The sequence below is a fragment of the Mytilus californianus genome, unplaced genomic scaffold, assembly GCF_021869535.1.
Source record: "Mytilus californianus isolate M0D057914Y unplaced genomic scaffold, xbMytCali1.0.p SCAF_33, whole genome shotgun sequence".
Lineage (NCBI taxonomy): Eukaryota > Metazoa > Mollusca > Bivalvia > Mytilida > Mytilidae > Mytilus > Mytilus californianus.
The window spans coordinates 1,936,046-2,008,134 of record NW_026262683.1 but is presented as its reverse complement, the minus strand read 5'-3'; the positions used below and the strand labels follow the sequence as shown (position 1 = coordinate 2,008,134).

General features: G+C 32.9%; 3 long non-coding RNA genes across 4 annotated transcripts; 1 reads left to right on the top strand and 2 right to left on the bottom strand.

Annotated features, from left to right (window-relative positions):
- Positions 1 to 18,567: 18,567 nt before the first annotated feature.
- LOC127736579 (uncharacterized) lies at positions 18,568 to 61,548 on the bottom strand. 2 transcript variants are annotated; one of them, XR_007999056.1, is made up of 3 exons: positions 61,492 to 61,548; positions 47,294 to 47,326; positions 18,568 to 19,768 (listed from the first exon to the last, which is right to left on the bottom strand). It is a non-coding gene; the product is annotated as an uncharacterized LOC127736579 (long non-coding RNA). The 2 variants fall into 2 exon arrangements; XR_007999055.1 differs by lacking the exon at positions 61,492 to 61,548 and adding an exon at positions 53,407 to 53,581.
- Positions 25,772 to 28,834, top strand: LOC127736578 (uncharacterized). Its single transcript, XR_007999054.1, has 3 exons — positions 25,772 to 25,969; positions 28,272 to 28,340; positions 28,737 to 28,834. It is a non-coding gene; the product is annotated as an uncharacterized LOC127736578 (long non-coding RNA).
- Positions 31,381 to 32,915, bottom strand: LOC127736580 (uncharacterized). Its single transcript, XR_007999057.1, has 2 exons — positions 32,544 to 32,915; positions 31,381 to 31,907 (listed from the first exon to the last, which is right to left on the bottom strand). It is a non-coding gene; the product is annotated as an uncharacterized LOC127736580 (long non-coding RNA).
- Positions 61,549 to 72,089: the final 10,541 nt, after the last annotated feature.

The following is a 72,089-nucleotide window of genomic DNA, read 5'->3' as shown; positions in this document are numbered from 1 at the left end:
TTGATTGTAAGTTATACTGACATTTTCATGATTCATGAGTATATTTACTCGTAAGATATTGAGTAAAAAGAGTTGCAGTCTTTTGATCCAACTGATCTCCTCCTTTATATATACTTCTGTCAGTTCGAACCGAATCGTACAATATATACATAAAAAAACTTGTCAATCTAGATTTATCACCGAAATTGTACTTCCTATCAACAAAATACATGTGGAGCAAGATTTGTTACTCCTCCTGAGCACCCGAGACCCCCCCCGTAAACACTGTAGGTTTTTAAAGTGTAGACTTTAAATTGCAGGATAAAGAAATATGCAGTCATTGTTTGCAATAATATATGTGTACTCGTTACGAAATAGGAGAAAAGATCTTTATCGAATATTCAAAGATAAATAGGTTCTGATTAAATTGTTTGAACAAATTTTCATTGAAAACAAGCTGCCTTTCGATCCATTAATATTTGTTAAGAAATTTATTTAAAAAACGATGCCCTCAACAAGAGATGAAGGATCTGTACTTAGCCACTGTACATATATATTATTAGTTACATAGTGTGCTAGTGACCTAATACGGTATATATGGGGTCAGTAAATTCCATATGGGGTGAGAGCGAAGCTCGAATCCCCATATGGAATTTACTGACCCCATATATACCGTATTACGTCACTAGCACACTATGTAACGAATTTATCTTACCGACTATCTTAACGAGTCAAATTTAGACTAGATCAAAATGAGCAAGTCTTCAATACCGTAAGCATTAAGAAACTACTTCCATTGATCATACAAAAACAGGTGCCAACAATAAAAACTTGTTAGCTTTTAATATGTTTTATGAATTTATTTCAATCTTCATCAATTTCTTCGTCTGTTGAAACCGTTAAGATTTTGTCTCAGTACCGTTTTGTTTTTATAAAGGGACGTTACACCACTACTAACAGTGTATTGAAATAAGCCCCGCCTCCCTACTAACCTTATATGGAATATACACGGTCTCCACGCGGACGCTTTTAACCAATCATATTCCTAGAAAGGTAAGATAATATAAAATCCACTGCATTCAAAGGAGTCAAGGTTGATGTGGTATTTACACTGTAAAAAGTTCCCCTTCTGAAATTTTGAAAATAAATGGATAATGCCATATAGACAGACACGAGTTTATCTTTGTTAAACAGTATTTTTCCAATAAAACAAAAAGCATCTCTATTTGGGAGATTTTTTTTTCTCTTTGGAATTACAATTAATTTCTTAATCCCACGCTTGACACGAAAACCACCTCTCCGAATTATTATTGTTGGATTCCAAAAGGGATTTTACGGCATTTCTGCATTCATTGTGTCCTTCTTTGTTGTAGTGTTTGCGTACGTATGGTTTCCCTTTGAAGTGCCATGATCTGAACGCTTGAATTGTGATTGATATAGATTCATTGGGACCTCTGGTTTAAATGTTTTTTAACGATTCAGCGTTATTCCCCGTTAAACAATGTTTCATTCTATGCATTATGTCGTATTGATCGTACAGAGAATGAATTAATCATCAGAATCATTTACAAAATATATATATTTGGAACCTTACATAATTATTATTGATCAGGCACATTATAAAATGATTCATAAAATCGATTCGAACATTTTGAGTTGTATACAACCTGGTACAGTGTGATAATGAAAATCGATTGTAGAAAATGCATAATTCTGATGTCTAACGCAAAACAATAAATACAGCTGCTGTTATCTATAAGTAGCACAGTCCCTATTAAAATACTAGCAATTTTTCGCGAATGTAGATGAAAGTGAGTGATCCTGCTTTCAACAAATCAAACCCTTAATCAGCATTCCTTCAACTCGTATATATTAGACAAAATTACAAGATATTGAAACTAATGAAATGTAGAATTTACGCATGCCGTTTTTCTTTTTTTTCATTTTTGGTGCTTAACACTAAATATTGCAAATCAAAGGATGTCGTCCAGTGACGAATACTTCATTATGTCACCCTGACGGAGGTCGGGTGACATATTGTTATTGGTCGATTCTTTTTTTTATTATTCTTATTCAACACTTTTTGTCCAGCTTAGTTCTCGGAATTGAATGGACCAATATTGTGATGGAACTATACCATAATGTTAACCACCATATGTAGTTATGCACCTGACTTTGGAATAAAAAATAAATAAAGTGCCATGGAAACAGCAAAAATGTGAAAAATAGAAATGTGTTCCAATTTATATGAAACTTCTATGGTATTAAGAGACTCGTGCACACTTCAACATGGAACATTTTTATTTCAACTGGGGGGTCTCCTTGTCATAATTTGAGGGGGGTGAATTTTTCATGGAACATTCCAGAACATTAGTGTTAAAATAGGTCTACAGACATTAAATGTAATATGATGGTATATTATTATGGGGAAAACAATATGCAGCAGTAGTTTGACTTTGGAATTTTTAAAATGGCGGCCGTTACCATGGAAACAGCAAAAAATACAAAAAATATCAAAATGCTTTAAATTTATTGGAATTTAAAACAGATAGATCTGTTGTCATGCATAAATCTGCATTCACTAATGGAAAATTTCGAAATGGCTGCTGTTTAGTGGCAATTGGCAGACCAGGGTGACATCCGCTATTGCTTGCAATGGCAATTTTAGTTTGTTTTCAAATCTAATCTAATCAAATCAAATCAAATCATCTTATTAGTGTAAAATCCAAATTTTGGATTCTTACCAAGGCAAACATGACAATATTTACAAACATACAATATTTATAATTTAAGCAAAATTCATTATACATAAGTGTCTAGCTTATTTAGATATTTTGGAGGAGGTGATACTTTTGTAAATTTGACAGTAAAAGTACAATATTCTTAATGCAATTGTTATGAATAAATAACATAACAAATATATAAGAAAATATAAAATAATCATAAATTTGTATTACATAATTAGTTTTTCTTGTCAGCTAGGCTATTTGTTATTACATATAAATCATTTACCCCCTTAACAATAATTTTAGTTATGTCATACTCAATAAATGTAAACATAAATGTAAATGTTTCCTCATCAGACATTTTTTGAAAGATGGAACTATAATCTCTACTTCCTGAAAAAGAGTTTGCCTACATTTTTCTAACATTTGACACTTTAAAGCAAAATTATTATTTACTATTATTTACAATATTTATATAGCGCATTATCTAATTAAAATTATTCTAAGCGCTTAACATAAAACATTAAATGCAGTTAAAAGAAGTGTGTAACATTAAAACCATCAATACAATAAGAATGAATTAAAATTTTGAATACATATAAAAAGCAAACAAAACAAATAAAAAAATTATATTCATCTTCAACCTCCTTTTTTCAGCGGGAACATAATCTTTTTTTCCAAGGTTAATTTACGGTGTCTACCCTGTTCAATATTTAGATTACTATTACTTATTCTTATCTTAATAAAATTATATATAGTGTATCGGTCTAAATCTATTAATAAATATTTTTTTTCTAATTTGTTATAATTTTTTAATTTTCTGTATGTTCTTAGTTTGTTTCCATTAGGGTTATTTTGGTCATTAAAAATACTATTTTTTATAGAAATCTGTATATCTGTCAGTTAATTTGCTTCCTACAGCATTAATCAGGCAAATGGCACCAACACCCCACAGAAGCCCTTAAAGCTTTTTTTTCAGAACGAGAACAAATCAAACAATGAATACAATAGATACATGCAAAATCTGCAAGTAGGTAGATCGGAATAAAGGGAAATTAATACTGCACTTTAGAAAAGAGAATATATTGGATACGGACAAATATTGTTCCATGCAGTAGACCATATTCGGACCCCTCAAAGAGCTGTTGTAAGTTATATAAGAAGTGCAGTCTGCCTTCACAAGACGAACCCAAAATAACACAAAGATTAAAAAAAAATACTGACAAGTGGCATGATTTCAGGAAAAAAGCATTGGGCTATTGACACTTCAAAAAGACTTGCATTCCATCATCAGTTGCATCAGTCAAGTGCTAGGAATTTTGCTATATTGATATAAACGCATTTCATTTTTTTTTTATTCAAGTATGCAGTATTGAACGAAACCATATATGACTGAGACATAGGAATAAGACATTCAAACAAAACGAGTATACTATGGTACCAGAAAACTTTTGTGAACCAGCTTAATTTAAAAAAAACGCGTTTGTGTAAATTAAAGTAGAATTAAAAAAATGTCCAGGTCATGTTAGAACTAAATAAAAAAAATAAATAGGTCAAAGGTCAAAATCAAAGCTGCAAAAAACAGACTGACAATATAGAAATATAAGGAGCAATTCATTGTCTCTAGACGAGTGAAACTTGTTGGATTTTAATAAAACCTATACAAGTGGTAAAGAGTAGGAAATCCATACAATAATACAGTAATTAAAAAATGGAATAAAAGGATAACACGTTTTAACTATAGTTGTTTTAAGATTGTGTAGATAAGTCTGGTTTTTGTGTTGACTTTTTTTACAGCCATTGAAGCGGTACAATTGTTGGTTGACGTTTCGACGTTTCGCCTGTCGTCGACGGTGTAACCAACCAAGTTGATACAGTCAATTATGCAATACATCTATGTCGACATGAAATATAAATGATGACATCATTTTCTGTAAATTTTATTTTTAAAAGCAAAAGTCTCAAAACACTATATAGGTTTCCTTTAGTCCTAGGCAGGTTTGGCACAATTGATTTCCATTTCTTGGAACATTTTGGTTTTCAATACCCCTTAACTTTGCAACTGATATGACCTTCAAATTGTTTTGACAGTAATGGGTGTTGAATAGAAGAAACATGTGACTGACTTGCTATATCCTAATATAAAATTAAGAAGTTGTGGTATGATTGCCAATTAGACAACTTTCCAGCAAAGACAAAATGACAGCAAAAACGACAATCACAATACAGGCTCCTAAAATGTAAAGCAAATCAATCGAAAATACTAACCATCTGACTTTTGCAAAAAACAATAATAGAAAATCCTGACTTGGATCAGGCAGATACAAAATGCGGCGGGGTTTAACTTATTTGAGGGCGCCCAAACCTCTCCCTAACCTGCGATAGTGATCGAACACAACATAAGAACAAACTATCAAAATTAGTTAAAAAGCCTGTACTCGTAAGATCTACACAGTACAACTTATAAAAAGACTTACTCGCAGTTACTGAAAGCTATTTCAAAGCCAATAACAAGTTGTCTCATTGGCAATCATACCACAACTTTTTTAAATTATAAAAAATCTTGTATCCAAGACTGAAACATCAATCAGTACACAAGCAACGGATTTAGTGTAAAGACGTTTTTAAACAATCAGAGAAAAACGCAATCTCGGCCAATATCAAAATATAATTATCGACAGGAGATAGCCTGTTTTGTTTGAATTTTAGATTTCATAAAACCCAGAAAAAAATCCGTATTTGGGGGATTCAGTGATTTGAACGTATTGAACTAGAAAAATGATAAAGATTTAATTGGATTGTGTAAAACACCACAACAATAAACCATGTTTTAAATTTCAGGGCCACAATACGGCGTTCGGGGGACTCTCTTATTGCACCTGAAAACGTTGGATATATCAACTACAATTGAACTTGACACATAATTGGGCAAAACAGATAATGCAGATGAAGAGAGATTGTTCTGGAATGCGTGAATATTTGTCTTTTGTATTTGCGATAATAAATTGTTCAAGCATTCCAATTGATTTAATTTACTTGAAAAATAGAATATAGATATATGTAAAACAAATCAGTGTGCTCTGAAATCTATTTTCCGACGTTTTTCCTGATTCTGATGGATATACACAATAAGGTTTGAAAAAATAAGAAGATACAACGGTGCAACATCATAAATCGAGTTGACCACCACTATCACTTACATCGAAGACAACCAATAGCCTATAAACCAGAAATCAGAAGACTGATTTATCATAAAGGATATAAGGTCTTCGAGCATTGGTTTAGCTGTAGTTTACTAGCTGAATTTATCATTTGACAGGGATAAGGCATATCAATCTTGATAAATTTGTATACACCAAAGAGTAAAACAGAAAGTAACTTCAAACATCAATTTGTTTATATTATTCCAAGTGCTACGAAGTAGAATAATAACCTACTTCGATGTACAAGGTTAGGATGCTACTGTCCATCCATTTTTCTTTTTCCTGAATTAAATTTTAAATTCGATTTACTATGTATATCGGGATATTCTGGTTGTAATCACATGTTATGTCCTTTTCTTGTGATGTTTGAACACTAGAAGTCCCCTTCAACAGTACAAACAACACTCCAATTTCGATTTTTGGGAGAACCACTACGAATGTCACAGATGCTAGCTGAATTATCGTTTTCAGATAATGTTCTTCGAAATAAGATTGAGTTATTCCCCGTTGAACAATTGATAACTGCAATATTGATAGATCTGGTAATGAAACAGTGATAAAAAAAACCACATCAAAATATATATTTTGAATTTTTACATCATCATTGACAAAAAATTCAGAAACATAAACATAATCTTGTACAGGTTTAGCATTATCAAAAGTCTTTTTTGTTGGGCTCTGTGTTGCTCAATCATGTAATGTTTTATGTTTGTCTTTTCATCTTTTTCGACTGAAAGTTGTTTCCTATACTTCTTCGACTAATTGTTACTCGTTGTTCTCGTGGTATCTTCGTACTTTTCTGAACAGTATGCAAAACAAAAACATCAAGAAAATGAAAAGCACATTATTGTGATTTCTCACTTAAAAGGATGAAGCACCAATGTCTTAAGTATAACACAATCCTGATCACAGACATTCACACACATAAGTATAACACAATCCTAATCACAGACATTCAAACACAGTCCATGTACAACTCGATCATTTAAGTATAGAAGTTTCGTAAAAAGTTGTCTGGTTTTTAGATTCAGACTATTTACAATAAGATGGAACAAATCAGCTCTCCGTCTACCTCTAATTTGAATGCAAATATCTTTTTTAAAACAATAAAACTATCTTTAACTGATATTCAAATGAAAAAGACAATAAGGATCTGGTGCTGACGTAGAAAAGTAAGAAGAAACCAAACAGGCAATAAAAAACCACAAGAAAAACAAAAAACCTGACCATAAGGAAAACAGAAAAACAAACACAAAAAAATCCACAAACACCACCCAAAAGGTTGAGCAAAATTCGTTACTTCGGGTGAACGCAGATGCTCTGCATTGAAGGGTAGGCAAATTCTGTTCTTTAAGTGGCAGCCATCGTATTGCACATGCAACGAAACAAGTAAGGAAAGGAGGACAGTGTTGTTTTCTAGGAAACCTTACAAACAGGCAAAACTAACAATCTGAACACAAAACACCCTTTGTATAAATTTTTAAAATTTGCTGTCAGGTAAAAATAATAGCAATCTATCTAAGCATAGATATTTGATCACAGGAGTCAACAAAGTGATTTTTGTTCGCTTTCTAGAATTATATTTTGAACCTAACAAACTTCAGTATAGAGTAACAGAATTTGAAAAGACGCTAGCGTGTGAACTTACCTTTTAAATGTACGCTCGAAATACAAGTTTGGAAAACCTGAGTCACACAAGAATAGAAAACATGAAAATCATTTCCTAGAAGTTCTACAATCCTTTGAAGAGATATTAGTGTGTCAAGTGCCAAAAAACAGCAGCTTAGTTCTACAAAAGAATTCTGAAAAGGTTTCAAAATTCTATTAATGATGAACTGCATATATCATATATAAGTATTTGTTTCATATATCAGCTTCGTGGCTTATGAAAAGACGCCCCTCCCCACCCCCACCCCCCATAAAAAAAGGGGGAAAAAAGAAAAAAAGAAATCGACTTTAAGGGGAACAAAGAAGTCGACTAAAGAAAAATAAGACTTGAACAGGAAAAGGAAGACTATAACACATAAGAATGAAGTAACAAACAGGTAAGATATGAAATCAGAAAGAAAACTGAAAGGAAAGAGTACAATCTTCAAAAGTCCAAACGTAGAAAGAATGTAGTTCATATTGTTTGAACATATAATCTGACAAGTACTGTTGTAGCACCGTCGGCGTTCCATAATTTTTTAAAGCTATTTAAAACTTTTATAGATAGCCATATTTGGTAATGATTTAAATTATGTGTTTAATGTTTTCCCACAAGGAAGTTCCTTGTTCCTTTACGAAAAAATTGGCACAGAAAAGAGGTCAATGCGTTTTATCTTTAGTCACACACTTGAAATGACATGTTACAGTCATGTGATACTTGAATACGCTGTAAAAGATAGTTATCTTTTTTTCCAACAAGGTCAAGTTTTACAAGTGAGATATTCAAAATTACACATTTGTGAAAAATGTCTCCCCATTGAAGAAACACCCCTATAACCACTAAAGAATAGGCATTTATACGTGACGATTCAGTACTTACTATGCAATTTGGGATGGTCAGCTCTCCCTTAATTAAAACTAGATAATCATTTGGACTCAAATATGTCGCATTGTTTTTCTTTTTTGGTTTTATTTTGTAAATAAGAATTCCTCGACATATGCTCCATATCTCTCTTTGACCATATAAATACTTCACAACACACACATTTTCTACCCTTGTAGATGCATTAAACCAGAATTTTAGTAATTCGAATGCTAACGAATTTAGCTTCATTAATGCAACATGTAAATTAAATAGTGAAAAACGCATTATACCGATTCCCAGGCGAACGACGCGTGGTTTGGGAAATAACCTTCATCACCCTCTATATTGTTTTTCAATGATAATGTCGTGCTTTGTTTAAAATAATATCACATTTGTTCAATAGATATCGTAAAAACGGTCATGGCCATTTATAAATAGGAAAACCTCATAAGTCGTACTTTATCAGGTGTTTATAGTTTTTGCTATTCTTAACCACATGAAACCGAAACAAGAAACTATACAAGTTCGGCAAATAAAATTGATATTTACCTTCCTCTTACAAGTACACATTTTCTGAGTATACAGACACTTCAAAATAGGAAAGACTTAAGACAAAGATCGTTTTGTATCATTAAAACAGCTATAAATCTTATTTTCCTACGAAAAACGTCTGTGGGAAGTAAAATATCACAAAATTTTATTTTTGGCGGGAAAATAGGTACCAGTTCGGCATGTTTAATTTTCTCTTTATTTCATTCGGAGTTAGGCATTTGATTCTTTTTGAAACAGATTTGATAAATATCTAAAACACAAAATCGATCCGGATGACAGGCGTTAACTTCATAGATTGATCCGATTGGTTCAAGTAATCTGTGCAGTTTTATTCACCAGGTAACTATTGTGTTGTTTGTTTAGAGTGTGAAGTAAACCAAATACGTGACTATGCCTTAGAAACAACCCTGACTGAAAAACAATTATAGCTTTGGTTTGCTCAAAATATTTCTTTGAATATGCTGGTCAGCGTGTGAATAATCATTTAATAAATTTACATTGGAAGTGAATTATGAACATTTTCTCGAACATTTTAAACCAAACATGCCATGTTAAGGGAACGACCAATTGATTTTCCGGGGGAAAAGAGGGGGGCGGGGCAGGAGGATTTTGAAAATGAATATCCTGGCATGGTAAGAGTTGAACAATAATAATGTTACCCAAGAGAGGATGTAAATGAATATTTTGCAACACAAAATGCAGGGAATAATTTTGTACAAAAGTGAAAATAAATTTCCGTGAAAAAAATATAAGCATGCGTAGTAACTGATAAGAATGAATGGTCAATCCGCAAACAAATCCTCCCTCCCCCACCCCCGAATATCAAATGTTCGTCCCATATTGAAGTTCTTGTAAAAGGTCTCTACAACAACTGTTATTAACCATGATGCTATTATCCTGCATTTATCATGCTTCACCGTAAAATAAGGATACTTTCTGATTGAGAGTAGTTTTGATTGAGCAAAATACTCTTGTCGTTTGACCGATCAATTAAGACTCCAGTCTTTTCATCTTCAATTTTATTCAGATGGGTGCATACCTACCAAATATGTTTTCATTTTAATAGTTAACTACATTAAAATGCATATATTTTGTTATCATCTAACAGATTTGCCAGTAACGTTTTTGTTGAAGTGCAAGCCCTTTAATAAACTTCACCACAATTTCAACTTTATATTTAACATTTTTATCACATTAAACATGCATAGTACTAAACTGTTGTCAAGGGCGTCTGATATCTTGATTATACAAATGTTTTTATTTATTGAACATTCATTGTTATCAAGAGTGCCTTATATTTATATTGAGATATATTGAGATAAAAATTCTACCTTCACAAAATCTTTTATCTTTTACGATGATTATTGTAATGATTTAATGGTTCAGGTCCTGCCCGGAATAAAATATACATGATTTATATAAGAAGAAGAATATATGTAGCTTTATAACTATATGAACATTTAATATAACATTTTAATTTTTTTTTACAAAATCATAGTATATTGTTCTGTGTGTAAACATGTCATGCTGCTCATCTAGGGCCCTTAATTGAAACAATAAATATTCTATTTTGTGATCATGGATTTTCCACATCGCAAGTGGGAAATGCAGTATTTAATTGGTGCATATATATATAATAATCATATATTATGTAAACTGGTGAAAGTACATATAAACAGGAAGATACCCTTTATATGCCCTCATTATTTAGGTAATTTCCCCTTGTGGAATTTTGTAAAATAATCGCTGCATATATAATCATACTTAACAAAAGAAACTATTTACAAAATTTACAAAATGAGGACATACTATATCAGGTGTTTCAATTTAAAATTTGATAAACCATTTAATATACAAAAAGTATTGTCAGTCGCGTACCAACCGTAGACAAAATTGCATGCGTAATTAACCAAACAGAAACCTTTACAAAACACGTAGTAACGGTATAATTGAAAAGTTAGATAAAAGCCATTTGTAGTCAAAATAAACATTAACCGTATTTCGTTTCGTTTCTGCTTCATTTTTTCTAAAAGTTTTGTCATCTGTATTTGATGTTATATTTCAAAAACCAAATATTGAACACCAATATGCCATATTATTATAAGCAGTATTAATTACAAGTTTGGAATTAATCATTTTAGAACGCTTAATATTCAACTGTGTATGATGTTATAATAATAATAATAATACTTTATTCAAAAGCAATACAGCTTATAGAATATTTCAGTAACCGAATAAAAGGATCATTGAAGTTCGGCAAGTTAATGCAAGCCTAAGCAGGATGATTGGCTTTTGCTTGAAGATGATGTGTGTACTGCCTCGTTGTTGCATTGCACAGTATATAGGGGCAATAAAATGTGTTATGAATGGTTGATTGTATATGTTGCTCAAACTTTCTCTTCGGTGTATTTGTCCATGTTGCTCAATTTATAGTTTACAGCGCAATGTCTTGCGAATCATTCATAGTTATGAATATGTAGTTATCCGTGTGACATTTCATGAATAGATGTTTGTATGTATGTCTTTCTTCTAACGGCTTTTCTATTGTCACCGTGGTATCTGAATGTTCCAATATGTGTGTAGAACAACCATTACACAATACGTATAATGTTCATTTAACGCTACTAAAAATAATATGTATTGACAGGTCACTAATCTATTGTTTATAATGGTATTTCTGGAGTTTTCACAGAAAAATGAGTATAGAAAGATGTAGCTCGAGATCAAAGATGAAACACAACGGGAAGAGTCTAGAACTAACATAAACTTTTGTGGAGTAGTTCGGTTTTCTTTCCTCTGTCTTCCTGTATTTGGAACCAGTTACCGCATTAAACTTTTTTTAGTTGTATGTCGTTTACTGATCGTTTTCTTCTCCAATTCCATTCAGCTGGCTATAGTTTCAGATATGCTTTTATTCAAATCGATTGTTTCTAATGGCAACATCATGTGTTATCTCGGTTTAAGTTGAAGATCGATAAAATAGCCATCTTCAACTATTATTGAAATGCAAGCCCTTTAAACAAAATCGCCATAATTTTAACTTTAAATTATGAATGTCTCAAATTATAGACATTGTATTTAAAATAGTTATTAAGGGAATATGTTATTTTGATCAAACAATAGATACTATTTATTGAACCTGACATTATTGAGATACAATTAACTGTGGATTTCCCTCAATGCAGGGGTGTGATACAGTATTTATTTTATTATATATATATACTGGTCTTCCTATTTAAAGTTTGATTAACTATTCAACACAACATTATTGTCAACGGCATATAAACCTCTGACACCATAGCATGATAAATTAACAATTAAAAAAGAATTCATATCTGAAACGGCTATAGTTGCTATAGAGTCGTTATGATTTGTAGTAAAAAATATTCACAAAACCTATTTCGTTATGTTATCTGCATTATTTTTTAAGCAATAGTATTACATTTTGTATCTATGTGAACCAAAGCCAATACTAGTTGTATTGTCTTTTAAGAACTAATTAATTCTTTTTTATTAGAGTGTTGAGTTCTTCAATGCAAATTTTACAAACACGTGAATCAAAATTGCGTACAAAAGCAACAAGGAAATAAGTTTTAGATTTAAAGTTGTTCAGTATTTTTTTTCTAAGTTATTCTGCAAAGAAAATACTTTGAACTTTACATTTGATCGCTTTCATCTTAAGAGCGCATTTCCTTACTGTCAATCGAAAACTTTATTGATAAGTCCTAAACGAACATGTATATGTTTATATAAATACGATGTATGAAAAATTATGTCTGGGTATGTTACTCTTTTGTTCCTCCAATGTTTTTTTTAAATATTTTCTGCAAATAAGGGAAGGGGGGATTATTCAATAACAGAAGGTCTTTATGATAATATAACCGGGAAAAAGTGACGTTCAGGAACTTATTATAACAATGTTGAAAGTGCTAAATATTAACATTACTATGGTTTTAGTTTGCATATTTATTTAATTCAAATGTTTATATTTTAAAAGCCGATTTAGATTATTGATTTCAACCATTTTCAAGTTATTCCGATGTCACTTAAAAGTGCGAAAGACAGTATTATTAACTTCAACGAAGCAATTATCGCTATTTCACAAAGTTTGGCCTGAGGACACTAATCCGTTTACCAAAGTCCTCAAATACTGTTAATCTATTTGCGCATACAGGTCGTTCAAGAACCGATTGTAAGATTAATGTTAGAACAGGCTCCACTGTAGTACATACTCTTGTCGAGACCGGTGCATCCGTATCCGTTATAAATACCAATACATATAATGCATTACAATTAGTAGATAAACTTTACCCTGTAAATAAATCAGATCTGTTAGGTGTACGTGGTGTAATTGACAATTTTATCAGAGTGCTAGGCAAAATTACACTGCCCGTTGAAATAGGAAAGCTCACTTTATTTCACGATTTTTTTCATTTTAGATAATGTCAATATGCCACTTATTTTAAGCAGAGACTTCATGCATGATCAAAAAGCTGAGATAAGTTTCCCCAAACAAGTATTATCATTACAAAACGGAATGACAGAAGTTTCTTGAAGTCAGGGCCAATATCGGGATGTTACAACCAAATTTGTGCATACGCTATCCGATGTTACATTTCAACCCAGACAAAGAGTTATTCTTCCTATTAAAATAGATAATTCTAGCGAACACACTTCAGGAGTAATTGAACCAAACTTTTCATTTGTTGGCAAACACAATATTATGGGAGCACGGTGCTTAATAGAAACACATAACAATTCTGTATTTGAAATGTTACATCATACTTTAGTGCTGTGTAATAACATTGAAACAAAATACTATAATTGGAAATTTCATTAAAAAGTTTTGGTGAATTTAAAGAAAATTTTGAGTTTATAGATAGTATCAGAACTGGCGAAGCTTTTAATTAAAAAAAACAATTATTTCAAAATTGCTACCAAGATGGGTATTGATCTATCAAAGTTCGATTTAAAGAAACACAAAAATATCAGTTATTGACTCTGTTAGGGCAATATAGGCAAGCTTTTGCTAAACATATTACCGAATTGGGCTGTACCAAAATAGGCAAACAAATCATTGATACAGGCGAGGCAAATCCAGTCGGACTACTCCGAAATCAAAGGAAGAAATAAACGTACATCTGGACGAAATGGAAGAACGAGGTATTATTCGGAAGAGCATGTCACCATGGAGCAGCCCCATTTTACTAGTAGCAAAGCCAAATGATGAGAAGAGAGTGTGTGTGGACTATCGAAAACTTAACCGTCTCACGAAAATCTGCACGAAATCGCTCCGGAACCTGTCAGACGTACTGTATACACTTGGGGAGAAACGGACTTAGATATATAGTGTCTGTGATATGAGACTTGGCTCTTGGCAGCTGGAACATGATGAACATTCCAAAGAAAAGACTACTTTCATGACGCATCGAGGTCAATATGAATTTAACAGACTTTCATATGGCCTAACAAATTCGCCTGCAACGTTCAACATGATAATGAATGAAGTAATCCGGGACCTCAAAGAAGGTATAGCTGTAGACCCAGAGAAAACAGCATCAGTACAGTCATGTTCGGCCCCGAAAAATATCAAAGAAGTACGTATGTTTCTTGGACTATGCAATAATTACCGGAAGTTCATACACAACTATTCCAAAATAACTTCTCCGCTTAATCAGCTTCTGTATAAAGATCAGCCATTTCAGTGGACCGACGATTGCCAGTGCTCCCTTGAAACACTAAAGATGAAACTCACATCAGCTCCAATCCTAGTATTCTCGGACTTCAACAAAGAGTTTATTTTTCATACCGACGCAAGTGGTACTGCGATAGGATATGTGCTGGTCAACACGACAAAGACAAAAATTGCACATGACGCACGCATGCTACGTAAACAAGAACAAAGATGGGACGTTAAAGACAGAGAATGTCTTGCACTAGTTGTTGCAATCAAACTGTTCCATGTTTATTTGGCCAATAACAAATTCCACATGTATACAGATCATATAACGTTACAATGCATTCATCGTATTAAATAGAGTACCGGACGTTTAGTAAGATGGTCCATGTATCTTCAGACATACAATTTCGAAGTTCGCTATCAACCAGGAAAAGATAACTAATGCGCTGACTTCCTCTCTAGAATTCAGCACCCCGAGAAACAGCGTCAGCGTCGACTAAGTATAGACGAAATTGAAGCTCCATATACAGCAACCGAACATTCCATAAAACAGGATGACCAACAGCTGTGCAACGAAAATCAGAGGTTAGCCGTTAGCGAATTAAGCACAGAAACGGTGAAGTTAAAAGACTTAGACGAATCAAAACGTGAATCAGTATCAACAATTAAGGCAATCAATGAAGCAGATAATCACAACCGAAATGTAGATCCATTAATCCTGATGATCGAAAGCACAAATGAAGATGAAGCATGACAAATGCTACAGTATATTGAACAGAACACACTACCTGAAGACAAAAAGAAAGCTGACGTAATAGTCCGAGAGTCATACCATTACTTTGTTTCTTGTGGTATACTGTTTATACATTATTATCCGAGTGGAAAAGGATACCTGTCCGAAAGAGTCGTCAAACAACTAGCTGTACCGAAGTCATTGCGTAACGACGTACTTTTATCGTACCATGATGCAATTATTGCAGCACACCCAGGGATTGACAGGACCTACAACAACATCCGATTGAAATATTATTGGAAAAGAATGTACTCGGATATTGAAGATTATTTGAAGACGTGCATTGAATGCCAACAGGGCAAGACGAATCCACATTCTGAGAGAGCACCATTACAGCCTCAACCAGCTAAGGGAGTCTTCGAAAGAATACACATGGACAATTTGTGCAATTTATCCACGTCAGCGGGAGGTTTCAACCAAATTTTGCTAGTTGTCTGTCCGTTTTCGAAATGGTGCGAAGCCTTTTCAATGAAAACTGGGAGAGCAGTAGAAACCGCAAGAGTCCTGTTCAACAAAATACTGTGTAGAAATGGTCCATGTAGGGAAATTGTTACAGATTTGGGAAAAAACTTCACGTCGAACCTTGTAAAAGAAATTTGCAAAATTTGCCTAATAACTAAACTCAACACTTCGTCCTATCACACAGAATGTGATGCACCAACCGAACGACACAATCGTACATTATCTGCATCTTTAAGAATGTATTGTCATGAGAACCAGACCACATGGCTCGACTATTTACAATGTATCATGATGGCTTTCAGGAATAGAGTTCAAACATAATCCCAATTTAGTCCACATTATTTGGTCTTTGGAAGGGAAGCTCGAAATCCTGTCGACATCGCACTTATTCCAGAATCAACGAGAGGATTAATCAAAGATGCAGAGTCAGCCCTTAAATTGATTATCGATAATCTCGCCGTTGCCAGAAAAATAGCTAAGACAAATATTGAAGCTGCACAACAGAAGTATAAAACGCAACACGGCAAAAATGTAGAGGAAATATTTTTTTATATACTTTGTTCATGGACTCCGGTTGGCTCGTCGCCCAAACTTCAACGATAATGGACTGGACCATATTATATTGCGGAACATGTAGGCGAATAAACTTACCGTTTGCGCAATTATTCTCACGATAAAACATTGAAGGCACCAGTACATGCAAATCGATTTAACAGCTTTACAGGTATCTCGACCCCAAGAATTGCCCCACGAACCCACCCGATGTTGTTAATAAAGATGACGACTTAAACCCAGAGGAAGTCATGGACATGCCTGAAATCCTTGACAGAGTCAATGACACAATTATTAACCATACACAAAATCAAGTAAGGAAAAATAATCAAAATGATCAAGCACACTTACACAAAGATACGGTATCTCGACAATCTTGTTGTAAAGCGCTTATGGTAATTTTCATATTGATGCGCTCTTAAAATACTGTATTATAATCTTGTATTTTACCAGAAATATATACAAGGTTAAAGAAGGTTTATTGACATCAAAACTATTTTCAATAATTAAACGAGAATGCCAACCACTGTTACAATTTGAACACTAAACTGCATTGTCTTTCACTGTGCTCGTTTGCACGCTTAGTTTAGTATTGGAAATGAAATGTAAGTTGAATGTTAAATGTATATGCTTATTTGCTTTACCTATATAAATATTTGGATGAATGATATTACCTTTAATTCATTTTAGGAGAGATTTTGTTCAGCTTCAGTTTTTCTGTAATTCATTTTGATGCACTTTTCTGGAGTACCCTTCACTACTATTATACGTAGTCAAATATTGGTTTCAGTCTCATTGGTATATTTGTAAATCTTAAATTGCTGATCTTGTTTAATCAGTTGCTGTCTATCTATAGTAGTTTTCATTAAAAGCAGATCGTTATAATTGGTAAAAATCATCACCTAATGGCTAAATATCCTAGGAGTTGTCTGATATTTTTAAAGAAATGAAGAGTAAGTAGATCTTGTCTTTCTGAAATTTTTACCTTTCAAAGTTTATATATTATATTTCAAATTATAGATATTATACTTTACTTGGCCTTTTCAGTCTTTTGTAGACTACACGCGCATATGGTTTACAAAATTTTAATACTGGTATCTATGATTAGTTTATATACATCCACTGGGTCGATGCCACTGCTGGTGGAGGTTTTCCTCCACGAAGGTAATATCACCAGCCCAGTAGTCAGCACTTCTGTGTTGACATGAATTATCATTTACATGGTCATTATTATGAATTAACTGTTTACCAAAATTGACTTTTTGGAAATTGTAAGGATTTTCTACCCCAGGAATAGAATACCGTAGCTGTATTTGGCAAAATCTTTCGGAATTTTGAGTCCATATTGCTCTTCAAAAAATTCAACGTACGACTGATGATAACAGACGCCATGTGTTGAAAATAGGCCACATGGCACCAAGGGCCAGCTGTGCTCAAACTGACCTATCCGTATAAATTGAATTTAACTAGTACCACAATAACTGTCAGTTTTTGCCAAATTCCAAAAATGGAAAAGGTGTTTGCATTAATACATATTATTTACTATAACATCGGTTACACATAATACAAATATGGACGGACGGACTTATTGAACTGACTACTTAACTATGAAAATGAGGAAACTAGAACGTTTAGTGGAACAAAGCAAGGATAACTTCTTCATTATACTGTAACTGTAGTAATTATGCTAAACCATATATATTTCTTTATCAGTTAAAGTAACATGTTCAAATGTTCACTATCATCTCACTGCGAAGTAATATGAATATGTTTTTCCACATCGTATATTTTGTTACTGAATATGAATTTATGGAATAAAAAGAACTGTATTTGAATAGCAACAGCCGTCATTTGGAGATTTGACAGTAACAGTTTTAGCTTTACTGAAAAACTAACATCAAAACAACGTCAGATGAACGAACAGATTTAAAGTACGTTATCCCTTGGTACATATATAGGGTGCTAAGAACTTTTAGATAACATCTCATTAATCAAATAATGTATTATATAAACGTAGATTGTTTTTTTATTTTTCGGTCAGTTTGCAATAATTAAACAAGTTGATTACTACATATCAAATTTGCATTTGATGGCAAACAAAAATTGCATTACAATTCATTTTTTTAATAGTATATTGTCACACACATCAACAAAATCTAATTATTAGTATTTATGACAAAAATGAATTAAAAGAAATAGTTTGTTATTTTATACAGAAGAAAAACAAATCAATACACTACAAATGACATTGCTGAACTTTTGGAGGAAAAATTTCCAACTTCTTCAATTTTAAACCAAGATTGGCAGTGAATGACTATAGAACTAAACACGTTAGATTGACTTAGTTCTTGAACAACTTTAAAAATGAGGTTTTGAAATTCAATTATTAGCTTGTATCTACTAACGCGTTATAGTAATACACTATTTTATGATTAAAAAACCTTTGGGAAAATAATATTTCGGAACAAACTTCATAACGCAAAATATCTACATCTTCACAGGACGGAATTAAAACATGAAATACTTTTAAATCTAAAACTTATTTTTACAAATTTGAAAACATGATAAAAATTCTCTTCGTCATATGACAATTGTTTTTTTTTTTTAAATTGACATCATTTTAAAATCATATATATGTAACGTTATTAAAAGGTGAAGTTTCCTTAGCATCATCCCAACATGACATCATTTTTATATAATAACAGCTTAAGCAAACTTCTATATGTGTACGATAAACATTGAAAGCAGAACTGAAAAACAGATATTTTCATTATAACATCAATTCGATGACATTTTTCCTTATAATCAATAGAAAAATGACACGATAGAAAATTTTGCCGTCGAATGAAACGAAAAAAAATCTACCAATTAAGATTCTATAAAAGTGCTTCGCGTTTGAAAGTACTATGCAAGAAATCCTTTTATCCAAATGGTTTAAATAATACCAATGGCACTCTGTTACTTTTTTTTATTTCTGATTTTTGTGATGGTTACCTTTCATACATTTTGGTCACTCTGAAAAGAATATTTTTAACATCAAATGAATGATCATCAATGTAAACATTCAGGTTATCTCCAATTTGGTTTCATTAATCTGCTTCTGTTTGGACTGTGCAATTTTTCGTGTCTTCATGTGATTGTTGAAAATCATTCCTGCTCGAGTCTTTATTTTGATTCTTAGATTTTTTCTTCTTTTTCTTTTGTTTTGTAACCTCCGTCCCTGCATCTGTCTGGTTCGTCATTTCTATGGCGGGCAAATCGGGCATTTTTCTACCAATGGGCGTATTTATCCAAACATTTTCAGCAGTACTGTAAATGTAACAAATTAAAGTTCTTAAAATAAGATGGCAATTTATATGCATAGATATAAAATGATTCTTTTATAGCGTATGATACTAAATAAATGTTGATTATTACCAGCAGTTAATAACATGGTTTATACCCAGGCAAGTACCTTGTAACGTTTTTTATGTCATATTTGGTATCGGTATAGTCGTTCCTAATAGGAAGGATTTTATAGAAACGACAAATATATTCTCTGTTATGTAGGGTATACGTAAAAGGAGCTGCAATTCAACGACAAAGAACACAAACCCCTTAAAAGATGTGTCAAGGTAGACATACGATATCCAACAATAGCAAGGTCCACATCAACCTATCTATAGCACTTAATCGACGAAAGTCCAGAAAAGCTGTAAAAGGATTTTTCAGGGACCATTAAGATCTGCAATCAAACTCCTAATTTATCAGAAAACACCATGATAAATCAAGAGAAAATATCTTTCATAGTCAAATGACCTTATCGGTTTGCAGATCGGCATCAACGTAACAAGTACTTTTGCCTAATAAAACGCAGTCGATCGTATTTTGATTCAAATGGCTTACAAACATATTTAAAACATATCCTTTGTACATATTGTTTGATAGGCTAAAATACAAGCAGGTGAAGTCTCTTTTAATCACTAGCAGCAATTTTTGTTAGCTGATAAAAAAGTAAGCGCATATTAGAAGTCAAGACCGCTTTTTTTCAACTTAAAATTTTAACATTGGTGACATTGGTAGGTACATACACTTAATAGGGTTAATGTGAGAATAAATAAGATTAAACCACAATTTATTGTGTGATGGAATACTACATGAAATCAGCATAATTTATTTTTACTTACGGGAATGGAACAACACAATAGAATAGGACATCAAAATATATGTATATATATATTCATGTACTGGCAATCATACCACATCACCTTATTTTTTTTTATATATGGCATCATTCTGTCTTTTCGCGACACATGGGGTTGAACCTATGTGTAAACAGTTGCATTTTTTTAATTAAGTATCCAATGTTTACTTTCTGAATGAATAACTCTTTTGTCGGTTTTTGTAATGAGTATTTGATGTAAAAGTTAAGAAATGCAGAAAAAAATGAAGCTCAATTGTTCACGCACAATTGAAAGGTCTCTCACTAAGTGACTTTCTTTTTGTAAATTGTATATTCATACTTTCATTCATGTAGACTCAGTGCGCTATACAAAATGTAAAAACAAATCCATAAAATCCTAAAAATAGGGGCAAAATACAAAGGTTATTAAGTAGGACGTGATCTTAACCCTTGCCTTTATGGCCTTCATTAATGTCTTTGGTCCCCGGATTTCATTTCAAAGATCCCATGCCTCTATCATGAACCAATATTTAGAAATATGTAATAAATTATTAATCTTACATTTCGGGTGCATTAACTCCCATTAAGTCACGTCATGTAATTTTCAGGCAATGCAACAATTCTGCGCTTCAATGTGTCAAACATTTTACATCGACTTTTATTTCTCTACCTATTACTGGTTCTGACTTTAATAGCTGGTAACAAGCAAATGTCAAAATGAAGGTCATGACCTTGATCTTTTACATACCGCTTACATCAAATATGTAAATGGATATAACTACTATAATACGCCAACGGATTATTTCGACCCATGTAAAAAAGACGCGACATGTCGCAGGGAACAATTAAACAAACTCTTTGTCGATATCTCTGATGGTTTCCCAGATTATTTGCTAACAAGGTTTTGGTTTCAGGGGAGATACATTCTTTAGGAGAAATGGTACGCATAAACAGGGTGACTGCAATATAACTTATGGTCAACTAATGCATGATACCTAATATCATTCCAGTCACTTATTTTTTTTAGCAGTTGTCATTTAAGTTGGCGGAAAAAGAATAATCCGAAAAATCATAGTAAGGTATTTCCCTTTGTAAAAGGAAAGACCTAAATATTAATCAGAAGAAATATAGTAAAGGGTTTCTCGTAAAAGAAAAGAACTTAATGATAAAATACGTAAGAATTTCAAATAAAATTTGAAAAGAGATATAAAACTTTACGAAACAACTTATCCAAATCGGACGAACTCTTGCAAAATCCGCATAGAACAAAGGGAAACAATTTTCCAATCAAAAAGACACAAAAAAATAAGCAAAAGTTAGAAATAGGTTTCATAACGAGTGAGAATTGGATATCGCTTGATATCAACTCGAGGTATTTAATTTCAATGCTAGTATTATAAACTAGAGGCTCTCAAGAGCCTGTGTCGCTCACCTGTATTTACTTTTTTTTTGGAAATCATGTAAAATAAGGTTAAAGTCATAATTAATAGTATTAGATATTAGATATTATAGTGATATCTAAGATAATAACAAATAAAATGCTCCGCTGGGCGCAGCTTGATACGACCGCAGAGGTCGAACCCTGAACAGTTGGGGCAAGTATGGACACAACATTCAAGCTTGGTACAGCACTGAATTTGGATGGTGATTAAATATTTGACACAGCACAGGTTTCTGACACAGAATGGATGTGGTCTAAGAACTTAAAAATTTTTAATTTACCTATTCAAACCATATCATTATTATTTTCTTTTATATATAAATCAGAAATAAACAATTTAAAATGGAAAATTTTATAGAAACCCCCCCCCTCAAATTTTTTGAACCCCCTTATGATTCATCACCCAAAACTCAATCCCAGCCTTCCCTTTGTGGTATGGTACCTTGCAGTACAATTTCAGAGAGATCCATACTCTTGAACACAAGTTATTGTCTGGAAACTAGAAAAATGCTTGTTTTTTTTGCCCCTTTTTGGCCCCAAATTCCTAAACGTTTAGGGCATTTACCCCCAAACTCAAACCCAGCTTTCCCTTTGTGATACGAAACCTTGTAGTACAATTTCATAAAGATCCATACACTTACACACAAGTTATTGTCCTGAAACTAGAAAAATGCTTCTTTTTTGTCCCTTTTTTGGCCCCTAATTCCTACAATTTTGAAGCAATTAGCCCCAAAATCAATCCCAGCCTTCCCTTTGTGATATGGTACCTTGCAGTACAATTTCAGAGAGATCTATACACTTGAACACAAGTTATTGTCTGGAAACTAGAAAAATGCTTATTTTTGGCCCCTTTTTGGCCCCTTTTTCCTAAACGTTTTGGGCAATTACCCCCAAACTCAATTCCAGCTTTCCCTTTGTGATATGGAACCTTGTAGTACAATTTCAGAAAGATCCATACACTTACACACAAGTTATTGTCATGAAACTAGAAAAACCCTTTTTTTTTTACCCTTTTTTGGCCCCTAATTCGTAAAATTTTTAGGCAATTACCCCCCAAAATCAATCCCAGCATTCCCTGTGTGATATGGAACCTTGTGGTACAATGTCAGAGAGATCCATACACTAACACACAAGTTATGTCTGGAAGTTACAAAAATGCTTATTTTTGGCCCCTTTTGGCCCCTAATTCCTTTACTGTTGGTACCATAACCCCCAAAATCAATCCCAACCTCCCTTTTGTGGTATTGAACCTTATGGTAAAATGTCATAGAGATCCATTCACTTAAACTAAAGTTAGAGTGCGAAAACCAACGTGTCTTCGGACGACGACGACGACGCCGACGACGACGACGACGCCAACGTCATACCAATATACGACTGCAAAATTTGTTTGCGGTCGTATAAAAACTGCAAAATTTCTGTAAATTTACTAACTCAGGGGCAGCAATCCAACAACGGGTTGTCGGATTCGTCTGAAAATTTCAGGGCAGATAAATCTAAATCTGATAAACATTTTTGCCACCTGTCAGATTTGCTCTAAATGCTTTAGTTTCAGAGATATAAACCAAAAACTGCATTTTACCCCTATGTTCTATTTTTAACCATGTCGGCCATGATGGTTGGCAGGCGGGGTCATCGGACAATTTTTTTAAACTAGATACCCTTATAATGATTATGGCCAAGTATGGTTAAATTTGTCTCAGTAGTTTCAGAGAAGAGGATTTTTGTAAAAGATTACAAAAATTTACGAAAAATTGTTAAAAATTGACTATAAAGGGCATTAACTCCTAAAGGTGTCGACTGACAATTTTGGTCATGACGACTTATTTGTAGATCTTACTTTGCTGAACATTATTGCTGTTTACAGTTTATCTCTATCTATAATAATATTCAAAATAATAACCAAAAACTGCAAAATTTCCTTAAAATTACCAATTCAGGGGCAGCAACCCAACAACGGGTTGTCTGATTTGTCAGAAAATTTCAGGGCAGATAGATCTTGACCTGATAATCAGTTTTACCCTTTGTCAGATTTACTCTAAATGCTTTGGTTTCAGAGATATAAGCCAAAATCTACATTTTACCCCTATGTTCTATTTTTAGCCATGGCGGCCATCTTGAATGGTTGGCGGGGTCATCGGACACATTTTTTAAACTAGATACCCTAATGATGATTGTGGCCAAGTTTGGTTAAATTTGGCCAAGTTTTTTCAGAGGCGAAGATTTTTGTAAAAGCTAACGACGACGGACGACGACGACGGACGACGGACGCCAAGTGATGAGAAAAACGAGCCTTAGGATTCATTATTATTCGTTGGATACCAATTTTTGTGGATTTCGTGGCTACAATTGAACCACAAAATTAAATGTTCAACGAATGACATATTTTATATAGACTTGTACGCAGACTTCGACAAAAACACGAAATTAAATATCCACGAACATGCAAGTTTTCCTTAATCAACGAAAATTGGTACTTACGGAAATAAATGAATCCACAGTATTACTATTTCAATTAAATAACGAGAGATGATATCAAGCGATATCCAATCCTTACGATTTGTTAAACCTATTTTTCTTATGGTCAACACTCTCATTGTGTTAACATAAAAGTCTGCGAATCGTTGTTCTAGTCTTTTGCACATACCAGTACGACGTCATATGTTCTGTTCCGGCGTCAAACTTTAACATCATACATTTCAAAACTTTTTGTACGCTTCAGACAGTTGGAAAGCAAGTCCTTGGAAACGTCCGTTGTCGTCAAGCTCTATCAGCAACAATAGCAGGGGGAATTAATTAGGTGGCGCTACAGTCGTCCGTGACGTCAAAAAGTCCGCCAAATCAATCGGCTAAAAGATTGACGTTTAAAGTATTTATTTCAACTTGTCATGCTTTTATTATAATTGAATTTTAAAATTTGTAGGTTTTGCGACCAATATAGATTCAATACGTCATACAAACATTATCAAAAGTAGCTTGTTATTGCTATTTCTTTATCCTGTCCGTTCTAAAAAATTTCAGCCATCTTTTTTGTTCACCAAAAACATCGATTTTTCATAACTTGACGTTTGCGTATCCAAATACGGGAGAGAACGGTAATAACCTTAAATGAAACCGGGTAAACTATTTCAAATTTCTACACAATTTTGAGGCCATCATTTTTTACTATTAAACATCAATTTTGGTGACCACCAGTCATGTCAATTTGTACCTGGTTCTGGCTGCGTTTCTACTTCAAAACAGTAAAGTTCAACTTCTTTTCATTGTACCTGTTTCCAAAGTTCTCTAAAATACTGATTTTATTATAGATATGAATGAAATTGTGATTAAAAATTGTTGTTTTTCACAATTTCATACGATACCTCCATTTTAAAGTAATTAAAACCCTTTTTGATCCCCTAAACAAATTGACGGTGACATTGTTTTCTTTTTAAAGAATAGTCATATAACGTTTACAAAATATGTGTCAGGGTCATGTGCATAGTGAAAATTTACACATTGGACAAGTGAAACAACAAACAAAGTTCTTCTTTATGGCGTTTGAAACTATAGGTCTGAGAAAATTTCATTTATACTGGAAGCAAATATGACAAATTAATGATGGCCTATTGATAAACAAAAGCACAAAAATAGCAATAGAAAATGCATTGCAAAGAAAATTTCTGTAGGAAAAAACATATGAAAAAAGGAAATGAAGGTCAGTTAATAGGAATCATTCACGACTTTTCACGCGTGGCGTCGCTGCGGTTCCATAAGTGGTTACTTGAACGCTTCAATCACGTAAAACGCTTGCATCTGTATTTACAACGTAAACAATGGCATCCGATGATTACAATACCTGGTCTGTTCCAGAACTAACGTTACGTGGAGCTGTCACAAGAGACAGAAATATAGATCTTATAGAAAGGTAAACGATGTATTTACAAAATATTGAGATTTCTTCTATTATAAGCGGAAACGCCGCTACAGTACATTGCCAAAAAGCTTTCGTCACCTACATTTTTGGGCTATATATTTCATATAAAAAGACGTTTATTCGAGGCATTTATGGTTGTATTTTTACAAATAATGTGTTGAAAAACGCTGAATTGTATATAAAGAGTATTTGTTTGTTTTGTCATAGCTCTGTCATCAGTTGTTTTTATCTGTTTATTTTCTCCTGATGTGAACACATATAGGTCTACTATTTTTTACAATTTAATTTGGTTGAAATATAAATATATAGCAAGATTGTTTATAATAGACAATAATATTTATGTTTATCTCAGAAGAAAATGAAAATAAACAAATAATTATTCTGCTGTTGGTACCAAGTTGCATAAAATCAAATCAGAAATGTCCCCTAAATAATCTTTTGAAGTGCAATTTTATATGAAATATTTAGTGTGAAATACCAAGTGACAAATACATGTACCCCAAGTTAGAAAAAAAAACAAAATAAAAACCCCACTGAACATATAAATAGTCATGAATATATAATTAAACTTTCTATGATACATTTAAATGATTTTGTATAATAATAATTAAAAATAGGGGTTCTTATACAGATATTATCTGTTGGCCATGAAATGTGATACAGACCATGCAGACTGGGCAAGGGAAAATTAAATTTATCTTGTTATATATATAATTGGACTATTATACTAATAGTCTATTAGTCCCAGTTATATATAAACAATTTATTACTTTTGAAAATGGGACAATTACACAAGGAAAGTATTAAATCCTCCCAATACCACTTTTAAACAAGACATGATTCTACATTTTTAAGCTTTAAATCTTTTAATATGTCTCAGCTTCATCAACTTAAAAAAAAAAGACACTGTAAAAAAATATAAAGGCCCTTCTCTGCAAACTTTTTACATATAACATGATGGGGCCATTTTTGGAAATTTTAAAAGATATGTACATCTATAATGAAGTTTTATTTGCAATTCAAGTTCAAACAAGGAATTATTTAAATATGGAATAATTTCAAATTCTGCAAAATTGATTAGAACATAATTATGAAAACTAACCCAACTAAATATTTTTTAAACTTAGAAATGTGGTCCCTATACATGTAGTTCTACGTCCTTTTTGAATCCTATCTGTTCTTGGCAGATAATCTTATAAGATTCTAAATAGTTTTCTAAACTATTATACTCTAGAAAAAAATGTTCCTAAACTAGTAAAAAGGGTTATACCTCTGTTGTTTGAAGGGCTAAGCCTATTAAAACATCTTCCTTTGAATATGGGTTAAATAAATTTTCTCTCCAATAAGAACTTCTTGCTAGAGAGAAAATGTTATTAATTTTTAAGAAAAAAGTAGTGTTTTATAATTATATAAACATATCATGCCCAACAATCAGCATACAAAATTTTTTCAAAATTTCATTAGTTATACCATTAAATCCACATGATATCGTGTTTTTCAAATATTTCATGGCAAGCAGAATTTAATCTATGTAATAGTACTTTAAAAAATCTTTACCTACATGTTTTAAAAAAATTCAAACCATTCCTTAGCTTGTTTAATTAAACTTTGGCTGGAACATGCATTAAATATTTGTCACTGGACATTAAGATTCCAACAATCAATCAATATATTTGAACTTGAATCATTGATTTCTTTCCTTTTTGTCTTGCCTTGACAGAGTCCAAAAGCAAGACATAGCATATATTAGGTATGCTGTTTTCAACCTCATCAACAATGTATTAGTTAGTAAAGTAATATAAAATAGTGAAATATTGCAGACATTTTCTACTGGTAGATATTTGTACATGTAACCATGAAAGACAATATATTCATTATACAGTTTTCATGATTAATCGCACAGGCACTTGTCTCAGAAAAAAATTTCCTATATACCTTAATATAACACGTGTTATAGGAATTTTTTTTCTGAGACAAGTGCCTGTGATTAATCGCTAGCCCTTCAAGGCCAGGCCAGATACTTTTTTGCAAGTTAGTATAGATAATTGTTAATGTGTCAATCCTAGTCAGGAGCCTTTAATTTAGTAGTTATAGTTGGTTAATTTCTGATATATATACATATATATTTGTTTTTTTATTGTCTTATTTTATAATTTAAAATCAAGCCATTAGTTTTCTAGTTTGAATTTTCTTTCATTTTTGAATGTTGTGACCTTTGTAGCTGACTAGTACAATGTGATTTTTTCTTGACTGTATTTTATTTAATATTTTGACTTTTTTTTATCTTTTGTAGAATCAATTAGAAGAGCCAAAATTTATAAGCTTAGATTCAAAACATTCTGGAGGAGCAGATTGTGTGAAGGTATTTATCCTTTTATAGCCTCAATCTATATCACAAAAATGTATTTGTGTTAAAATATACAATTACCATTAAGAGAGTTGATTTTTTGTAAGACCAAGTAAAGGTTACAGGTCCTAATCTCTGTTGGGAAAATGGTATTGTACAGTTTTATGTTAGTACTGGTGAACTCTACCGTTACAGACTCGTATGATAATAATACACCTGAAACTCCACAGATGTACGTGTATATCTTCCGAATCCAGCCACACTGATTCGATGTCGCTTTTCAATATAAATTTTTATGAAACCAGACTGGATTAAAATAAAATTTTCTCGTGTAATTTGATGAAATTTAAATTATCTCCACTAGTTTACTCACTAAACAACAGGACTAATTTGTTAACATTTTCTTTACAGAAGCCAGCAGAAGTCAAGAGAAATAAAAAGAATGGAACAAAAGAAAAATTGAAAAAGAACAGTGAAATGACAAAATTAAATATTTTTTTTGCATTTCTTATTGTTGTTATCTTGTGTATTGTTGACCAAGACAGCAAAGAAAACCATCGAAAAGCTGTTCAGACAGAAAATGACAGATGCTACACATGATCAAACAAAAGATAAAAAAACACTTCTAAGAAAAAATTTGTTCAATGCTGGACCTAATGAAATGCATGAGGATATTTATAATCTGAAAAAAAATGCTTTGCTGAGCGCAGCCTAATACGACCGCAGAGGTCGAACCCTGAACAGTTGGGACAAATTTGGACACAATATTCAAGCTTGATACTGTCTGAATTTGGATTGTAATCAAATTTTTGACATAATATAGGTTTCTGACACAAAATAAATGTGGTCAAAGATCTTATAAATCCATTGCGCAATACTGTGCAATTGAAGATTTCTTCTTGAAATTTTTCAAAAATTCGAAATTTTAAAAATGTTAAAAATTTATTGTGAACAAAAATTTTGAAAAAAATTCCCCCCCCCCCCCCAGTTTTTGAAACCCCCCTTGGAGCAATAACCCCAAAACTCAATCCCAGCCTTTCCTTTGTAGTATGGAACCTTGTAGTACAATTTCAGAGAGATCCATACACTTTCACACAAGTTATTGTCTGGAAACTAGAAAAATGCGTTTTTGGCCCCTAATTCCTACATGTTTGGGGCAATTAACCCCCAACTCAATCCCAGCCTTCCCTTTCTTATATGGAACCTTGTGGTACAATGTCAGAGAGATCCATACTTACACACAAGTTATTGTCTGGAAACTAGAAAAATGCTTGTTTTTGGCCCCTTTTTGGCCCTTAATTCCTAAAGTGTTGGCGCTATAACCCCTAAAATGAATCCCAACCTTCTACTTGTGGTATTAAACATTGTGGTACAATTTCAGAGCAATCGAAATACTTATACACAAGTTATTATCCTGAAACTAGAAAAATCCTTGTTTTGGGCCCCTAATTCCTAAACGGTTGGGACCATCATCCCCAAAATCAATCCTAACCTTTCTTTTGTGGTATTGAACCTTCCTAAAAAATTTCATAAAGATCCATTTACTTAAAACTAAAGTTATTTTCCGGAAACCAATGTGTCTTCGGACGACGACGCAGACGACGACGACATCATACCATTATACGATCCCAAAAAACATTTTGCGGTCGTATAAAAATTATTACCTCTATGTAAGTGAAACAAATTATGCGGTATGGGCTTTGTTCATTGTTGAAGGCTGTACGGTGACCTATAGTTGTAATTATTTCTGTGTCATTTGGTCTCTTGTGGAGAGTTGTCTCATTAGCAATCATACCACATCTTCTTTCTCATATGTGTTCAGTGCAAAATACAAAAAAATGGACTATTCAATAAAATTGATATCTAAGACAGGAAATATTGGGGTTTGTCAATGAGACATCAACCCGACAAAAATAGACAAAATATATGTAGATTAAGCTGGCATCAACAGCATGCAGACAAAGTAAAAGGAGATGTGGGGTAAAGATCAGTATGACGGCAGTTGTTTTCTCAAATGTGGATCCAGGATTTTGAATCTAGATAAAGTGATCCCCCCACTCCACTCTGAAGTAACTGTATTAAAACAAAGTCAATGTAGGACTTTCTTTGAGATATAATTGTGTCTAGGAGACACAATTGATGCCCCCGTAGATGCAAAGTGTTATTTTAAAATAACTATAACATTTAACCGCTTATACCCCAAAAATGACAAAGTTCAACTATCTCCCAAAAGGGCAAATATTAATAAAAATCAAAACCCTAACCACATGCACATCTTCAATATATGTACAAACAGACAGCAAAGTGAAAACTTCCTAGGATTCTAACTGTAGGAGGAGTTGTGCTGAATAACTATATACCCATAATGGGACGGACGGACAGACAGAAGGACAGACAGGGGTAAAATAATATGCCCCCCAACTTTCAGTTGCGGGGGCATAAAAAGGGGTCATCAGGCCCCAAACTAGACAAAGTTTTGAGAGTAATAAACAAATCTGGATTAACCATAAATGTAGCTCCATAAAGGCCATAAAGGGGGGACCCAGGCACCCCACTCCTAAATCTGTCTCTGATATTAAACATTGTTTATATGTTTCTGAATATTTTATAAAAAGACTTGAAAGATTATGTTAGAAAACATTTTTATAATGATATTTCGTATAACATTTAAAAGGTTTTTTGAGAATATGAAGATTATAAAAACATTTTGTTAAAAAATATTTTTTGAACTTTTTCAAAACATTTTATCCTGAAGAAATGAATTTTTATATGTTTTAAAAATGTTTCAGGGATATTTGATTAACAAACACATCCAAATCATTTATAAGACATTTTACAAACATTGTCGTCAAAATTCAGTAACATTTTAATGATGTTTTAAAAGTATCATGAAAATGTTTTGAAAATATTTTTAACGCCATACATTTTTGCAAGATTTTGATATTTTGCTACAATATTTTTTCAACATTTTTCTATTTTTTTTTTGTGCTAACTGGGAAAGCAGTGGTGAAACAGCACCCCATTAGAACAAATAATAAAATCAATTGCATGTAAATCCATTTCATCTTTTATGCATATTTATTTACAATGTATTTTTATGAAATTAGAAAGAACACAGCAAACACAGATAATTCTTGAACCAAGTTGAGTTAGAAGTTTCCACGTGGAATTACATGTTTCAGATTTTTTATTCCCCTGCCACAGCGGAGGAGGGGCATTACATTTTACCCTTGTGTAACTTTTAGACAATACAAGGACTCTTTTAATGTGAATTCGGTTGGACGACACTTTTCTATCACAAACTACTTTCTTCTGATCTAGTTGGAATTTCCCTTTCAGAAAAGTTTGTGTGTTAATATAAGGAACTGTCTTGGCTAGTAAATAAATCCTGTTCCATAATTCCACTATTTGCCATTTGTTGTCACCTTTGTCAAATTTTTTTTTACATCTGGTTCTGACAGAAGTATTGATCCTCGCACTTGCAGCCACTTGGATTTTAACCATGAATTCATTTCAAACATAAAGATGTATCCCATCCATCGCTTCATGGTTGGGTAAAAAGTCTGTTATCCATGATGGCTTCTGAAATATTAAAACAGGAAAACACAAAGCATCATGTTATTTAATAAACTGCAGGTTCAGAAATTTTTCTCATCATTCATAAAGGACAAGCGTTTAATGGCTTATGCAGGGATGTGTGTGATGTTTTTCTCTCACAAAAATACTCTTGATTTCCAACTTTGATGAATTAAAAAAAAATTGTTCTGACAGCTTTTGCCATAAGTTTAATGTAAAGTCCTTATAAAAATTCAGACTTTATTGCGACAAACAAATAGAAAAAATATGCTCATATATACCATGTTTTTTTTTAGAATGCAATATAGGGATTGTCATATTTCCCAATACATGTAGTTCTCTTCCTTTCAAGCATTTTTTTGTCAGGGAAATATATTTCACTTGCTATAATTAAGTGCACAACATAATTATTATTTCTTATTTACAATGCAAACAAAGGTAAAAGGGTGAAAAAATGTGAAGACTAGAAAAAAACTTACAAAGTGTTAGGGTATATTTGAAGAATAAAATACATCCCTGTGTCATCCCCCTATTATAATAAATAATAACCTGTCAAATTATTGGGCTGTTTAATCGAGAAAAAATAAAACAAAGAGGTTAAATACTGTACTAAATATAAGAAAAATATAAATACATAATAACCTAATCCTGTTGTTAGATAATCTCCTGGCATGACATGGTTACCAGCTGGTTATGGCAAACTTGGTCGAATAGTTTCCGCCGGGTTTCCCTAGATATTTTTGATGGGTGGATCAACTCTCTTGATGCCTTCTCTCCATTTTAAAAGAATTTCATGGTCTTTTGGGATTCTGTGGTCCCCCTTCAGAATAATTGCAGCCGGGGACACAACAATTTTGAAGCTTAGTTTGGTGAAATTAGCGAGTGTAGATTGTGGTTACTAATGTAAACATGTGCAACGTAATGCGATTCAAGCGTCAAAGTGATTAAAACGTTTCCGACAACCACTTATGGAACACCAGCGACGTCTACAGGAAGAAATATTACGAATGATCCCTATTATATTTATATTTTATAAGTTAAACAGAGCCTTGCTTATTAGTTATCTCTTTACTAAGTAAGCTACATTAATAAGAGCAAACACTAGCTTTTCAAGTCAAACAAGAAATTAATTCATAAGAGATGTGTTCTTACAAAATTGATTTTATTCAAATGGCAAATTCTTGTCAAATTTATTCATCATTGATCATTATTAAAGTAAAATGCAAAAGATTTGTCATACCAACTTTCATTTCTGAGATTAATATCCAATTATTCAGATAAAATATACAATACTTTGTTTATAAATATGTAAAGCAGCAGATACAGCAACCTATAGAGAAGAAGCCCCATTTTTTTTCAAAGAGTTTACTTTCATAATCTATAAAATACCCTGAGAAATTGGACAAAGGCTACTGTGCTAGCTAATCTAATAGTTGAATTTTACAACAATAATGATTTTAAAATTCAAAATTATGTCACTTTCACTTATAATTTTAAGCATTTTTTTTTACAGAATTTTTTTCATTTTTTTGGTAAACTTTTCCTTTTTCTGTAGGATATTTTCTAGGCTGTACTGTACTGTTCAACTTAGAAACATAGGCTTGAGTTAAAAGGCTTTTTTACTTTGAAGAAACTAAATTTTGACTCTTGGTCCCACTTTATTAAAATATAAAATATATAAAATGGTCAGTACTATTTTTCTTCAGAAAGATTATTTAAATTGTATACAGTATGTTTTATTGCATTAAACATTGTTAGAAGTAGTTAAAAAAATCCATTAGGAGTGATCCCATATCCCATTATAAAAATTGCAAACTGAAAGTAAATGTCATCAGCCAGAGCTAATTTATATCAGTTTAGCTAGGTTTTTAGATCTAATTTTTATCATTTTTTTTTCTTTTAATTTTAATTTTTTACCTGTAATCCTTCTCTGAAAAGTAGGGAAGTATCTCTTCTTAATATTATAATAACATAGTTGTTAATCGAATTTCTTTTATTTTCTTCTTGATTTTTGTAAAAAAAACTCCTTTTTATTCATTTTGGTGGTTTTTTTATTTTTGACTGGTGATATCAAGGGGAGATAACCACTTGCACAAATCGGCAAAAAAACCACCGCTTCGTGTTGAACATAACTTGACGTCCGCGTATCCAAAACTGTATTGCCTAGATATTCATATCGAGTGTTTATCTTAATGAGATGCTTTATTAAATTTAAATTCAGCCCATCATTTTAAGTTTCCTCGAAAATATTTAGGTTTTTCGATCAGGAGCCTTGACAATTTTCACACAAACTTCAAGTTTGAAGATAAAATAAAGAATAAAGGACTTTGAGTTGATGTGTAAGTTTTGACGAGTTAAAACTATGTATATTCAAGATTATTTTGATCAATAAGTTTTTACCATGACAGTGGTATTTTAGTGAGTAACAGTGAGGTTTGTCTCATCCGTAGTTTTACTGAATTTTCACGGTCACGTGACTCTATTGTTGCTGATAGACTTGGGGTCAAACCGTGACCTGCTTTCCAACTGAGAATGTAATAAAATTTAACAAAAAGAAGATTTTCAGGTGAAAAGTTTGAGTGTTCAGTATATTATTTAAAGAAATCACATATGTCCGTTGTCATAGACGAAATGTGCGTCGTCTTAATCTTTGAAAGTAGAAGTATAGTCTGTGACTTTTGGGGCCTGAGGCTCGGTACCGACGATGTTATCTGATGTAATCGGATGATTGGTTATATAACGGAACCCAATATATATTTTATCATTACGCAATGACCGGAACCGAACCAACATTTTTTATATAAATGGAGTTTATAAATAAATGTAAATAAAATTAACAATTGAAATATCTATCTCACGTGTAAAATCATGTTTAAACATGATACGAATAATTTAATAGGAATACTTAGAGGTATATAATGGGGCCATTTGACAGGCTGACGCAAACAATTAACGGAACTGAAGAGGGAGGAGGGGAATTTATAAATGTAAATATTTAGTAATATATACTGATTGTTTTCATGTGCCCGCTCTGGATACCGAGTTATGTAACAAGAGTTAATGGGGTAATAAAAAAAAGACTGACGCAATAACCAGAAATGAGGAGGAGGGGAGGAAGGATTCGGCTATCATTTATGATAAGATACTTATCTAAGGACCTGCAATGACGCTAAGGTTTTTTTAACAACCTTGATAAAGTGTTGAATAAAAAAAACCAAAATATTATCGATTGTACAATTTACTACGGATATTTTGACTTTCATTTTTTTTTAAGTTTTCGATCTTTAAATTCAAGTTCAGGGTAGATAAATGGAAACAAACATGCTTGGATAAAATTAGTTTCTTTTCATTGCAAATGAAATCTATTCAGTGTTGACCGTTTTATGGAGTATATTGTGGTCTGGACATTTTCCTTTACGACGAGAAAATGTTCTTTATATTCTCTTCACCCTAAGAGTAACTGGGATAATGGTATAGAAATACGTTTACTTTTGGTCTTTTTGTGACCGTCAGTAAAACTCTTGCTTATGATGAGCGTCCGTTTGGCTGTGCGGGATGTATAAATACGCAGCCACTTCCGGTCAGAATTCTGTCCCTCACCAATATACCCTGGGGCTGATCATATTCCAGTGGCAGTCCAAATTTCCCACCCTTTAATCCGGTTGATTACCTATTACAGGACCTACTTATTGTATTTATTGTTAATTTATTTCTCGTCCTGAACATGCATGAATTATTTGCCACTGGACTAAAGTAAACAGCAATCTATCAATCAAATTAACTTTTTAGCAGAGTGTTTTTTATGAACTTGCAAGGTAATACGTTTTAGTAGTTAAAGCAAACTGTTGCAAGGTTGTCCATTGCCTTATTTTCATAGGATCGTGGTATTTTTTACATACCAGACGGGGAGTGCTGTCTTTTTCTTCTAATTATTTATCCTCATAAGGGAAAGTAGACAATAGTTCAATTGCCACTTTTATCGATTCTATGAAGTAGATTTTTAATTACGGCCTGCACATGTGTCGGACTATTGGGGTGTCGGACCAATTGGGTGTCGGAATAGCGGAGCGACACTAAGGAAACTACGATTTCAGTTATTTTACCGTTTCTACACGGGGCAAAGAGGTAGTGCCAACCTCCCTTGAATTGGTATCACAGCAGGGACATTTTCAAAAATTCTTTCAATCTTTACATACACTCATATTCAAGGATAGTATCACAGCCTTATTTGTGATCTTAAGGTTCTAACAATATATAATTGCTTATTTTCGGTTGACTGTTATGGAATATCCGTTTCACAGATGACAACGAATATGTCGTAACTACAATCCAGTCCCTTTTTCTCCGAATGTGACCTACCGAATTAGACGTATCACCGGGTTTGTACTAACATGAGCAACACGACGGGTGCCACATGTGGAGCTGGATCTGCTTACCCTTCCGGAGCACCTCAGATCACCCCCAATATTGGTGCATGGGTTCGTGTTGCTTAGTCTTTAGTTTTCTATGTTGTGTTTTGTGTACTATTGTTTGTATATTTGTGTATTTCTTTTTAAGCTCACCTGGCCCGAAGGGCCAAGTGAGCTTTTCTCATCACTTGGCGTCCGTCGTCCGTCGTCCGTCGTCGTCGTCGTCGTCGTCGTCGTCGTCGTCGTCGTTAGCTTTTTACAAAAATCTTCTCCTCTGAAACCACTGGGCCAAATTTAACCAAACTTGACCACAATCATCATTAGGGTATCTAGTTTAAAAAATGTGTCCGATGACGCCGCCAACCAATCAAGATGGCCGCCATGGCTAAAAATAGAACATAGGGGTAAAATGTAGATTTTGGCTTATATCTCTGAAACCAAAGCATTTAGAGTAAATCTGACGTGGATAAAACTGATTATCAGGTCAAGATCTATCTGCCCTGAAATTTTCAGACAAATCTGACAACCTGTTGTTGGGTTGCTGCCCTTGAATTGGTAATTTTAAGGAAATTTTTCAGTTTTTGGTTATTATCTTGAATATTATTATAGATAGAGATAAACTGTAAACAGCAATAATGTTCAGCAAAGTAAGATCTACAAATAAGTTGTCATGACCAAAATTGTCAGTCGACCCCTTTAGGAGTTATTGCCCTTAATAGTCAATTTTTAACAATTTTTTGTATATTTATGTAATGTTTTACAAAAAATCTTCTTCTCTGAAACTACTGAGACAAATTTAACCATACTTGGCCATAATCATTATTAGGGTATCTAGTTTAAAAAATTTGTCCGATGACCCCCGCCTTCCAACCATTATGGCCGACTTGGTTAAAAATAGAACATAGGGGTAAAATGCAGTTTTTGGTTTATATCTCTGAAACTAAAGCATTTAGAGCAAATCTGACACGTGGCAAAAATGTTCATCAGATTTAGATTTATCTGCCCTGAAATTTTCAGACGAATCCGAAAACCCGTTGTTGGGTTGCTGCCCCTGAGTTAGTAATTTTACAAAAATTTTGCAGTTTTTTGTTATTATCTTAGATATCATTATAATATCTAATATCTAATACTATTAATTATGATTTTTAACCTTATTTTACATGATTTCCAAAGCATCAGTAAATACAGGTGAGCGACACAGGCTCTTGAGAGCCTCTAGTTTAGCCATGGCGTTGTCAGTTTATTTTCGACTTATGAGTTTGAATGTCCCGTTGGTATCTTTCGCCTCCCTTTAATTTCCAAACAGATTACCAAATTGTAAGTGCCTGAAGATAATTCATAACCGCTATTTTGACAAATTTTGGCAAATTTTGAGCATTTATCACAAAAAATATATAAGAAGATCATTGTTAACCAAAACTAAGCTCTTTGGTATTTAATTTCCAGTAGGATTGGACAACTTTTAGATGTTGACCTTTTGAATGAAAACAAATAAAGGGTGAATGGGTCCTTTCGCTTTTTGAAGTCGAAAAATGAAATTATTAAAGGTAGCTGGAGTGTCTAAATGTTCGACGATAAACTTCTGTACAGGATTTCTGGGTCGATGTTCGTTCAAATTTCAATCTTAAATCTGGGGATCAGGGCTCTTGTTTTCTTTCTCGTTAAAATACATTGAAAATGACGAAATCACGGTTATTCTATATGGGTTATTTTTTAAGGGAAACTTATTTTTTTCTTTATTTAGGAAAAATTTAAAGATAGAATTGGTCAAATTTCCATGAGAGAATTGCTTTTCATAAATACTTACAAAATCTCAAAGCAAAATAGGGTGTCACAGGCCTTATTTTCTTGAAAATTAAAAAAAAAACACAAATTGTCCTTTAAAATTTTCTATAATTATCTGCCCTTGATTTTAAATGATTTTTTTTCTGAAAATTTAAAACAAACTTTACGGCACTTAATTTTTTGATAGTTTAGTCTTAAAATTTCAAGTTTTAGATGTTTCGGTTGTATAGTGAATGATACGTGGTAAACTACTTCAAACCAAAAAAGTAATTTTGCAACATGCTCAGAAGGGATGCTCAGAAAAAGTCACCCGATCTATCTTAAGGATGTATTCTTCTGAGGTTTCAGTCTCGTTGAAATCTCGTTCGGGAATTATTTCCAAAACATGTGATACAAGTGGAAAATATCAATGAATATAAAAAAATATTTTGATCAAACTAAACTCTGTGAAAAAAATTGTGTACTTACAATAAGTAGTTTTTGAGTAATAAAATTTTCAAATTTTATTTAACCAATCTGGTAAGTGTCATCAGCCAAAATGTTGAGAAAATAGGTGAGGGTACAAAGAAATGATTTTACCAAAATTATGTACATCTCATATCATTTTTTTTCTTTTCAAAATTCTTATATATGTATTTTTTCAATCATTTATAACAAATAAGTTGAAATAATATGCTTTCTTGTTCTAAAAAATGAGAAAAATCCCAAATTACAAAGTTGACAGCATGGTCAATTTAACACTAAAAAAGCAACAAAATTTTATAAAACTTTCTAATATTAACACCAACCTATAGTTTTTTTAGTTAAATTTATTCAGATTGATCCACTTCATCTTTAGTGAAAGTATGAAAAAAGTTTAATTGTGAAATTGTGATTTTTTTCATGATAATAGCTCAAAAATGGGTAAAAATTGATGAAAAATGGGAAAATAATTAAAAATTGGTACTTTCAAATGGCCGTAGCAAAAAAAGAAGTGCACCACCATATGATTTTTTCTTCGTCAGTTCCTTTCTTACAGTCATATAAACCTCAAAATTATGTTAAGAAAAAAAGTTTAATTCTAGAAATTTTTTGCTCCTCATATGTGTACATCCTTATGTCAGATTAAAAAGCTATGGCAGGATTGAAAAATGTTAAAAGTCGCCAGTTACTGTCAAAGTTCAGTTTAAGTGATCTATGTAGAATTAGGCCTATACAAATGACCTATAGTATATAGAGATCTTAGAAGTCCCTTATTATTGAAAGTTGTATTGATTTTGGAAGAACTGTTGGTAAAAAAGACAGACTTGCTTTGCTTAGAAAAGCAAAATCTAATTTTAAATAATCCAGATTAAAATTAAATGCTCTGCAATCTTGTTCTTTCGTCTAGTTCTGATTTCCAAGACCACTGGTGAAGCTTAGATATTTTATTGTGAAATGATAGGAATCCAATTTGCCAAAACATTTGGTTCTGTCGGTAAAAGACAAAACTGAGACGCCCGACGGACAACAACTATAATCTTTGTTTTCTTACACCTTAATTCGCTAAATAAAAATACTTGTCGAAGGTCTCTTCTGAACAAGTTCTGTGAATATTTTAGCATCTCCTTGGCATATCCAATTTCTGCTGTAGCCCTAATATAGAGACCCTGTGATTATCTATATACACTGGGGTACCCCCGAGGGATAACTTTCGAAATCCACCTAATGCTTTTCAACATCCTTCGTATAACCCCTTTATGTTCTCCCTTTTGTCTTCACCGTCAAAGGAGTGTCTGGATCCGAACCTGCTATACAGGTATATTGTGTTGTAGGTTTCAGAATTTTGATATTTGTCATAACGAAGGTCAGAATTATGAGCGAAACAGAAATTCGTGCAATACAGGTAGGATAATTCAATTTAATTTTCGGAGGAGGGGGAGGGTCGACCTGAAGATGTTGGAAAATAATCTGCTAGGCTAGTAAGAACTAACAAAATAATTTCGCCTATGACAGGATTAAATGTATATTCTTCCCCACAAATTGCAGGAAATAATAATTTACATAACGGACATAAACTAACCAAGCAACAGGCGAAAACTAATATTTCGTTCGCAAAAATTCCAAGCCCTCTTCCCCAGAAAATGAAATGATCGTCGCCTAAATGAGTAAAATCCTCGAAGACATCCATCATTCCTCTTCTGGATTTTTAGATTAATTGTTTGATTTGTTTTCTAAACAAAAAGTCTTTCTGAAGGACGAGATATTTGACTTAGATTTGAAAATGTTAGGGTAGGTTGGAAAGAAGACTATTTTTTCCTTCCAATATAACCTTTGGATCCTCAAGGAATTGTCGAAAGAATCGAACTGCTACATTTCCCACGCGAGGTGCTCTCGCTACTACCACTAGCCTATCAAATCAAATGATAAAACTATACTAAACGTTCCGAATAAATGACAAAATACCACCACCAAGACTCAGTGTTGATTAATTGTTTGTTTGTAGACGTATTGCAGCAAATTTTATAAGCATAACTACGAGAAAATTTTAAACGTCGTCTGTTTACATTATTATGATGAAAATGAAAACACTACATTTCTTTTACTGTATTGTCCATTTGGATTATAAACCGATGAAACACCCGACACTTCAATTACGTCTAATTTGCATACTAACGCACCCGTTAATAGCGCACCCGTTATCACAATGTTTACGGAAACGTTTGTGAATACCACGTTAAATTTTAACGGACGTACCCGTTAACGGCTCCGTTAAGTTAACAAGTCCGTTAGTTAACGGATGCTTCGTAAATAAGCTCCCTGATCGGAAACGGATCACAATATTGTTATTCCCCTTGTCAAATACAACCAAGAGATTCGGAAATGTGTGGACTGTATTGTGCTTATTAGAGATGTAGAGGTATGTCGGATATTATGAAGGACTTTTCGACAGATGACTTGCAGGACAACGATAGAAAAATCATTGCACAGTTTCAATAAAAAAAAGAACGGATAAATACAAAGTGCCTCATTAAAATAAAGAAATAGAGGCTCTAAAGAGACTGTGTCGCTCACCTAGGTCTATGTGCATAATCAACAATGGACTCTCTCCAACATTGTAGACAAGAATAGAATTCATGACAAACATTTCTTTTTTTTTTATCTTGTATTGCTGATCATTTTGTCTGTTTAGTTTCTCTCTATATTCTTAAAATTTTTGATCAAAACACAAAAGTTTCTATCTATCTATTATAATTTTTAAAATATAAGGCAAAATCGCAAAACAAATGGTGAAAATCGTCACCAAAGGGCATTTACTCTAATTAGGAGTCGAATAATTATTTGGACAATGTTTACTTATTTGTAGATCTTGTCTTGATGATCATTTTTGCAACAAAAAGTTTCTCTCAGTCTGTTATAGTTTTCAAGATAAAAGGCACAAACGAAAAAAAAAAAATGGTAAAAATTGTCATTTAAGGGCAATAACTCATATAGGAGTCGCCTGACAGTTTTGACGTCAATGAACAATTGGTAGAGCTCAACAATTTGAACATTTTTGCCCATTTCAGAATTTCACTTTTTATGACGGTTTTCAAAATAATAGACAAAACTTGCATTTTATCCTTATGTACTATTTTTAGCCATGTCGGCCATCTTGGTTGGCGGGCGGGCTCATCGGACACATTTTTTTAAAACTAGTTACCCCAAGGATGATTGTTATTAAGTTTGGTAAAATTTGGTCCAGTAGTTTCAGAGGAGAAGATTTTTGTAAAAGTTAACGACGACGGACGCCAAGTGAAGAAAAAAGCTCACATGGCCCTCTGGGCCAGGTGAGCTAAAAAGAAGATAGAAATTAAAAGACAAAGGACAAATTCTTAAACCACCTAGGTCTCAAGTCCTGAATCAGATCTCAAATCTGAAAGCGTGAAAGAGATTTTCCAATTCTATAGATGTAAAGATCGATATAAAATTAATATGGATGATATGTAATCATTTAATCATGTTTACTTAGTATCGGATGCTTTGCACACGCGTACGGTAGATTCTGTAGAAGAATTTGATTGGTTGATTTTTTGTAAGTCCAGTGATAACTATTACCATGTGTTTTTCCATTTACATAACAAGTGTTGCAAGTCCAGTGGCAATTATAACAATACTCACTATATTTCACGCTTCAATCCCGATCGTGATATATTTTATTCCGATCAATCTATTTGAATTGATCGAACATGTCTAAACATGATTTGACTTGATAGATCGATACTTCATTTGTTTAATTTAAATTATTCTATTTACTGTGGATTCATTATTATTCGTTGGATACCAATTTTCGTGGATTTCGTGGGTAATGGTCAACCACGAAATTAAATGTTCAAAGAATGACAAATTTTCTATAGTCTTGTATGCATTTTGGTAAAACCACGAAATCAAATATCCACGAATCCGAGAGTTTTACTTAATCTACGAAAATTGGTACCCACGAAAATAAATGAATCTACAGTACATTATTTAATTCTGATCTGGATAGATAAGTTACTTTTACACACACAAGGCAACAAAAGTAGTATCGTAAAGTAATTAATCCCTTAAAGTCATATATGAAACGAGTTTCTTGAAATTTAAATGTTATCGAAATTATTGAACCAATCCATGCATATATACTAAACTAAGTCTTGCATGCACGTTTTTTTTTTTATATTTATTACACATCTATAACGTATTATCGACAAATAATATTTCATTCAGTGGTTGTTGATAGCAAGCTAATTAACTTTCGAGTTTGTTGCCAAAGTTTACCGGATCGTGACATTGATAAACAATAAAAACAGAGCACGTAGAAAGCGCGACAGATAAGTGAATTGAAAGAGCCATGACATTTGTTTTTATATTTCCATGCGTTCCCATTCGTTAATTAAACTATTCCTTGACAGTTGTTAAATGATTTGTTGTATTATATTTGTTCTTCAAGAATCTGTTATTTCTATTTACCTTCAAAAGCACGTGTGTTTACATTCTTTCATCAAGGTTTTTCCCCTCGCACTTGCGCTGTGCGGTGGCCGAAGTTATAACGAGAGGTCTCGTAGTAAAGGTCACTGCATACGGGAAAATATCGGCGAATTAGTGTCTGGGAAGTCAATAAATCAATATCTGTACATTTATGAAGATTTTGATAATATAAATGATTTTTTCACTTCTTTTAGAGTAAAACTTAGCCATTCAAGTACTCCCCCGTATAAAACATGTTCACCTTTTTTTTTAATTTTGAAGTTTCATATGACTTTAACAATCTTCATAGGTGAAATAAAGTAATACAAATCAGTATCTGTACGATTTGTAAATATATATCACTTAAAGGATCATAAAAATGCAATAATCTTTTGCTTATCTCCTTTATCGTATTTGTTGATTTTATCACTTTGATGCAGTCATGTGTGTATTGTAGTTCATTCGTATTCATGATATATAAACTTCGTATTTTTTTAGTTATTTTTTAGTTTTTTGTTTGGGGTCCTTCTCCCCCCTCCTCCGCAGCTCTGGTTTATGAGTCAGTCTTTCTTATGACCTCATTAAGTCTTGTTACATAACTCGGTACCCAGTGGGGGAGCACAAAAACAACCAGTATATACTACTAAATATTTACATTTATAAATTCCCCTCCTCATGAATTAACACGTGAGATGGATATTTCAATTGTTAATTCAATTTACATTTATTATAAACTCCATTTATATTTTTTTTGGATTAGGTTCCGGTCATTGCGTAATAATAAAATATTAGGTTCCGTTATGTAACGCATCACCCGATTACATCAGATAACATTATCGGTACCGAGCCTCGGGCACCGAACGTCACAGTTTATACTTTGTCTTATCGAACTTGGTATGAGTGGAATAGTAAGTTTTTTGCCCCCCGAGGTGCAACTATTGCCCTGAGGCGTAGCCGAGGGCAAAAGTTGTATCCGAGGGGACAATGAACTTACTTTTCCACAAATATCCAGTCAGTAAGTGTTTTAATATACCGAAAGACACAAATGACCCAAAGTTATGCCAAGGACTGAACGACACAGCTGACCAAAATTCATTTAATTTATATTTGTAAGAGACAACGGACACATAGTGATGACAAATATCAGATTTGTAATATATATTCCAATAACTTCAATAAATTTCGTCTGATGCGACTTGGTCTGTGTTTGAACGACTCGGGAATCAACGTTAATAATTGAGATGAATTGCGATAGTTTAGAATGAATTGTTAAAACCCGTTGGCCAATCCCGTAGCTGCAGTTGAAATTCCGCGTAATGTAATGACGCTTGCGGTCAAATAGTTTCATCGAGGGGAAATAGTTGGAAACTATTGACCGGTTAAATAGTTCAACGCTTGCAATTTGAAAAATAGTGAAAATATTGTGTGCTTATTTGATATAGAAAATCATAACTGAGGTATAATAAACTATAATATTAAGAGTCATCAATGAACTAACGAGTAGCCAAAGGAAATGTCGTTATATCGTCTCACTCTTCGTGCAAGAAACAGATAACAGGCCATAACCACAAGAGAAATAATCTGTATCAACTCGATGGTGTAATATGGACGTTTGTTTACGATTAAAAGTGCTTTCGAAACCACAATCGTACATTTACAATAAGGATCTTTAACCTATGTTATTTTAAATATTCAAGAATGCATATTGTGTGTCTTCCTTATCATATACAGGTAATTGCTTTAGAATCTCGTTACACTGTGATTCCAATTTTTTTTTCAACTAAGCTGCATATAGATGAAAAAAATCACAAAAATTATGCACACACGAAATCTAAAGATCTTTCCATACACAAATTTGCAGTGTGTTTCATATAGTCACTATCAGGATTCAATTGCTTGCAATCTACCTACATATATTTGTACAACAAAGTTTTGGAGTGCACTTATGTTTATTGTCACGGGAACTTAAATATACAATTTTTTTTTATATAAACTAGAGGCTCTAAAGAACCTGTGTCGCTCACCTAGGTCCGTGTGCATCTTCAACAAATGATACTCTCCATCTTTGTGGACTAAAATAGAATTCATGAAAAAAACACTTTTTTGTTGATCTAGTCTTGCTGATCATTTTTGCTTATTTAAGTTTCTAACTATCTAATATAGTGTTTTCAGATACTAGGCAACAACGCAAAAAAAATGATAAAAATCGTTATTAAAAAGAACAAATCCAATAAGGGGTCATCAGACAATTTAAACCATGTTGACGTCTTTGTAGATCTTGTCTTGCTGATTAGTTTTGCTTATTTAACTTACTATTTATCTATTATAGTTTTTCATATAAAAGGCAAAAACGCAAAAATTGGTCAGAACCATCATAAATGGACAATAATTCAAATTAGGGGGTCATCAGATTATTTCACCTATTCAACTTATTTGTAGACCTTGTCTTGCTGATCATTTTTGCCTATTTAAGTTTCTATCTATCTATCATACTTTTTCAGATAGCAAGCAAACACGCAAAAAAACTAGTAAAAGTCATCGTTATAGGGCAAAAACTCCAATAAGAGGTCATCATATGATTTCAACCGTGTTAACTTATTTGTTGAACGTATCTTGCTGATCATTTTGCTATATTAAGTTTCTCTTATCTATTATAATTTTCAAGATAATAGGCAAAAATTTAAAAAAGTTGGTTAAATTCGTCATTTAAGGGCAATAACTCCTATAAAAAGTCGTCTGACAGTTTGGAAGTGAATAGACAATAGTTATTTCTTATCATTCCAGACATTTCTGCCCGTCAGATTTTCTCTATCTAAAGTGGTTTTCAAGATGAAAGCCAAAACTTGCATTTTACCCCCATGTTCTAGTTTTAGCCATATCGGCCATCTTGGTTAACCGGTGGACACATTGTTGAATTAGATACCCTAATGATGATTGTGGCCAAGTGTGGTTAAATTTGGATCAGTAGTTTCAGAGGAGAAGATTTTTGTAAAAGTTAACGACGACGGACGACGACGGACAATGACGATAGACGACGGACGGCAAGTAATGAGAAAAGTTCACTTGGCCCTATGGGCCAGGTGAGCTTAAATAGGTATGCAATGCAGTATCATAAATTAACGTCAGCTTAACGAAAACGTCAGTGTTTTTTCGATTTCTTTTCTGTAGTATTTATTATTTCAAATTATTTTCGGGTACTTGTATTTCATTTAATTATTTGTAGTAATATGATACAAGTGCGACCTAACAGGGTACCGAATAAGGGACTTTGAATGGAAAATGTAACAGAAAATAGTCAAAACAAATTCCTGAGACGGAGGTTATCGTTTCTCCTTGACTTAGACTCACGCGATAACTTCAATTCTGACAGAATATTTTCTGCCAGGTAGAAGCTTAAGAAAACTATTTTTGTTAAAAAGTTATAATGAATTATAGTCAAACATGCGAAACTAGAATATTTAAATATGTGCAGCACTTGGATATATAAAAGTTAAATGCATTTTGAGGTCTAGAAAATTAATCTATCATCTGGATTTTATTTGTCATTTTTTCTATTTTTGTTTTAATAATTTGCAACTTTACTGAGAACGTGCCAACATCTCAGAAATGAATAGTCTCGTCAGGAAACTAATCAGGATTTGTAATGTTTGTTCTGATTTGAAATTCATCAAAGTAGAAAATTCATATTTTCGGTTCTTATAACAGGCTTGAATTAAGAGACATGCGCTTCTTGTCAAAAACTTGTGAATCAATTACATTAATTAATTGTATCATTGCATGAGATGAAAGATGATGTCGAAGGCATACTTTAAATCTATGTCTTTTAATTGGCTTTTTGGAACTATTTACGTCAACACATTTGGTGTGAAGATACTTCTTGATGCTTCAATAATACTTTAATGGTTATTAAGACACTCTAGAGTGTTTATTAATAGGGTAGTTTTAAGAAACTCCTAAACTGGTGGGAAGAAAAGCAAGGGTTGACAATATTTCTATGCCCAGTCAAGCCTGGGGGTCTCGAAATCATATGATAGTTGTTATGGGATGCGTTGATAACTGTAGCCTTACGTATTATAGTGAGCTTAAATCTAATAGCTTCATCTCAGAAACCTCTGGAACTGAATGAAACACAGGGAGACTGTTTCTTTAGCAGATAATCATTAATTTCAATTTACGGAAACTAGAATTCATCTACCAATTGACTCGATTGGTTATTACATAAAGTAATTCCACAAATTACCAACAAAAACTTACATCATGGCATCATTTGGTTGGCCCTCTTCTTCCCTGAAAAGTATTTATAAACAGTCTTGTAATTTGATATGTATAATGTACCTTTGAATTTTATTTCCTCCTTATCTTCCAGTAAATTCCAAGAAAACAAATGCTACACATCTTTTATTAGGAACGTCACATTTGAAAACATCACTCAAAATAAGACTATTCGATTCGTCGTATATTATATGTCAAATCACAAGTAATTCTTCTTCTCAAAGGAAAGGTGAATAACAAAAATAAAACAAAATTCTGTTTTAGATTGAATACACGCGTCAACTGAATACCAGATGGTCTTGAATCCGTAGTCAAAATAAGGATGTTGAGATCATGCACATGATGTCGGTTAAAATATTCATTATTTCTTAAAAGTTAATATAACTGCAAGTTATAACTCTTGTTTGAGTTAGTGTTATTTTTCAAGAAAGAACATCCATTGAATTAAGGAAACAGTCCTTATTCTCTTAAATCGAGTGAAAAAGGGTAACAAACAAAATATGAAAGAATTGCATGGACTCAAAAATGAGCGGGCCGGGTGTGTCGACAGGGTAAGCGTCTCCTACTATGAATGCTCGACCCACCATGCTAATCCACGTTCAGTCAAAATGTCACAATCGGGAATAGGACACAATCGATAAAATCACTTATTAGACGACTATTCTGGTAAATAACGATCTAGGACAATGAAAAAATGTCTATGGTGAGTGAGAGACACTCATATCGTATCGGTCAGCTAATCCCTGATGTTGAAAATATAATTTTAGGAGTGTCGATTGCATTGGTTCTTCCTCATAACTCTTTTGGGACAGTTTTTGTGTAAGGAGCATACCCTCTGCTAATGAAATGGGTATAGCGTGAATATGCACAACCTTAACGTATCAATTGAGAAGTGTAAATGCGATACGGTGGGGCAGATGCTATGTTATTGCTCTGAAATGGGAAGATGACAATTTGAAAAATAAAATCATCACGATTGTCATAGTTTCAAGTTCGAAGTCGTCAATCTTTGTCAATATCGAGGAACAGATCAATATATGAAGCAGAACTCCTTGTTTCGGTAGTACCCACTAGGATATATGAGTTGCAAACCCCCTATTGAAATGCATGACAGGACAATATCAATATATCTGAAAATAAAATTAAAGAACTATGGAAGAGTTTTTTTCTTTTTGTCTTGGAAAAGGTTATGCATGATTTCTGCTTCAAATTACTACAAACACAAGTCTACAAGTAGGGTGCACACTTAGAACGCATTGGAGCATCGACTGTCTGTTGTCCACCAAACGCAACAAATATGTTGTCGATCAGAAAGTCCAGAATTTATATGATTTCATGTCGGTATATATTTTTTTTGGAATCAGTACAGTACTTCACAAAGCATGATTTTTCATGACCTCAAACTAGAGATTTGTATCTATGATTCTCAAGAGTGTAGAAAGTCTCTGTTTAATGACACAATATATTTGATCTTCAAATTGAGCATGGGGAATATGTATAAAAAGCAAAAGTTTTGATATGTTTACAAAGATGTAAAGATTTTGATTGAAGATTTTGCAGTAGATCCTGAGAAATTAAAAAAATCTACATCTGATTTACAATAGCCTTGATATCGGAACAGCATACAAGTTAGGTATCAATATAGTTATAAAATCAGCCACCCCCCTCCCCCCAGAAAAAAAAAGATCAAATGTTTCTCAATTTATGTTAGATGCTCCCTACTTTATTGCTGAACTGGACAAAGCTTGATTCTATGAGCACCTCTCTTAGTTTAACTTTGCCAGGAATTTATCTTGATATATATTATTCTTTAATTCATTCAGATTTTGAAGGTATTTGGACAATACTTAGCAACGTATCTTAAAAGATATGTCTAGCTTCAATTCTGATAAAATATTTTCGTTTTGATTTTTAGGAATGTCCTTCTAACTAATTTTTAGGATAAATTTGTAAGCCATACTGAAATCTTTCAAATGTTCAGTTCATATGCATTTCTAATTTTGTTATATGTACATAAATACAACAAACTTTCGGGAAATGACCATACTTTTTTTTATTCGTATACGCCAAAGTACTGACTACTGAGCTGATGCTACCCTTGGGAACTAATATTCCAACAGTAGAGGTATCGACCCAGTGTTTTAAGAATGAAAAGAACACTTTATAAATTGTATGCGTCCCAAGCGCTTTTCTGGGTTAACCTTAATCATGACCGAATATTAGAAAGATTAGAATGTATTGTTACCGAATCAAGTGAAGTACAATATGACCAAAAGGGACCTAAAATAATAGCCAAATACATCTAATGTTAATTTTTCCTGCAAACGGACAATTTAAGAAATGTACGTGATAAATCATGACAGTACCAAGGTATTGACCACTGAGCTGATGATATCCTCGGGGCTGATAATTCTCCAGTAGCGGTATAGACCCAGCGCAGGGGAATTGTTGGATAAAGATAACAACGATGAATGTGTAATCATCAACAAAGTAAATATCATTCGTCGAAATGTAGAAATAAAGAACTTAATAAGTTAGGCTGTTTTACGTACTGTCGATATGAATTTTTACCGAAAATCAGGATACCTTCTATTTCTAGCACCAATCAAAGACTTGAAAAATATCATGGATTTAAATCCGATTTAGAAATGATTATAAAAGAGACCGGTTTATGTAGTGACGTAGGTGTAATGAATTCATACTATTATCCTTGCTTTTAACTAAATCAATTGGATGTGAACTGAGTAGATATTCTAGTCTGGAAACATGATTCATTTATTAGTTTTCACTAACTGTGAGTACTCTTAAATCGGTACTTTGGTCTTTATAGAAATAAGAAGATGTGGTATGAGTTCCAATGAGACAACTCTCCATCCAAGTCACAATGTGTAAAAAGTAAACAATTATAGGTCAAAGTACGGCCTTCAACACGGAGCCTTGGCTCACACCGAACAGCAAGCTATAAAGGGCCCCAAAATGACTTAGTGTAATACAATTCAAACAGGAAAACCAACGGTCTAATCTATATAAAAAACGAGAAACACTTAAGAACCACATCAACAAACGACAACCACTGAACAACAGGTTCCTGACTTAGGACAGGTGCAAGCAAATGCAGCGGGTTTAAACGTTTTAACAGGCACCAACCTTTACCCTAACCTGAAATAGTAGTGTAACATTACAACAGAGAAAGACACACTATAAAATATCAATTGAAATGGCTTAACTCAATCAAAAAGACATATTAACAAAAACAAGTAAACATACACTGAACGAATAAATTTGATCTATGACACAATATGAATACAATTCATGTATTAAATAAAAAAGGGGGGATGTAAAACAATGTCAAAAAGACAACTATAACCTTGGACAAAATGGCGTTAAATAAAATAACGTAAACAGGTAAATTTAAATATAATAATTTTGTTGTTAGGAGTACGGAAATATTTTTTACAAAATAATAAATTTGTTGTTCATAGTACGAGAACAGAAGTGAAAATTTATCGTTATACTAGATACTTATCAAAGATGGTACATATTAAAAATAGTGAGACGAGATATAACACAAAATAAGTATACAATGAATAACACAAATGCATTACAAATTGTGTCAATAGGTCAAATTAACACGAAAGTACGATTTGTGAGTACTCGCAGTTACTGGAAGCTAGTTAAAAGCCAAAAACAATTAATAATACAAAATCATGGATCAGAGACTAAAATCAACTAAAACACATCCCAGGGATTTAGTGTTTTAACGCCATGGACAGTCAAAGAAGACTATAGGAAATGACAAATTGTAGATAGGTAATGGGGCATTTGTTCAGTATCTTCAGGGCTTTTGGCTATCTCCAGCTTTTAACTATCTTCTGGTTCTAGGAAGCTTTTCTCATTCTTGAATCCAGTTTAAGTGATGTAAATTTTGATGAATTTTGCGAAAAGCTTCAATAATTTATGTAACAACAAAACAGAATGAGGCGGGGTTAAACATGCTTGTGAATGTTAAACGCTCAAAATCAAACTATGTGTGTTTGCATCAAAAACTGAATTCTTGTGGTACTATGATATGCTGAATCTAACTGCATTAAGATTTTTAATTTTTGGACCCACTTAAATTAGTCCACATTAAGGTCCAAAGGGTCCAAAATAAAACTGTTTCATATCAACACAAATTTATTCCTTAGGGTTCTTTGATATGCTGAATCTAACCGTGTTTTTTATTATTGAAATTAGGGGTCCAAAATTGATTTTAACAAAAAAAAATGAATTCTGGCGGGTCTTTGATATGCAAAATCTTGCTGTAAATATGGATTTTCAATTTTGGCTGATTTCAATTAGTTCACATTGAGGTCCAAAGAGTCCAAAATTCAACTTTGTTTGATTTTAACAAAAATGAAATTCTTGGGGTTCTTTGATATCCTGAAACTAAACATGTATTTATATTTTTGATATTGGGCCCAGTTTTCAAGTTGGTTCAAATCAGGGTCCAAAAATAAAATTAGTTTGATTTCAATAAAAAATTAATTATATTGGGTATTTTGATTTGTTGAATTTAACCGTGTATTTAGATTTTGGATTTTGAGCCCTGTTATCAAATTGGTCCAAATTTAGGTTCAAAGGGTCCTAGAATAAGCTTTGTTTGATTTCATCAAAAATTGAGTTTTTGGGGTTTTTTGATATGCTGAATCTAACCATGTGTTTAGATTTTGGATATTGGATAATAGGTTATGTCAAATATTATGTTCTTTGACTACATCCATTCTGAGTCAGAAACTTATGATGTGTTAAATATTTGATCACAATCCAATTTTAATATACATTAAAAAGCGAAAATAATCATTGATGAGACATTTACGAGAGATCCAGTTACACTAACGGCCATCCAAGATGGTGACAAACATCATGTACATGTAGCATAACATTAGACCTTAATCATTGTTAATATTGGTCTATTTGGGAAATGTAAAACTAGCAGTTTATGCCGTCAACTGTGAAAATACTTGCAAACATAAATTTCTCATAAAGTTCTGTTCATAGAGATCTGTAAATTGTATTCTTTTTATTTCAGGAATCTATTACAGATTCTCAAACATCAAGTTGGAGTCAGACGTCAGAATGTTTCGAGGCACAGGGAAGTACATGAACTGATTAAATTGCTAATGTAAATAACTGTTTGACACTGATCTCAAATAATACTGTGAGTCCCTTAAGATCTCAACTGAAAACAACGCGGAATAGTGCATCAGACAGCACCAAAAAATATTATGCACGAACAACTTATGAAGTAGTATCACACATACTAGTATGTGAATTAATTGCACCTGGCCAGTCTGATGAATTAAAGAAAGCAAAATTATCTTCTGGAATTACAACTTCATTACCTGAAGAAGCATTTATATTAACATTATCTAAGATGTACAAATGTATTGTAAGGTGTAGGTCACGGTTTAAAAAAAAATGTATTAGTATATATAGTCAAAGATGTGATATGTAATATCATAATTTTTATTCGAGAAACAAATATTTATATCTTAGAAAAGGGTGAATTTCACAGATAACAATAACTCAACACTTTAGATGTTCAAACATTTTAATGTTTTAAATAAAAACACAAAGAACAGTTTTAAAATATTGTTATTATAAGTTCAGAGCAATTCATATTCTTTCATAACAAATAGATTGACGAATATCAATAGCAATACGCCGAGAAAAGTAAACGTTCATTTGTTTTTGGTAATATTTCGATTGTCAGTTTTCGACAGTGAAAATCACACATGTTCCAAACCAGTTTGGTAGAAACGAGGCGACGTATGTCGGATATATTGTTTGTCACTGTTAGCATATCACTAATAAATAATTGTATGTTTGTATTTTAAATGCACTATGTCAGGGATATCAGGATCTCGTATTTTTGTATCGAGCACCTGTTTACATATTTTTGGAGAAAGAGTCATCAACTGCGCATGTGCGTAGAATTTAGTCAACTGGAATATCTGTAAATTCTACGATTTCTTTGATTGTCAAACATATTGAGCAAAATGCTCACTTTCTAGATAATGTCAGGGAACCATTCGATTCATTTGAAGGCTTACCTATTCTTATTTCATGTAATTTGTGCCATTTTTCAGCCGGTTGACTCGCATGGCTTTTGATTTCTCCGATTACCGCTTTCCGGTGGTGGCGCTACTATCGTGGCGCAAAAATTATGAAAAATTATTTTATTCAAGAAAATAAATTATTCTTTCATGTATTTATTTTTATCTAGTAGGAATAGTTTTTGTGATTTTAAAATTTGTATTAATAATTTCATTTCTTCCCCACAATCTACCCCACAAAACACCCAACGGATCATCCGATAGAATACCCAACAATATCAGTTTTGGAGAGAAATCAGTTCTGCTACAAATTTTGGTTTGAATGGTTAGAATTTTCTAATAGTCTTTTATTTATTTATTGATTTAAGTAATTTTCAGTAATTTACTTTTGCAGAACTAAATTTTATTCAAAGATTTTCATTGTTCAGTAATTTTCTCATTTCATTGATTCACATTTCTTATATAAAACTTTTGGCAACATAGGATTTCCTTGTGAAGGGCCAAGGAAATATAAAACCACATTTTTTGTATATAACAGTTTCCTGTGAAGGTCCAGAAACCTGTTATCTTAGCACTTCTCCTGTGAAGGACCAGGAGGAAAGTTGTTATTATTGTATAGTACATTTTTGTCAGTTTCCTAAGAAGGATCAATCTAGTATCAGCATACCCTGTGAAGGACCAGGATATTTCTGATTGTATTTCATTGAAATTTATATTAAATAACTAGTAAAGTTTCAGATAAAGTTTCTCGTTAAAACAAATAAATCCACATAGTCCATGTAAAGTAACTTATTTTGTTGTGTTTCTCCTTGTGCCGTATTGGCAAATTTAGTATTTTTTTCTATTGCATAACCATATTATATTTGACACATTGGTTGGTACATTTCCACCACAATTTTTGTCATAGCACTGACTGTGAAGTTCCTGTCGGTGGCTTGGTGAATATTTTGAATAACTGAAATTCAGTTACATTTTTGGTGTTAAATAGTCATATTGGCTGTGAATGGCCAGCACATCTTTTGACTTGTAAATGACTGTGAAAGGCCTGTCAATGGTAAACTTTTAGTGATAGTTTGACTAAGGTCAAATAGAAATGTACTTTTATGGTGATCCCGTAACAACACATTTCTGATTTTCTAATGACATAGTAATGTTAAAGCTTCTATTGAAGATATACAAATAAGATAATAATGGTTCATTGATTATTGAATATCATACACAAGTTGAATAAATTATGGAAACTTTTACTCATTAGTTGTCTTTTGCTGTGCCTTCGGTTTTCTTAGAACCACTATAATTTCATCAGGCTTGGGCTCATTTAAAGGTTTTAACCCAGTAGTCAGAAAATAATTTATTAATCAACCCCCTATCTCGCTTCAAATTTTGGTATCCACGGTGGGATCCATTTTTTTAACAAGTGGATCCTGTGATACGAACTATTGATTTCAAAATGGTACGCAAGAGAAGTCCTATCCCACCACCAGCTGGTAGTGGCGATGATAGTGACACAGAAGTCACAAATACAGAAAATGAAACGGAACAAGATTCTGAAGGAGAAAGTTGTTTCTCTGATTATAGATCTGATACTGAGCCTGAATGTTTCGTATCAGAAGGAAAAAGAATGAGCCCAAAGTTAGCAAGTACAAGCAAGGTTAACTCCTCAGAAACTACAAGCCTGAGGCGCAGCTCTAGACTGCTTAACAGAAGGCAAGCAAACCTTTACAGGGGGAGGCTCCCACCCTAGAAACAGTCCTAATGTTCTTGATACTAGTTCTCAAACTGGTATATATAGCACTATTAATATGCCATCCAAGAGATGACCACTCAAGTAGTTTCTGCTATACAAGCAGCATTTCATGGCAGTACTCCCATGCCATATTCCTCAAGGGATATTAAAACTCCACCCAAAAACACTGTTCATCGAAATAAAAGAGGTCACTCTCCTGTGAAGAGTTTTACAAGAGAGCAATTGACTCATGATAGTAATAGTGACTCTTGTGACTCAGAAGACAATGACACTGACAGTGTCGCCACTGGTAGAATTACCTATGCTAGATCAAAACCAAAGTTTGGAAACAGCATTAAGCTGCCAGCTTTCACTGGCGCTGAAAAGTTGGGGGTATGGGTCAATCGTTTTGAATCTGTATCTGACCTCAAGAGTTGGACAGATGAAGAAAGATTGCATGAAATTTTACCCAGACTGCAAGGTGACGCAGGCGAGTTTGTGTTCGATCAGCTCACCCGAAAAACACTTAGAAATTATAATAAACTCATAAATGAATTAAAGAATCGTTTTGGGGTCATTGAAAGTTCTAGAACCTACAAACTGCAATTTAGTAGGCGAAAACAATTGCCAAATGAAACACCTGAAAAGTTCGCAGCCGACTTAAAGCGGCTGTATGATAAAGCATACAAGCGTCGTGATGCTCGACCTAGACAGGAAGACTTTCTTCAAAGGTTTCTTTTAGGGCTATATGACTACAAGGCCCGTATACATATAGAGCTCAACCGAGACCCCCTAACTATAGAAGAGGCTGTGTACGAAGTTGTTACGTACACAGAAACTATGAAAAACCCAAACAGTGGGGAAGAAAACAATAAAAGATCAGTGAGACAAATCAAGAAGGCCCAAGAAAGTGATAGTCATAATGACCAAAAGAACAGTAAACCCAGTTTTACAAAACCAAAAGGGTTGCACCTAAACCTAACACATGAATCAAGTGATTCAAAAGCTGTTACTATGAACGAATCTGACTTGTTGACTCTGTTCAATAAAATGTTTGAAGAAAAGAAACATGAGTTAAATTTCAAACATCCCAATAAACCTGATCAGTCCAATAGCAACAACACTAGCTTTAACAGTGGTTTTAAAAAGCCCATATTTTGTTATAGCTGTGGCCAACCTTGTCACATTGCAAGGAATTGCACTTCAAAAACATATGACCAAATATCAAACCAGTCCCTAACCCAAAATTTCAGTATACAGGTGACAGAAGTCTGAATCCTGACAGTCGGGTTCAGCAAAGCTTTTTAAACTAGAAGGGGTCAGCTCCGATGGCCGGGAGGTGACCCACATTGCAAAAACAAATAAAATGGAAGATCAAAACTTGTTTTTTAAAAGTACTCCAAATGACAGTTCTCGATGCTCAAACATAACTGTTTGTAGTGATAAACATAATGATAGAGAAACATCCAAGAGAGACAAAACAGAATATCTCAAAATTGATAGTAGTAAGGAGGTTTGTAGTAGTGGTGTATGTCCTCCAGTAGATACTGAAGTAAAAGATTTGCCTATTCAGCGTAGCAAATTAATTTTAGGTAGTGAGACGTGTGTAGATAAGGAGCCATTGCATGAAAGTGGCAATGGTCCTTTGACTTTGAGCTCTATATCTGAAAATGATACTGGAAATTTCGACATTATAGGTCGACAAATTTTGAGAAGTGAAGGTGTCTATATTAAAGGAAGCATTGAAAATTCAAATGTAGTATTGACTGCAGATACTGGAGCCACAAGAACTGTCATTTCGACGAAAAAATTCCACATGCAAACCGCCCAGAATTACAAAAGTCAAATTCTCTGGCAAGTGCAAATGGTCAGCCCTTAAAAGAACTTGGAAAAGCAAATTTTGAACTCAAACTAGGTCCTCTCTTTCTAATTAAAGAGTAAATAGTGGCTGAAATTGAAGATGAAGCTCTGTTAGGGCTAGATATTTTAATGAAGGGTGACTAAGGACCCGCTGATATTATGCTTACTAAAAATAAAATCAAGTTGAACAATGTAGTTATTCCCTGTTTTAAAGTAGGTCAGAGTGACCCAATTAGAAAAGTCACACTAGCAGATAATTATTTGATACCTGCAAGGTCTGAAGTCATTGTAGATGTTTTTATAGATCGATTTGACACTGATACTAAAGATAACCCAACAGAGTTGTTAATTGAGCCTCATACTCAGTTCACAGATAGATATCCATTAAGGATGGCTTCTTGTCTTGTAGACCCCAGTCAAATTGTCACCAACAAAGTGAGATTGTTGAACCCCTTTAACAATGAAATTGAAATTGTACAAAATACTGTCCTAGGGACTGGCGAAGAGATTGAAGGTTCCCCAATTCCTCTGTTCAACGATGAAGACAGTGAAGAAAATGCAAATTTCAATAGCCTTCGGAGAATTAAATTTGCAAATTCTAAAACCAGTTTAGGGGACAGGGCAACAAATACTGATGTTGTATGCTGTTTGTCCAAATCTATGCCATCAGATGAGTGTTCAAGTGGAGTTGTTCCACCACACTTTGAAAAATTATATAAAGAGGCTGCAAATGGCAGAACAAATGAAGAGCAAAATGTTATTGTTTCTCTATTAAATACTTTCTCATCTGCCTTTTATAAATGCGACACAGACCTTGGTCTTACACACTTGACTGAGCATGTAATAGACACAGGGAATGCTAAACCTGTAAGACAACCCCCTTGGAAAGTTCCTCTGGCATTCATTAATGACGAAAAGAATGTAGTGACCCAGATGTTGGATCAAGGGATCATAAAAAGGTCTAATTCTCCTTGGGCTATTCCACTACAGCTAGTGATAAAGATATCAGGCAAAGTGAGACCATGTGTTGATAACCGGAGAGTCAACGCTTGAACAATTCCGGACACCTACCCATTAGCTTGCATTCAGGACTGCCTGGATGCCGTGTCTGGGGCCACGTTATTCTCCACTTTCGATTTAACCAGTGGGTATCATCAGATACCTGTACGAACACAAGACATACCCAAGACCGCTTTCGTGACAAAGTATGGCCTTTATGAGTTTAAAACCATGCCATTTGGTGTGTGCAATGGGCCAGCCACTTGCCAGAGGCTGATGGAGCTCATATAACAAGGTTTCCAGTGGCAGATATGTCTCATCTATCTAGATGACATTATTGTTTTTAGCCAAGATTTTAATGAATATATGAGTCGTTTGAACTCAGTCCTCAAACGAATTTAAGATGCAGGCTTGAAATTGAAGCCTGAAAAATCTGAGCTTCCCAGATCCGAAGTAATATTCCTTGGTCATGTAATCTCCAATAAGGGAATAAAACCAAATCCTGACAATATTGCCAAAATCTTGGAATGGCCCACTCCTAAGAATGTGACAGAGGTCCGTCAAATATTAGGCATGGGGAGTTACTATCGACGTTTTATAAAACAATTTACTCTATTGTTAAAGACCTTACAGAGTTAACGAAAAAGGCAAACAAATTTGTCTGGACAACTGATTGTCAAACTGCATTGGAAAAATTAAAACAGACATTTGTTAGTGCAGACATAATGGCCTTCCCGAAGGACACTGGGGAGTTCTATTTAGATACTGATGCCTCAGATTTTGCAATTAGGGCAGTATTAAGTCAAAATAACTATTGCGTAACAGACAAAGAACTGTTGGCTGTCCGATATTTCATAGAGTATTACCGTCAGTACTTTTAGGACGCCACTTTTATGTTAGAACTGATCATCAGGCTCTCATTTGGCTTTTTAGTCTGAAGGAGCCAAAAAGCAGGATTGCGCGTTGGCTTGAAATCTTATCTGCCTTTGATTTTTCCATTGAATATCGGGCAGGTCCAAAACACTAAAATGCTGATGCTATGTCTCGTATCTGTATTTCACGGGACTGTGACTGCCTTGACACAGACAATCTTGAATACCTTAAATGTGGCCCTTGTAAAAAGTTCAAACAACGGGCCATTGATATGCAAAGCTCCATTTCCAATCAATTAGACATAACAGATACTCAGACTGAGAAAATATGTGCTGTTAAGACTAGACAGCAAACCAAAGATGAGCATGTCTGGACACTCTGGGAAGGTGGAGGATACTCAAATAAAGATTTACAAACCTTTCAAGAAAATGACCCTGATTTAAGCCCAGTACTTGAATGGGTTAAAACTAATACAAGACCCAGTTCAACAGAAATGGAAAAGTTCAGTGCTGCAAATAGGCATTACTGGCATTTATGGGGGTCTATTGAACTAATAGATGGTGTTTTATATAAAACCTTCCCTAAAAGGGATGGGGTGGAAAATTATAAGCAATTATTGGTACCAGCAAACCTTAAGGAAGAAGTGCTTAAAAATATGCACGACTCTATTCTTTCAGGCCGTCTTGGTAGAAAGAAAACCAGAGGCAAATTGTCCAGAAATTACTTTTGGTTTAAAATGAAAGAAGATGTAAACCTTTGGATAAGTCGCTGTAACTTATGTGGTGCTAATAAGACCACTGCATTACTTAGCTCCTCAGTGACACAAAAAGGCCAGAATTTTACTCAGCGTGTGACCATGAACACAATGTTCAGTGTGAGCAGTGTCAGCTGATTCGAGATGTTGAAAATGTAATTGTTCAGTGTGCTCAGTCCTGTGGAAATTCAGAAGAGAAAATTAACTACTTAAGTGAAGCCTTGGATCAGATACATAACTGGAAAAGACATATAGTCCGAACAAATCAACCAAGACCAATCACGACTGGGCATCCTAAAGGACCTCAAGCCTCATCAGATTTTAATAATCATGGATTTTGCAATGAAACTCCTGCCAAGAAAGGTATATAATTATCCAAATGCATAAAATTTAGAAATTTTTTCTATGAAGGAGCTCACTTTTTTAATGCATTCTCAATCAAATTCAGTGTTTACAGGCAAACATGCCAGACTACATGTACATGTATGTGCTCAGTGTCAAGTGCATGTAGCATCAAGGATTATGATACAAAATGTATGCCAATATTCATATTTGCCAGAAAAGAAAATAGCTTATACTGCAATAGTCTATCTCCATCACTTTATGGTGTCATTTGTTTACATTACAACAACATATAATCCCCTCCATGTAAATCACCATATTTAATAAGGAATACCGACGAAAATAATTCCTTGGGATCTTAATTGACCAGCTAAGACTTGAATTGTTTTCATGGCTTAAAACATGTACTGTGCTTATTAATTATACACTTTTTGTTGCGTGGGTATTAATTTGTTTACTTTGAAATTAACTGATTTATAAAATACGTTTCAAGAAACACCGACCATTTTATTGTAAGTATATGTAAGAGAATGATAATCCCATTCTTCATGATTAAGTACGAGCGTGAGCGAGTACTTATCATGAAGAAAGGGATTATCATTCTCTTACAAACTTAGAATATTGTAAAGTGATCAAGGCTCAAATGATCTCTTGATTGGTTGTATTCAAGAATTAGTTTCATTGTCAGTGTAATGTTTATAATTGATGCATGACTTCATTTTTCAGCATTTCATTTATGGGTTAGTTTAAGTGACATAAGGACTTTTTATAATTTTCGAAATATTAAAAAAAAAAATGCGTTAAAGACATTAGGTGACACAGCAGTACAAAGAAAAGGTAGGAATTGTTACCGTACATATTTCCTGATTGTGAGTATAAATGTAAATCATGTAATAATTTAGTGAGGAATTATCCTTTTTTAATTTACAGTTTAAATCAATAAATACATTTGAGTTACAACTAATTTAATTTCAGAGCCAATATTTTTGTCCGTCTTTTTAAATCAAAAACTATTTCATTATGTCATTATTATTTTGAAACACTGTATAAAGAAAAGATAAGCAGTGATAGATATTCGAATACCAAAGAAATTCAAAAACACTTTAAAAAACTTCGCTGGACGCAACAAGCAGATCTTGTCAAGAAACCCCTTTAAAGACATTAAAAAATAATTAAAAGAATACTCGTTATCATGTACAAAACGTATAACAAATATATGTTCTAAAATTTGTTCCAACGAAAAAAAATTGTAACAAAATCAATTTATAAAAAATGTAGAGAACTATCCATATAAAGTGTTACTTGTAGTTACGAAAATAGGCATTTGAATATATCTATTTTTAAAACAAAAGAAAGTAACAATTTGTTATTCATCTAAAAATTACAGTCACATCCCCAGTTTAGCATAGGTCCATCATAATGGGATTGTCATATAAACCCTCAGAGGATAAAAAGCAAGAAGGCATATTAAAAAGCAGCTATATGCAATAAACTACCATCCCGAAAAATAATGGTAATCAATACTCACCCTTTTATGGTAGTATCTGAAAAATATAAATAATCAAGTATAATACTTTTATCAACAATACTTGAGTCTGCCGATGTAAAAACGAAAATTCGTTTTGATAAACATTTATAAAACTATTTTTTATATATGAAGATGACTATTAACAGCACCAAGGAGCATTACTATTAGTATTTGTGTATACACAAGTAGTCCAACATATTGAAACTTACTTCAACACATCTTTATAATAAGTAATACATTTTTCATTTAACCCCTTAGCGATAGATGGGTTACGCATGAATAAGGCGTGTTCAGTTATTAAAAGGAAAAGAATGTCAACATTGAAAGTGAAACATTGGTAAACTATGTATCGGTTAGTCTATGAAAAGTTATATACTATAAAATTTAGAGCGAGGGGCTTGCCCCGAGCACTTAATTTCATAGTATATACCTTTTCATATAAAAATAAGGAGATGTGGTATGATTGCCAATGAGACAACTATCCACCAATTTTGAAAGTTCAAATGAAGTGGATGTATCATAGACTATCCAATTTAGGACATATTTTCAACTCAAGTAATTTTTTAATTGGTCTACTGATAGTTTAATTTGGCTGACTACTTTTATCACAGGTGTTTGTAAAACGGAGTTCATTTAAAAAGTTTTATGTTTTGTAAATCTACTCACTAGTATCATAGTAAAATATGTGATTTCAAAAGGAACTTGACTCCAGAATGAAAAGATTGTTGCTGCTGGTGTAAGTATGTATATTAATATAGAGCGGTGTTTTACTACATGTACTTCTTTACATGGTAAGATGACAAAATAAATTGATCCAAAGCAGGCAATAATTGAATTGCAGTGGAGCCTTACATGTTTTGAAAACATTTTTCAAATTCACAGTAAAACTAAAGCTATAATAAATTTGAAACATATAGATAGTATGTCCCCATAGATAGTTTAGCAGATAGGCATTGAAAAGTAAAATAACAAAAATACCGAACTCCAATAGATTAAAGATAATTGTGCTTTTTTCAAAGTAAAATATAAAATATTTATCAGAATATGTATATATATATGGTGTACAAATTTTTGCACCTCATGTTTGCAGTATACCATCTTTTCCGCAAGTTTATTGTTTTCTGTTTGGTAATAAATTAATAATTAGATCCATTTTGTAACATCTGGTGATGCGTTTATTTGGCAATCGCCAATGGCAGTCAGCTGGGTTTAAGCACATCAGTTGTTCGACCTGTTAGTCAAATGCGTTTTGTTAAAATATACTTTTTCCCTTCTTTGGTCTTTTGGAAAATGTTGTTTGTGCTGTATTCAGACCCCTCTACCAAGACATTTGTTTTGCATGCACTAGTATAAAAATTGCGGTTTTTATCCAACGAAATCATATGTTTGAACGTTGTTTTCAATTTAGACTTGTTTATACTTTTTCGTTTGGGCTTGTATTATATTTGCCTTCGGGTTTATATAATCCGTTTATCCTATTTCGACTCTTTCAAAAACCAAGAGTCTCTCCTAAATTGAGGTAAATTATATGGCATTCCAAATACAATTTCGATTCCTAACATCACTGAAGAGACATTAATTGTCGAAATCCGGATATGGTGTACAAATTTTTGCACCTCATGTTTGCAGTATACCATCTTTTCCGCAAGTTTATTGTTTTCTGTTTGGTAATAAATTAATAATTAGATCCATTTTGTAACATCTGGTGATGCGTTTATTTGGCAATCGCCAATGGCAGTCAGCTGGGTTTTAAGAACATTTGTTGTCCGACCTGTTAGTCAAATGCGTTTTGTTAAAATATACTTTTTCACTTTTTTGGTCTTTTGGAAAATGTTGTTTGTGCTGTATTTAGACCCCTCTAACAAGAAATTTGTTTTGCATGCACACGTATAAAAAATGCGGTTTTTATCCAACGCAATCATAGGTTTGAACGTTGTTTTCAATTTAGACTTGTATATATCAAAGGTGGTACATTTCCTTCAGACATTATCACGGTTTTTCAATTCATGACATCGTGCTGAACATGCATGAAATATTTGCCACTGGACATTAAGCAACCAACAATCAATCAATTAATTCATGACCAAATAGATAAATTTCCTTAGGAAAGTTAAAATAATCATCATCAAGTTGCCTTAATTTTCCTTCACAAGGTAACTTTGATAGTACACACTTTTTGTGTGTACAAAGTAATTGCATGGGTGATAAATTACCACAATTTCAAGATAGCGTTGTACTCTAATCAAGGTGTTAAGGACCATATTTGTTTTAATATCTTGATCACGATACAATGAAATCTTACCCTTGTGGTCATTCATGCGTAGTTACTTAGTACACGGAAAAAGTTTGTACTATGAAAATTAGAAGGCAAATTCAAGCAATTTGATTGGACTAGAAGTTGTAAGTATGTGCTAATTGATTGACTTATTCGATCCACAAAAACTCATTCTTATACAGGTAAAAACGATGATTTACATATATATTCTTAACCTATAATATGAAATCAAACAGACCTACAAAAATCCAATTGCACAGGTTCGCTATCTATCTATTTATATCTATATTTATGTTTATATCGGGTTATATGACCATCGGCAGTCTTTGGAGGTCATCTCGATGGTAAATTAGATGGCGTTTAGACTAAAATACACACGAAATTATGATACATATTATCGAGTCCATGCATCGTAAATTGTTTATTTTAGACATTTTATAATTTGGATATACATTTTTGTATGTTATAAATCAAAAATGAGAATTTGAGTCAAATCGGTGAACATAAATGTGATAGCTAATGCCCCTTTAATACACGATGCTTAAATTCAATAATACTTTGATCCTCCGCAACAAAGACTGTGTGTACAGGCCGCCTATTCATAAATCCAGTAAGTATCAGTTATCAGAATATTTTTAATCACCTCGGGTATCATATAACGATTTTTTTAAAATCTGAATTGAATTTTACTGTAAAAACAGTTGTATTGACATCTCTCATGTTTCCTTGCGTCTATATTACAGTAACATACTCATCTCGACGTAAATTTAGATTAACCATACGTTGAATTTATTTGTACGAGGCTTAGAAATAATTTGAATGCGAGGTCTTGTCGACCATTTCTATTCTGTTTCGAGCAGAGTACAATTGTTTCTTATATATCGAGACAATGTATGACTGTAACTCTTAAAACTGTTTCATATAAAATGTTGATTTTTTCGTAAAAGGACGAGGATGTAAACACATATAGGTCACAGTCTTCAACAATGAGCAAAACCCATGATACCGTATTGTAAACTATACAAGACCACTGCAAGGCAAAATGGCAAAGTGCCGGTCTTAGAGTTACTGAAACTAGTTTAAAGCCACTTTCAACTAATAAACGATATTTCAGACTGAAATACCAAGGAGTACACATCCAAAGGATTTAGTGTAAAATTTTAAGAAGTATCCTCCACCCTTTCATCAAACTCTTACTTAATAAAATTTATTTCATGCATGTGGTCAACATTGTCTTTGTCCAATTAAACAATAACAAGTTTAAAAAATTCATGGACAAAAAACTTGAAAAGGGTTTTGAAACTTTTGACCGGCTAATAGTCTGTGAAAAAGTTATAGATAAAATAGCGAAATTATTTTTTTTCTATTCATTTAAGAAAAAAATATATAACGGCAACAGTAGTATACCGCTGTTCAATAGTCATAAATCGATTAAGCGAAAACAATTCCGGGTCACAAACCAAAACCGAGGGAAACACATCAACTATAAGAGGAAAACAACGGAACAACAGAAACACTGAACTGCTACAAAAACAAACACCAACATACATATAAACGAACTATTTGATAACAACTGCCATATTCCTGACTTGGTACAGGACATTTTAAGAAAAAATGGTCAGTTGAACCTGGTTTTATGGCTAACCAAACCTCCCGCTTATATGGCAATGTTAAAAATACCGCTAAAATGACAACATTACGTGACAGGAATACAGTATCTCAAATATAAACAAAAACCTTACGCGATAACGCAAATATGAAGTATAAACAAACGTTTAAGCAAAACTGTTTTATCGGAAACATATTCTCCTAAATTATATGTACGGAAAGTTGGCGTGTTCCGGAGAGGTATACATCAAGTAGTAAAATATATTGAAGTTGGTACTCCCTATATTTTTTCGCATAGCAACATTTTAAACCAATATTTCACAAAACTCCTATAGCCTGCTGTACTCGTCGTTTGCTATTTAAGGAGGGAAATGATAACATTTATATCAATCTAATTTTATTGTTACTATTTACCAGAACGATTCCTTGTGAATTTATAATTTATAGCGTCATTGCTAAAACGAAACAAACAATGAAAAGATCAAGATTTCTATGTTTACAGGGGAGGTAAAATTTTATCACTGGATTTTCCACTGAAAACGTCCGGTAAAAATTGACTTCAGGTCATTTATAACCTCGGGTCATTATCGCCGAAAATATTTACGTCATATAGATATATTTTCGTTAGACTAAATGCACAAAAGAATTTATCTTTCGTTTTATTATCGTCAAATATTCAAGAGATCGCAAGCAATAGAATGTTATGAACTGTTTTGAAAAATAAAGATTATTAACTATTGCCCTATATGTCTGACGACATTTCGAATATTTGACGGTTAAAAAACGAAATAAGAATTGTAATGCGCATTAATGACATTTTAAATGTCCTCTTGACATCTTCCGTCTCTTATTTTTTTTTTTATTTAAAACGAGAACATTTTCTGCGGTAATGACACAAGTTCATGGATGACTTAAGGTCAATTGTTACCGGACGTTTAGAGAATGTGCAACCGTGCTACATGTATAATTTCAATATAAATGTCAGTTATAGTACGTAAAGTATAATTATTGACAAATGTATGTATTTCGAAGCAAGCGTTATTCCTTTACCCATTCTTAAAAAATGAAAAAAAGACTAGAAAGCATTCATCTTCTTTTTTTATAACCACCACAACACAAATAATGACAACATACATGCAAATCGGTTATATAAAAACAGATGAACAGATCATACCTTGGTAATAATGACGGCTTTGAACTGGCACAACTATATGTAAAAATCTTAAAATTATTAGATTTGCAATCATATAAATGCAAATTTCGTACAATATCTATTTGTTCATGCTGTACATATCAAAATTACGTTGAATGTAAATAATTAATTAAAAGCGTTCTTGGTTCAAAGAAAGGATTTGATAATCAACCTAAACGTTTCAATATGTTCTTGTTTAAAGTTAGGAATTTTGTCAGCGGTTTTTGCTTTGAAAAAGCAATCTTGCATTTAAATTGTTGTGTTTACATACCATAACGAGACATTTTTTTTGGGTGGTTATTTAAGCTTTGTGTCCTAGTCCTGTGCATAGTTTATATATAGACGATTAGCTCTTACATATTAACACAAATTATCTTCCTTTAACCCAATATTTTGTCTTTATACGCTCCAGGTTTTTCTCTTAATTTGACAAGAATGATGTCGCTGTAAGAACGCTTTTTGTTAGCAGAGTGACCAATAGGAAATGCTTTCATAGTGAACAGATTGAGTACGTTAAGCCTGCATTCAGTAGCGGTGAGGATTCTTTGATGCGATGTTTAACAATGATCTATTTTTTTGTTATGCTTTCGTATTTTTTAATGTCGGTATTATTTAATAAATGTTCTGGCTTTAATTTTATAGTGCTTTTAATTCATAGGCCCCCCCCCTCTGATACCGATAACAGGGGAGATGAGATATCACTAAACTAGTTTAACGCACACATATTTATGATTGTGGAGTTAGGAATCCCATCAACGAATTTTGCTATTTTTTCATTATTATTCTCTCGTCTAATGATATTGGTATCACAGCTTGTTTAAAGTGAGGAAGGAAAAAAGCATGTCATAGTACTTACTGAGTGTGTAAGGCTTATGATGGCTTCCAAGGTAGAACTTGCTAATCAAAACAAGACATTCAGAGGCTGAAAAAAAGGTCTTCTTAAATAGACAAGTTTGAACAACACAAGTTGAACCTGAAATCTCTCCGAGTCTATTTGTTTTAATCATAGACTCCAATAGATCTGTCATCAACACTATAAACAGCTCGAAAGACAAAAGCATTTTTAAAAGCATTTTAAAAGATGTAACTTGATAGGCATCTAACGGGATTCAACTAGTGTTTTGAGTAAGGGGGTGGAGAAAACCAGGTAACAACATTTCAATACGTAAGTCAACTTCTTTTCAAAGATATTATGAATGAAAAACAAGACGATGAGTAAACAACTACATGAAGCCCCAAGTAATCTGAGTGAAACAAATACAGGAGAAATTTACTCTATTAATTTAGGATATTCGAAAACTTTTATTTAATTTGAATTCAATGTAAAAATGTGTCAAATCGAACATGTTTTCATCTATGGTTGCATAGAACTGTGTTAATACCGGTTTATCTAATGACATTTTTGTAAAAATTGAGAAGACCTAAAATAATCTGTTTCAGACTCAAAATTCTACAAAGCATTCATATATTAAACTAATAACTGTCTTTTGAGATTTCTTATCTTGTGTTCTATTTTAAAATTACTTTTTGAAGGGGACTTGAAATTTTACAGAAACAAGCGATTAAACTCAGTTTTTTCCCTCATTATTAAGGGACATAACCCTGAAACGAAATATGCGGGAACTGTGAAAAACTAGATCTATAATCTAGAATTTCCATTTACTGTGCTTAATTTTCAAATGATTTAATTTGACGATATTTCAGGTTTTAATGTATTTATTACCAAAGCGAAGTATGTGAAATGTGTCAAATTTCATCTTCAGGTGTTAAGTTTCAATCGATATTGTTGATTTTGTCTGCGCCTTTTTACATGACTTTACGGTATGGGGGTTTTCTCATTGTTGAAGGTCGTATGGTGGCCTACAATTGCTTACACCCAGTTCGAAGAAAGTAAGTTTGCAATCCGATATTGAGATAGCATCCTGAAACGAAATTACTAACGGACCTACGGACTAACGGACCTACGGACGTCGTAGCGAAGGGTATGATTAAAAGCATCATCTAAGAGTATTTCAATAGCCTTATATGAAAATGTAGGTTAACGTGCGTATTTTCGCGTTTTAAACACACAAACATTTCGTGGATGGCTTAAATGCGCGTATCAGATAATAACTTGGCCCCTTACATCGATACTGTTGCTTTCCACAAACTATCGCCACTTTGTGGGGTATATGTTTGCTAATTTCATATTTCTGCAGAATAAGTTAAAATATCCCCCGCTCGAAAATAATTAAGCCGATTGAGGGGCTTAAAGACCCTCTTCTTTCGGTCTTTTCCACAACATAATGAGATATGATTCAAGTTACTGATATCATACAAAATAAAATGCTTCGCGGGGCAGTTGGGAAAGTATGGACACTACATTCAAGCTTGATACAGCTCTGAATTTGGAATGTGATTAAATATATGACACAGCATAGGTTTCCGACACAAAATAAATGTGGTCAAAGAACTGAAAAATTTGAAATAGGACTTTTACCTGTTATGGTCTAACATCCAAAATCTGAATACACAGTAAGATTCATCACCAAGAATTTAATTAATTGATTTATTAATGGACAATATAAGCTAAGTTGGGGTACAGATGGATGTGTATGGTAGTTTAGGTATATTTATCATCAGATAATGATAGAAAGTTCTTTAACATATCGTGATGGATAAGGAACAATTTAGTAATTTTTGGAATGAATGATGTAGTGGAAATGAAATGAAGAATACAATTATATCTAAGTTAAAAGGATAATAGACTTATATTGTAATGCACTGAAGTGTGTTTTTAAATATTTTTGCAAAATGGGATATTAATATGGGATAAAATTGTGGCATGAAATTGGGCATGAATTGGTAATTATGGGTTATGAGATTGTAATTCTAAGTGGTTGGGATGTTATTTTAATTAGATTTGTGAATTTGTGGTTATAATTGTTCTGAAAAGTGATAATGAACAGGTGACAATAATGTTGTGCGTTTTAGAGTGGATTATTAATTCACATTGTGATTGGAGTTATTTTCCTTTAAACAGAAATGTTATTCTGGAGGAAATTATATGGGGAAATTAAGACTAAAAAGATTAAACATATCAAAGAACCCCAATATTTCAAGATAATTTAAACCCCATTTAAATTGGTCCGAAGTGAGCAAATCAAACAAAGTGTAAATTATTGCTTGTTTTTTTTCACTCATTTTTGGCTTCTAAGATATTGCCATAACCCCAAAATTCAATCCAACTTTCCTTTTCTGATATGGAACCTTGTGGTACAATTTCAAACAAATCCATACACTTATACCCAAGTCATTGTCCGAAAATCAGAAAATGTTTGCTTTTGGTCCTATTTTTGGCTTGAACGATTCAGGCCATAACCACCAAAATCAATCACAACCTTCCTTTTATAGAATGGAACCTTGTGGTACAATTTCAAAGAGATCCACATACTTATACTCAAGTTATTGTCTGGAAACGACGACATCGCCATACCATAAAACAAAACGTACAAAAACAAAAACTGCATTGACTGAAAATCTTAGGGAAGTATTAACAAATGCGCAGTTAATATTTCATACGCCCAGGTAACAAAAATGACAAAAAATGTCAGGAAAATTTTTCTGAATGTTTCATTAATTGAATGTTTGACAATATTTTTTTTTTTACTTTGCATTTGTTTTGCTACTCATTGTTGAATTTTCTGTGAACGTTGTTTGTGTTTTTATGATCATACTTTTTTTCTGTTTTGACAATGGTTTGACTGTTCTTCAGTTTTCTATTTATTAAGAGTGTTCGTTTCGTATTGAAACCTTTGCTTAATGCAAATGTATTCTAATTATGCATATCATGTACTGTGATGTGCATGTTTACAGGATTCGTTAGTACCCGTCAGTTGAGCATAAGTGTGACTTTGTAAATACTAAACAAAATACCAGACATTTATAAGAGATTTACAAAAACACGAAATGGAAGGATTTTGTATTTTCAATATGTGTAAATTATGCTTTAAGTGAGTACACGAACATGTCGGCTAGCAGGAATGCACAAAAAACACAATTGCAGAATGTCTAGAAAAAAGTAAATGACCAAAAAACTCCGAGGCCAATTCTAAACGGAAAGTCCCTAAGCCAATGGCAAAATCAAAAAGCTCAAACACCACAAACGAATGGATAACAACTGCCATATTCCTGACTTGGTACAGGCATTTTCGTATGTAGAAAACGGTGGATTGAACCTGGTTTTATAGCTAGCTAAACCTCTCACTTGTATGAAAGTCGCATAAATTCTATCAATTGCTACATATGTGTTAACGAAATCAGTGTGGTTCTTAACACATTCGGACTGCTATAACACAACTCTGAATCGACAATTGTAGACAAATGGACAATTTTGACCTCATCCTGTTAATTTGTAAAACGTTTCAATGTAAAAGGATTTAGTGACGCTAGCTTATGTTACTTAACAAAGTCCAATTACGTATATGACGTGTAGATGAATGGTCAAGGATAATCTCCAATACAAGAACGTTTTAAAAAACAAGAGAAGACAACAAGGCGACAATAGAAAGTCCAATGATATGGAAAACATCATAGGAAAAATTAAAACGACGATAGGATAATCAACTTTACAAAACATAGCATAGAAAACCAAAGACAGAACAACACGAACCCTAGCAAAAAAAAAAAAACCGATGAGCGGACATAAAAAATAATTTGTTATAAAAAATAACAAACGAATAAATTTGGACACAATACTCACATATGCAACATATCCTGTGGGCAATATATGAACTATTCTAAAGATAAATAGGTTTATTAAAACAAACAAAGCAAAAACGTCAGAAGTGCACACATTAGTTTATTGTTGATAGAAAATTTATGATACTGTAAATTTGCGTGATTCTCAAAGTTAAATAATACATAATACATTAAAGAATACAAAGTTTCCCTAACCTATTGAAGGTTAAATGTTCACATATGGTATGCATGTTGATGTAGGCTATACTTGGTGTTGAAAAAAACAAATTCTGAATTCCCCGTTCAGGTGCATTTTCACTGAAAAATTATTCAACATTTAAGTCATTATTAGTATGGTACAAATTGAATTTTTAACCGTACTCAAAGTCTTTAAAGGAAATCTTATTCAGCAAAGATTATCATATTCAGTTAAAACCAAATAATTTAGACAATATGAAAAAGAAAAGATTCCCACTTGAATGAAAATCTAAAACAACGAGAAGTTGCATACTTTTGTAATGACAACCTCACTCGGATATTATAATAGCTATTATAAAAAATATAGGAGAGAAATAAAATATGGTGTTCATGCGCGATTCTTAAATATTTCGATATTTCGAAAGGTATGGCTGAATTCATTTTAGTATCAAATAACAAGACTGAAAGGTTGGTAGTCTCTAGAACAAACAGTCAACCATACGTGGTGTTAACTAGTGGTAGTAATATCAAAGTATAATACATATTTTAGTTCACACTTTATCTATCCTAAAAAAACTTGTCAAAGTAAATAGGCTGATAATTTAT